This window comes from Lygodium microphyllum, chromosome 22, assembly GCF_053477565.2.
Source record: "Lygodium microphyllum isolate KBCC chromosome 22, Lygodium_microphyllum_v1.1.10, whole genome shotgun sequence".
Classification (NCBI taxonomy): domain Eukaryota; kingdom Viridiplantae; phylum Streptophyta; class Polypodiopsida; order Schizaeales; family Lygodiaceae; genus Lygodium; species Lygodium microphyllum.
In genome coordinates, this window is record NC_141156.1 from 111554919 (window position 1) to 111627007 (window position 72089).

The following is a 72089-nucleotide window of genomic DNA, read 5'->3' on the forward strand; positions in this document are numbered from 1 at the left end:
TGAACGAGTGGTCTCCACTCTATTCATAAATTGAATTCAAAACAAAGAGCTTTACATGGCCTTGGTAAGCAACTCAAACTTGTAGAGGGATGTGTTAGCTAGAATCTTCGAAGAAGCCATACGTGTGGATAACCTATCAAGGAGAGAAGATCAAGAGCCACAACTTGAGATAACATTGCCTCTTGATCCTTAGAGAGAGCTACAACTATTAGTGAAAGATCCAACCAAAGCACACAAGATAAGGGAAAGAGTGTCAACAAGAACCAACATGAGTTGGTAGACATGAAGCTGGTGTTGGCTAAGCTTCAAGAGATGATGAGAAGGCCCACATGACCTCACATGCAATGCATACATTGTAGAGGAAATCACCTTCTAGCTAAGTGCCTAACTCCTAGATCAAGACCGTGTGCTAATTGCGGTAGATTTGGCCATGATGCGATGCATTGTAGATTGCCCAAATGATTTCCATACCTGCAAGCATACAATCAATTGTATTACCTAGGGAATAGGTTGATGAACATCAAAAGGGAGCTCTATTTGCTCTCCTAGCACCCAACAACCCAAAGCGAGTAGTCCCTAGGATGGACATCAATCCTACAGGGGTACCCATATAACTCGGACCCATTGTGACCCATCCACCACTGAGCAACACTCCGATATGTTACGTAGAGGAGCCAAATGAGGACGAAGTATACATAAACCCTTACATCGCATACAATGAAGAGAGTAACCCCATCTTGATGGATTTCAAATCAGTGCCGCTGATGGTGTTAGGAAAGGAAAGAGGCAGAGGTCTAGAAGGCTATAACCAAGGACCCATGTTAGACTTGTGGCCACCCAGGGCATATCTCATCTTGCTACCCTAAAAGGGAGCAATCCAATCGAGACAAGACCAACCTAAGCTATCCAAAGTGCAAGATCACACACTTGTACACCAAGTGTCCAATGCAGAAAACCTCCACTAATTTGGCAATCATGACATCCATACGATTGGGGTTGTTCAGAGTTGAGACACTTGATGGTGAGGCCATGTTGCTTCCGTTGAATGTCATGACCTAAGCACAAACTAAGCAGACTAGTATTTCATTACGCAAACCTAGCAATCTTGACACAGCTTCAATAGGGAAGAAGATGTTGATATTTGCAATCACACCTATTGTAGCCTCTGTGTATGAGGTAGTCATGGGCTAAGGACACGTAGGCATCTGAATCCCATAGGCATAGAGAAGAAAAGCCGCACCTACCCAGTTCTATTTACATTGTACTTGCTTGTCATTTTCATATGAGATGAATGTAATGTCATTGTTAGTTTGTTCTTCAGTACTGTGTACTTGTTGCTTGTTCTCTGTTCTTGATTCAAGTCTCTTGGTCTCTGTCATGTCAGTGTCTATATGAATCTAGTCTATTTCTATGAGCCACCATAACTACCAAGCTCTAGATTCTGTGTTTTCAACATGGTATCCAGAGTGCAAATGAACATGGCTTAGCTTAATAATCCTCTCTACTCTTTCAGGTCTTCTCTCACTCCTCTCAGCTTGGCTTAGCTCAAAAACAACTTGTTTGTGTATGAACTTGGTCTCAAACTTCATCTTCATATTGACCATGAGTCTGCCATAGCTAAAGCAGGACTTACCTCACTTGGAGTGGTTAGATCTCTCCATCTAGGCCGAAATAGTTTATGAATCCTTCTAGAGAAATTGCCCCTCTACTCAAGTCGCTTCTTCTTGGCACTTCAAGCATCAACATTGAGCCTCCCTCACCCTGGCATTGTCAAATTTCTAACTCACTGTCTCATTCTGTGCCCGTCTATATCCGTATGTTAGCGTGCTCCCTGTGCTGATTTAACATGCCACCATGGAGCTTTGGTAGCCTATCTACCAAGCTTCATTTCCATGAAAAAATCTTGGGAAATGATCAAGTCTACAACCCACACAGAAGGAAAAACCAGGCTTGCCAGCAAACCCTAACTGTGAACTCCATAGCTATCCCACATCAAACTTTCCTCTCACTTCATTTTTCTCTCTCTTGCCACTTAAATCAACCTCCTGCCACTTTGATCTAACATCCTACTTTGTTCCCAGCAATCACTTTGACATCAAATCAACAAGGAGGGGAGATCTTGGCACATTTGGAAGCATTTCAAGAAGATTCACACATAATGTCTCTTGACACTTATCCAGTGACTATTATCACTTGTGTCAACTTTGGCTTACATTAGATGTGAGATTTTTTGGGCTACTCCAGCATCAAATCAAGGAGGGGAATACAACATTGAAGATCCTTGAAGTTCTTGAAGACCTATTGAAGATTTTCCAAGCATCTAGCTCCACAAGTATCTCTTGATACTAGTCACTTATTAGTGCTTTTTGGTTTGGACACTTGTGCTTGTTAGCACACTCAATATCATTTCTTCAGCTGGCTGAAATCTGAGAATTTTGGAGCTGATTTGCTATTGTTCGTGCAACTCCAACATGGGCAAGGACTCTTAGACATTTCTTTTTAAGGGGGTCGGGTTTCACACTTGGTAGACCTGCATCAAGCTTATCCTGATGAAGAAGGGTCTCTGAGCCATCACAAGTGGCAAAGAAAAGAAGCCTCATGAGGTGAATCTTGCAGTCACTTGGAAAAAGTTTGATAATAAGGCTCAGGCCATTAATAAACTAGAGCTAGACGATAGCTACATCCACCATGTGGATAACTGTGTGACCTTGCATGATACATGGAAGAGACTGGACACCTTTTTTGGTGCACAGTCTAAGTCATCAAAGTATTGGTCTCTTGATTGAATTTTTCAGGCTTGACATGAAGTCTAGCACACACTTGCCAGACATCTAAATTACATAGAAGGACTTCTAACCTAGCTTGCAAAAATCAACATTAAAAAGGAAGAATATGTTTGTATTGGTGTTCTGCTTAAAAGTTTGGCTCCTGAATATAATAATGTATCAATAACTCTAATCAATATGCCAAACCCTAAGCTTGTTGATATCTAGGAATCACTGTTAGAGGAGGAAAAGAAGCTAAAAACAAAAGAAGAACCAAGCACATCTAGAGATGAACAAGTGGTATATGTTGGCAAGAGGTACAAAGGCACAAAGGACCAACTTTTCTGTGATTTTTACAAGAGGACCGGACACACTGAGAAGTTCTACCATGCTAGAAAGAGGTCCCAGAAGGCCTATATTGATGTAGTGAAAGAAGAATAAGACCATGGAGCAAAGGAAGAATAAGAATAAGAAGAAGAAAACCACCAGGAGAAGGCAAGCCTCATCGGTCCTTCTATGCCTACTCTGATAGATTGTTTTAGCCTTGTAATGTCTAAAGCCCAAATGCCTTTATCGTAAGCTTGTAAACTCCTCATGTAGCCTTCTACTACAGCCTTTGTACACTTTGTAAAGCCCCTATTATAGCCTCTGGATGTCCACCATGTTTGTGGTACCCAGACTTAGCCTTTTCTATGATAGCCTCTAGTGATTTTGCCGTGTTTATGGTGTGCCCACACTTTGCAGGTGTTGCTTTCACTAAAGCCTCTACACAATTTGTACTCCAGGTTGTGATTGAGAAGGGCTATTGAGATTTGCAATCACGCCTATTGTAGCCTCTTTGTATGAGGCAGTCTTGGGCTAAGGACACGCAGGCATCTGAATCCCATAAGCATAGAGAAGAAAGGCTACACCTACCCAATTCTATTTAACATTGTACTTGCTTGTCATTTTCATATGAGATGAATGCAATGCCATTGTCGGTTTGTTCTTTAGTATAGTGTACTTGATGCTTGTTCTCTGTTCTTGAGTCAAGTCTCTTGGTCTCTGTCATGTCAGTGTCTACATGAATCTAGTCTATGTCTATGAGCCACCATAACTACCATGCTTTAGATCCCGTGTTTTCAATAGAAGAGCCATAGGAGAAGGAGAAAGAGGGTTGAGGCAAAGATTATGCTCAAGATAGACACTCCCACCACATTACCCAAGGGGAACCAAGTCATAAATGTAGAAGCAGAAACATCTGCTCTTAAGACTGGAGGGGAGTTTCAAGATTTGGGAGTATCCCGACCCAAGGCACCAATTGAAAGTAGTAGATAACGTTAAGGAGTGGGTGAAAAATCCCAAGAGCACCTAAAGGATGCTAAACCTATCATTGAAGATGAGATCAATGAGCTCTCTAATGTGAGTACACTAGTCTCAACTATGCGGGTAAGATCAAGAGATGCATCCGTACCCCATGTAGCACCGCATAGACAAAGCTAAGATGTCACAAGCAGGCAGACTGCCCGAAATCACTGAAAAAAAAAAGTAGAGCTTGATGAAAAGCAATCGATTATCAATATACTCACAACATTGATATCAACCCCCCTAGTGACTTTACATTTGGGAGAGCCTCTTAAGCAAAACCCAACACTATGGCAAATGTTGAAGTACTGGGTAGAAGAGCTTGAGCCTATTGGTTCCGGATGTATGTCTTGGGTTATGCTATGATGTATTAATCATTGAGGGACGACTTTGAGCTTGTCATTGAATCCGGATGCTTTTTGGAAGCTTGAGCTTATTTATGCCCGCACTTATTGACATTGGTATATGCTTTGAAAATTATGCTTATTGGGTTTATGCATACCCGTTGCCTACGACTTGATGCTCATGTCACAGTTGATTACCCTATGCATACATTGAGCTTGAGTGCTCATTGAAGCTCCACCTTGGATGTATTTTGGATTATCTGGAGTAGTCTTGGATGTTACTTGGCTTGTCAAAGTTTGGATTGGGATGTATTTGATGTCTTACATACTTACGGATGCTCTACCGCCTATGTTCGGGATGTACTATTAATGTATTGTCTTGGACTTATGTCATTGGCACTGTGTCTTGCCTTGGCTTGAGCTCTTGAGCTCGTACATACAACTTTTGTGCCAGTGGGAGCATTCTTGAATGCTTATTAGACATTGAGCAGGCGGTACTTGTATGCATTGAGCAGTTACAGACACTTGAGACTTTGGGACTTCTTATCTTTTGGGATGATACATCATACGTTTTGGTTCACTGTATGCTTATGAGCTCAGTCTCAGTTTTGGATCCGTATCTTTGTGAACTGGCATCTACTTGCATCAAGTTTTGGTAGTGGCAAGAACACTTTGCCTCGTTGCCTGGGGGGTGTGCCTACTCACTGGCAGATGTTTGTATGACATACTTGGGTATTGGATTCATACTTATCGACTTTCATATGCTTATGCTATGCCTACATGATGCCGGCTTTGGTCTTGGTAGTATCTAATTGCCTTGGGATCCGATTTTGGCACTGTTAGCTCTCTTTTACTAAAATCTGAAATTTATTACAGCAAGCATATATGTATGGACTGACATGGATTTTTCATGTTGAAACACTTTGAAATGATGTACTTTCACTAGTACTTGATGGGTACTAGCTTTGGTTCCACTTTCTTCACCATTTTTCCTCGATTTTGGTGATTTTTTGGTCATTTTCTACAGTAAACAACAAGTAGTTTTGAACTATCTGCAGTCTTCCAGCCTGCATTATGGTGAGTTCGTCCACTGATCATGCTATTTTCAACATCACTAAGCTTGATGGTACGAATTACTCTTATTGGAAGAGCCAGATTTGGCAGGTGTTGGTGTAGAAATCGTAGATCAAACCTTTGAGGTTAAGCGGGCATCCGCCTCTGCAACTATGCAAGATGAGGAATGGCTTAAGCTTGATGAGTTATGCAAATCCACTATTGTATTATCTCTCACAGAACATGTTCACTATAATGTCTTTGAGGAAGAACAGAGTGCATGGAAATTGTGGAAAAAGATCAAAAATCTCTATGACAAGAAAAGTCCAGCAAGTCAAATGTATTGGCTGAAGCAGCTTATGGATCTGTGCATGAAGGAGAATGTGACTATGTCTGCTCACTTGAACCAGTTCCATGCTATACTCAAGAACTTGGCTTCGCAGGACATCACTTTTACAGAGGATGTCACTCCTCTTTTCTTGCTTGGTACTCTTAATGAGTCATGGGATGTATTCCGCACTGCATTATGTGCCTCTATTGCTACCTTGAAATTATCTGATGTTGAGAGTGCTATTCTGCAGGAAGAGGTTAACCATAAGAATTTGGATGCCTCTCATGTATCTCATACTATGACAGTTAGAGGTAGAAATGATGGATATGGAAAGTATGGCAGTGGTAGTGGCCGTGGATGGGATTCTCAGAAATCTCAGTCCAAGTCTCGTGGGAAGTAACGTAGCAAATCTCGTGGGCAGGAATGCAGATGTTACTTGTCACCATTGTGGGAAAAAGGACCATATTAGGCCACAATGCTATGAATTGCGCAATGAAAGGCGCAAAGATAAGGGGAAAGATAAAGTGTAGGATAAGTCTTCTGATCGTAGCATAGTACCTACAAAGTCCAGTGTTAAAATTGAAGAGATCAATGTTATGCAGCCTGAGAATGTTGATGATGATGATTATATCTTATCAGCTTCTTCTAGTGCTTCACAGATGATAGAGATACACTCTATGTATGCACAGTGTTGGCTCTTGGACTCAGGTGCGTCCTTTCATGTGACACATTGCCGAGAGTGGCTTCATTCTTACCGTATTGTTTCGGGTTTTGTGCGCTTGGGTGATGACAGCTCTCTTGATATTGTGGGCATTGGTGATGTTAGGCTGCAGTTTCCTTCAAGTAGTAGTTTTGTTATGCAGGATGTACGTCATGTACCTGCTTTGACACATAGTCTCATGTCAACTGGACAGCTTGATGACGCAGGTTATCATGTATCTTTTGGAGACTCTGCATGGAAGATCACTCGTGGCAGACTTGTGATTGCAAGAGGTGCCAAGGTTGGCAGTCTCTACCCCTTGATTGTATCAGCTTCTTCCCTTGATCATGTTTTGTCCGTGGGTTCTATCCCACGTGTATCTCTTTGGCATGCGCGTTTGGGCCATATGTCTTTGAAGGGAATGAAAATGCTTTCTGGTTTGCAGTACTTACTGCCCCTTGATTATGCATGTTTTGATTCATGTGAGCATTGTCTTTATGTGGCAGGTAGACTAGGTCTATGCATAAGAAGTCTGGTAGGCCACACATGAGTAAGCCCTTGGCATTGGTACATTCGGATGTCTATGGGCCCATGCCTTGTCAATCTATGGGTGGTGCAAAGTATTTTGTTACATTTATAGATGATTTTTCATGGAAAGTTTGGGCTTATCCCATTAAGCTGAAATTTGATGTCTTGGCTGTGTTTCAGAGATGTCTTACATTGGTCGAGAACCAGTCTAGGTATAGGCTAAAATGCCTAAGGACAGATAATGGGGGTGAGTATGTCTCACATACTTTTGAGCAGTTATGTGATGAGAGGGGTATTAAGCGTCAATTGACCGCCCCCTACACCTCCCCCCCAGAATGGTTTGGCTGAGCTGATGAATAGAACCATCCAGGAGCGTGTACGCAGTATGCTTAGCCATGCAGGCCTACCACAGAGCTTTGGGCTGAGCCAGTTAGTACAGTTGTGCATGTCATAAACAGATCACCCTTTAGTGGTTTGGATTTCCAGGTTGCAGAGGAGGTATGGACTCGAAAACCTCCCTCTTATGCGCATCTTTGTGTCTTTGGATGTGAGGCATTTTGCCATGTGCCTAGGAACAAGAGAAGTAAGCTGGATCCCAAGAGTGTCAAATGCATTTTCCTTGGTTATGGGGATGCATGCGAGATGGATTACCGTCTCTGGGATCCGCAAGTGCGGAAAGTCATCCGCAGTCATGATGTAGTCTTCCATGAAGACAAAATGCATAGGCAGCCTGAGAGAGTTGTTGAGATCCGCAAGGTCATATTTTAGAAGGAGCCGAGAGCTCCCACACAACCAGTTGGACAGCCTACAACTAAAGCAGATGCTCATGGTCAGGGTGTTGGACAGGCAGCTGGGCAAGTAGCAGAGCCTGCCGTGAGACGGTCTACTAGAGACAGACGTCCACCAGATAGATTTTAGCCCTCGATGCATTATGTCTTGGTTACAGATGCAGGAGAGCCATTCACTTATGATGAGGCTACGAGCAGGGGTGACAATCACTCCTAGGAGAGGGCTATGCAGTTTGAGATAGACTCCCTACATAAGAATGATACTTGGGATTTGGTTTCCTTGCCTACAGGCAAGAAGGCTTTGCCATGCAAGTGGGTGTACAAGCTAAAAAGTACCCCTGGACACCCCAAGCCGGCATACAAGGCTAGATTGGTCACAAAGGGTTTTAAGTAGGAGCATGGTGTGGACTTTGACGAGCCCTGCACTTAGTCTTGGCTTTGGTTGCTCAGCTTGACTTGGATTTATACCAGATGGATGTCAAGACGTCTTTCTTACATGGGGACTTGCATGATGAGATTTATATGGAGCAACCTAAGGGCTTTGCAGAACCTGGGAGACAGCACCTAGTGTACAAATTGTAGAAAAGTCTTTATGGCTTAAAATAGGAACCTAGGGAGTGGTATCATAAGTTTGATGCCTTTATGCAGTCACAGGGCTACAGCCGGAGTGCTATGGATCCATGTCTTTACACGAAGAAAGCCCGTGATGGTTCTTTTATTGATTTTGGTACTCTACGTGGATGATAAGCTGATAGTAGGGAAAGCTCATGATGAGCTAGATGCTCTTAAGGCTCAACTCAAGAAGAGCTTTGAGATGAAAGATCTGGGACAGGCCGCTCACATACTTGGTATGCGCATTGGACTCCTCTACTTGTCACAGAGGGAGTATATTCATAAAGTCCTTGAGCGCTTCCGCATGCAGGATGTAAAGCGTATTGGCTGTCCATTGCCTTCTTATGTGAAGGTATCACAGGCTGATTGTCCGCAGACAGAAGAGCAGAAGGCCGAGATGGCCAAGATTCCCTATGCATCCGCAGTGGGCAGTCTTATGTATGCCATGATAGCCACTCGTCCAGATATTGTCTTTGCAGTTGGTGTTGTGGCACGCTATATGGCTACACCTGGCAAGAAGCATTGGGATGCCGTGAAGGGTATCAAGAGGTACCTGAAGGGCATTGCAAATATGTGCATATGCTATGGCAGCCAGGATACAGGATTCGTGGGGTACACTGACTCTGACTATGCAGGACATGCAGATAGTAGGAAGTCCACTTTCGGCTATGTATTCACATATGCTAGAGGTGCTGTTTCTTGGATATCTAGGGTGCAGAAATGCACGGCCCTTTCTACTACAGAGGCCAAGTATGTTGCAGCCACCCCACTGAGGCTTGCAAGGAGGCCATTTGGTTGGGTCGTTTGGTCATTGACCTTGGTATTGATGCTATCCCTACACTGCATTTGGATTCTATGAGTGCTATTCAGTTAGCCAAGAATCCCGGTCTTCCATGCGAAGACAAAACACATTGAGGTGAGGTATCACTTCATACGTGGGGTCGTTGAGGACAAGTCTGTTGACCTTGTTAAGATCTCGACTGACCAAAATCCTACAGATCTGCTCACGAAAAGCCTCTCTACAGAGCGCATTGCCTTCCTCAGGAGGTTGATGGGTGTGGGATGAGATGACGTCTTTCCTCATCCTGTTGTACATGTGTACATGTTGTACTATCTTTTTTTTTTCTTTTCACTCCTCACTAGGGCAGATTCGCCTTTAAGTGGGAGGTTGTTGGGGGTAAAGGCGCCTCCACCTAGCCGCCAGCCGTGTATTACTACACTGACAATCACCGCCACTGCACACTGCAGGTGGCAGGCGCCCGTCACCGTCACTTTATTCTTTATTCTTTTAGTGATAGTTTGAATAAAGGAAGGCCTGGTCACACATTGTGACCATTGGAGTTCCCATTTCTAGTCTCTCCCTTTCTTGCACTTGCTCTCCCGCCATAGCTCTCGAGTCCAACCTTCGATCCGTTGCTCCCTTTCATTATCTTGCATCATCTATGTCCCCAATGCCAAGTATATCCAATGTAGTGTTATTTCTTAGGCTCATAGAACCTGTAATGTTGTGATAGGTATGAAACAAATCCAGATATGGGATAACATGAAAAGAAGTCCCTAAATCAAGTAGCCAACACCGAGAGTATATAGATGAAGCATCGATCAACTGAGTAGAATCAAGAGATGAAGCAACTAAGATATAGTCATCATTAGTCTCATGCTACACTACATTTATCCCTTTAATCATCACGTTGGACTTACTAATAAGGACAACATTGTTATCATTTGACTTTGCATTATCCTACACTTTCTCCTTGCATCTCTCATTGTGCTTATCATTGTGCATTTTATGGTGCTATGACCTAATATGACCCTGTTGGGACAATGCTGCAATCATCTGACTTCGCATTATTCTAGGGTTTCCCCTTGCATTTCTCCTTGTGCATTCTACATTACTCCAACCTAATATGACCCTGTTGCCCACAATAATGACATATTAAAGAGGACTTACATCCGCAATACTTACTTTGAGATTGCCCACGAGATTGAGACTTGCTCCTATTGGGAGAGTGAGTCTCTATCATGGTTATGATTGCCATTACCACCATTTCTGCCTCTAACAATCAATGCATGAGAAGTGTAGGCTGAATCAATATTCTTTCTATCTACTTCTTTTATCAGTAGAGCAATCTCTATATCATTACATTTAAAACCACCCTCAAGGGGATGAGCACTCATAGTAATTTGAAAGGTATCCCATGACTTCGGCAATGGAACAAGCAAGAACAAAGACTTGGGTATTGTCTTCAAGCTGAATGCCTTGCAATACAAGTTGGCTAAAAATGGAATGAAACTCGTTCAAATGAGTAGACATAGCCATACCTTCAACCAATATACTTGAGATGCATGACTTTGTTTTAATATATTTCACAAATCTTTTTTTCATAATGCATAAGCACAAGCGCCACCCTCAATGTTAATGTTATTAAAATACACATGCGTTGATAATGATAGAATGATAGTGGATTTGCATAGCTCATCAAGTTTAGCCCAATCCTTTGAATCGTAAAGCTCAAGCTTTGTGCCCCTTGACTTTAATGGCTTAACTTGCCTCTTTTACACCAAGACTTGACATATTAGTGTCTTCCAATATTGAAAGTTATTGCCATCAAGCTTTTCAATGTTAAAAATAAGACTATTTGCTAATGAACATGCCATAATAACTACAAATGTTTGCAAATGAAAAGAGCATGGGTTGTTGTAAATTTGACAAAATAGTCCCAAAAATGAAGAAAAAGGGCAAGCAAAAGGATGGGAACAAATGAGGGTATAGTTGTCCACAAAAAATACCAATGTATATGTTTTGAGCTTTGCTTGCTCACTTTGCATTTCTAATTTGCTTCCAGTGGGAGACGCTTGTACTTACTTGGCAAAGCTTGATTCTTTGAGACATTAGGACTCTTGATTTGTGTATGTGCTCTCTTGTATGCTATAAGATGCAATTACCTCTACTCATAGGCTGATATGATGTTGTATGCTATGGACATTGATACTTACCTTTATTGACAACTTGTCAATGATGTATATAGGTATATTAGCTATGTACTAACCGTCATTTCTCTTTGCTCAATTAGCTATGCATTTGACCGCTATGATCTTTGCAATTTCCCTTAAGATCTTCTACATACATGATGTATATGCTTATGGAATGTATGGTTTACTAACACTTTAAGTTTACGACAATCATTAGTATTGGTGGTCTATGCTCACTATTAGTTTCATTCTTTGTATCCCTGTTGCTACCCTGATATCCCTAGCAATGGGAGCTTCATTTCTTGGCTATTTTCCCACATTTGGATTGGCATATATTGTTGTCTCTATTGCTGAAATCACATTTTTGAGCATTCTTTTGGAGAGCATCCAAGAAGCCCAAGTGCATCACAAATACATATGGGAGCGTAAGTGTCCAATGAAGCTTCAATACCCATAAGTGAGTAAGCATAGAAACTTAAAGCACCTGAACAAAGTTCAAGTACATCAAATGTAGCTCAAATCCAAGTGCCAAATCATGTCATAACCATATGCGAGCTCATATATCAATGCTAGACATCATCGTAGACATGCAGCATATTCAAAATACCATGTAGGCACAAAAGGCATTCAAAGCATGAAGCTCATTATTATATGCTTGTTGCCCAAACTATTATTACAGCAATAAACACTTCAATGATTGAGCTAATCAATCTCTAATCATCCCAAAAGCCTTTGTAGAGCATTAGTTCATCATCCGGGCATTGCAAACATTCCCTATAAGCATCAATGAAGCATAAACCAATCAAATGATTGCTTTCCAAACCAAAAAAGTTTTGTTCTATGTATAACAAATTGAAAACTATCAAAATTCAACTCTCTATGTGCTTCCATCTAAAGCTCTCATTGCACTCTTCGTTTCTAGCTATAGAACACTTAAACTTGATATCATGTGCAAAAGTTATGGCCAAAATACAAAAGTGCTATCAAGTTGACCTAGCTATCCATGAATTCTACAACATGCTTTGTATAACTCAAAATGGATAGAATGGCAGTTTCTTAGCTCAATAACCACTCAATAAGGCTCAGTTAAGCTTTGGAAAGCTCCTCAACTCGGGAGGAAGCTAGAATAAGCCAAGGGAAGGAAAAACTCAATGCATACCTCGAAAGAAAGAAACAATGGCTGCCATGAAACCTTGAGCTGAAGCTTCTTCACGAGTTGAAGTAAATGATCGGTGAAGCTTCTCAAGTCTAAGCTCTGATACTAGTTGAAAGATTGAGCTCGAGTGGAAGCACACAAGCGAAAGTAAGAGTTATGTGGCACAGAGAGAGAGAGAGAGAGAGAGAGAGAGAATGTGGGAACTCCAACAGTAATAATGTGATATCAACCTTTCCTTTTTCAATAGTGAGAGAGAGAGAGAGAGAGAGAGAGAGAGAGAATGTGGGAACTCCAACAGTAATAATGTGATATCAACCTTTCCTTTTTCAATAGTCACTAAAATAATAAATAAATAATAAAGTAATAGTGATAAGTGCCTACCACTTGCAGTGTACAAGTGTGTGGTACATTGTATAGCAAGTAAATGTGGGCAGCTAAGCATCAGCGTCTTTACCACAATAACATTTAGGTGCAACAAGGCTCTAATATATTACCAATAGGTTCTATGCTTTCAAAAGCATTAGATGTATATATACCAGTTTAACATTATGTTCGAACATGAGAATATGTAGAATTTAATGCATTACACAAACTAGGATAGATAGACATGCTTGAAAGGCATTAAACATAAATATTTATCCTCATTGTGTCTCTTAAAAATGAAAATTTATTTTCAAGGGAAGAAGTGTGATCTAATGCGTAACCTTGTAATGTGAATAACATAATGTAGATGCATGATTATATGGTGGGTAGAGTGGTATGTATAAGTTGCTGGTTATTGGGACACTTGTTAGATGATAGAATAAGCAATATATGGTGGGTAGGATGACAAAACCAAATATACAAGACTTGAACTAGAACTAGAGAGGACTTACCTCACAAGAGTCTCACAACTAGTGTTAGTAAGATTGAAGGGCTTGTAGCCCAGGACCCCCTATTTATACTAGACTTAAGGAGGTAAAGGGGAAGCTTCTAGATATGATAAGCATTGAGATAAGTACGATGACATGATTAATGCCATAAGCATCATTGATATAAGTGATGATATAAGCAATGTTGATGTAAGCCTTAATGCAAATGTTCTTCTTTACCACCTCTTAGAAGCTTTTAGAACTTTCTCAAAAGATACTAGATTTCTTGGTGTCTATGACAAATTCCATATTTTGAGCTTACATATAATTGCCCATGAACATTGATAAAATCAATGCAACATATTTCAAAAACCAACTTGGCCATTGGCATACTTGCACATGCTTAAGTTGCAACTTAGAACAACAACAATCAAATCATGCACACTTATATTTTTGTTTATGTGTTGCTTCTCCTAGAATGTGTTCACAAATTTAATATTTCAAGCCCTTGCCCAATGGAAACTTAAACACATTTGAAGTTATCAATTGGGAATTAATGCCCATTAGTTAACCGGTTTGACTCAGTGATCTCAAATACTACCAATAAAAAACATAACATTGTAAATGCCCATTAGTTGTGCATGGATCACTTGTACCAATTTTGGTGATTGAAAGTTATTTTGTTGCAACTTATAAACTTTAAGATTACTCACTAGAAGGCAAAATACTTAATTCAATAAAAAACCAAATAAGCAAATTACGATCGCTTACTAATGTTCCAAACAAGCATCATATTTTCTCATCTCAAAAAGGAAAAATGCCAAATTCAAAGCATGACTTATTCTCCAAAGAAGGTAAAAAAAGTAAACCATGTTTTAATTTCATCCCCCATGTCACTTCCCTCCTCACTCTTACTACTAGTGCCACTTCTTCTACATCCCCCATATCAACCTTTACATCCTTGATTACAAACAAATGCTTCTAAAAACTAGGTTTTGTCACTAATGAAATTCAACTTTAATTGTTTTGGTATGGCAATTCCGTAGGTTTTATTAGTTATGCACAAATAAGTAAATCTGATGTTCCTAATTAATGATACATTCTAATGTGCCAAAAATGTGTTTTAGTTAAATGGCAACATACGGCGTATACCAATTTTACAAAACCAACATTTTTTGTCCTCCATTAAACACCTCAATCAACATGTTTGACTAGTTTTTAGAGCCATAAGGGCATATTTCCTCCCTTAAAACTTGTAATTGGCACTAGCGACATACTCTAATTTTTCTATGTTTACCATCCGATAGGTGAGAGAGATACAAACACATAAATAGAACCCGAGTGTTTTTGGGTCGCGACATTCATGACAAACTAAAACACAGGGTCCTTGACATACGATAAAGGTAACTAATGAGTTCAAATGTTATTTACCTTTACAACTTTGTCCATAGTTTGAGTAAAATTGATTGGAAAAAAGCAACATAACACATACTAACCAAGATATTTGTCAAGGAGCCAATGCCTAGCTCTACCCACCAAAGATTTTCCAAGCATTTTAAAAAGAAGAGTACAAGAACCAAGTAAGAAGTAAGTAGGGGAGTACAACTTCACATTAACCGAAGCCTTATCAATTAAGAGAGGAAATGTTGTCCTTGTCAAGTCTACATGTTCAACCTAGATATTCTTTCCACACAAGGGTTGGAAGAAAGCATCTCATGGAATAAAGAATTAGAGCCCTAGTACATATTTACACAATCCACAAGGATATAACAAAATTTGTTTTGTCCGGTTTACTTAAATTGCAACTTGATAGAATTCCTTACACCCAAGGGTTGGAAGACACCATCCACTACAAATTAAAAATTAGAGCCCTAGAACATATTTACACGATCCACAATGATTTAACAAAAATTTATTTGCTCTTTTTTTTGTTTCACTTAATTTGCAAGATGATAGGATTCATTTCGGACAAAGGTTTGGAAGAAAGCATCCGATGGGAAATAAAAATTAGAGCCCTAAACGCAATCTACTACAAGGAGATGACAAAAATTGTTTTCCTTTTTTTGGTTTACTTAATCTACAAGATGTTAAAATGGAGGAAATCTGAAGTAAATGTGTGTGCGGTATAGATTAACCATGCTCTCCAAGGACTAAATGAGGAACCCCAAAGCACTTGTTCTCCGCAGTGTTGCTTATCTCGAACATTTGTTGAAAGATTTACCTTGATAAACGAAAGAGCTTTTTCAGCTTTTAATGTTCTAGTGTCTCTCCAAAGTTTGTTTTGTAGGAATAAAACCATGTTGAATACTTCTCATGTTTATGTGAAAGGCTAATGTTGTGCTTGTAGACTCAATGAAAATGATTTATGGTAGATATTGGATTTACTAATGTTAAAATGCTCGGAATTGGTAGAGGATGATGAAGGACATGATCACAATCCACCCATTGTGTAAAAGCCACCTCCAAGGAAACTTAAGACTTTTTCTCCTCCACACCATCACCCCACCATCTCTCTTGTGACCCAACTGCCCCTCATCAAAATGCTCGCAACAAACCCAAAAAGGAACTCAACAACCGATCAAAAATGCCAAAAGAAACTTAAGAATAACAACAATAACATAAAACATAAGGACCAACAGGAAAAGGAAATCTATGACCTTTCACTCTCAAGGGGTAAGACAAATACACTGAGGAAAACAGGCTACACTGTAGGCTAGGGTGCAGAGAGAGAGAGAGAGAGAGAGAGAGAGAGAGAGAGAGCGAGCCCACCATCGTTTCTTTCTCCCTTTCTCACCAGGAAGCTATTCCCCTCTCACTCTTCTTCCTCTTCTTCTTCTGTTAGCTATGTTCTCCTCCTCACTTCCCAGCCCACCTTATCTTGCCCTTCACACAACTATGCCCCTGGTGCCTCCCTCTTCTGACGGCCCGTCTCGTGGCCGCCATAGCTGAGGGGGGGTTTCCTGTGCCCTAGATTCCTCAGGGCACCATTGCAGACCCTCTCTGCATTTCCCTACTCCCCCATTGCTACACCCCTACTCCCCTGTTCCTTCCCCTGTTCCCGGACTTGCCAGCCCACGGAACAAGATCGGCTGCCCACAATCCCATTCTCGTCCCCCATAGACAGTGCATGTGCCATGGGCCTTCCCCCGCACAAATGGTGTCGTGGGCAGGGCCTGCCATTCCCGTGTTACAAGAAGCTCTCGCAGATCGTCCTCGCCCGCCAGGAAGAAGTGAAATGTAAGAGCTTTGAAAACTCTGGCACATTCTGCATTTCTACTGCATGTCTGGTAATGTATCACTGCATCTCTTGTAACAATCACAAGAAGTTTTTGACAATTTTCTCTATGGGAAGTGAGGCTCTTTTCCCTTGTATTTCCCTCTAGTGGTCAACAGCATAAAGCTTTTGCCCGGGAGGCACTGCATATCTAGCTAGGTGTGGTTAGTGGTGTTGGGCCTCCGGCCCCAACTGCACCTAGCCAGGTCTGCGATCCTTCCCTGAAAGAAGCTCATGATGTTGTCGAATTCACAATGTGGGAACTATAGTGGGAATTGTCTAAAACTTCTTGTGATAGCTCTCATGTGCTTTCCTGCATTGCCTTCAATTTGATCATAATAGAGTCTGTATGCTCACTGCGATTGCCCTTCTCGAAATGGACTCTGAGGCATCATCCCTGTAATGGGTTTCCTGGGCATTGTCCCATTGTTGTCTATGTGATCACGGACTTTGTCATTGCTCATAGCAGAGCCTCTATGTCACTGTGAATGCTGTCCTTGACTCGTAAGAAACCATCACGGCATTTAGTATCGGCTGCTTGGTGGTTGTGGGTTGCATAGCAGGACACTAGACGTGTAGATAGAAAGAGCTTTCTTTCCAGAAGTGCAGAGGTGAACACACGCCATTCTCATCAACTCAGTCCCTTTCCTGGAAGTGATGCAGCTGTCTTGGTATTAAGTGCAGATGTGAATACTCTATTCTCATCAACTTAGTTCCTTTTGTGGAAGTGATGGGGCTTTCTTAATAAGTCTAGAGGCTAATAAAGCAGTTGAAATAATCGATTGCCTTTGTTCATTGGTAACCCATAGTGAAGGCTGCTTTCATCCATGAATATTAACAGTTCAGAACTATGCCAACTCTGGAATTTTTCAGTGTAAGATTACAAAGCTTAGCCACCTGGAACTGGACATTTGACGGGCAGACTCTGACGATACCGGGAATGGTTTAGTTCCTATACAGTAATACTGATCTTTGCACCAGTGGGTTAGCTAGTTTGGATGCAATCTCTCAGAGAAACTCAGCAACTGGTGGGTGCTGTATTTGTTTCGCACAGTGGAGCCAGCAAGCTTATTTGGCCCCAGTACCCAGCTCGAATAGGGTTGGCATTATTAAGCATGCGTACGGCAAGCTCTGTGCTCCTGGTTGGCTACCGATGCAAATTCATATGTGAAACATATGCATGACAAGCCTCACCTGATGTCGCAGGGTTTTTCATTCAAGTGCGAAGATTACAAATTTAAAACTTCCAATCAATCAGTATCATATGAAACCATCGGGCTAAGTTGCACTTTGCATCAAGGAAACATATATGAAGTTGTCTTGACTAATGCTGCGGTATTTAGCAGGATTTTTCTTGTTATCTAAGTTTAGCAGACACCCTCAACGCAATCCAGTAGTTAGATGGTGCATGCATAAATTATATTTGGCAGTGAAAGGATTGGAAACTTTAAATTTATTTAACAAAATGCTCACAAACTCCATTTGTGCGCAGGTCAAGGACTATGATGTAGAGACTTCTCTCAGCTCAACTGCTTAGGATAGGTTCGAGAAAAAGATGAAACTGAAAGATTTGGTTTCACAATGTTTGTTGGTGCTTGGCTTATTGAGCTATAAATGTTGTGCCCTAACAGGAGATGGTATGACGTCATACTTCTACATATTATTTTTTGATACCAGTCCTTGGTTGCATATGTAAACTATGTTGATTTTTGACACAGTTTAAATCTTTTGAGGTTCTTTTGCTTTTCAATCTAATGGAAATTGGGCTGCCGTAGCCACACTTCTCCTTCTGCTCTACATGCGCTTCATACCTGTTTGATCATTGTGTGCAGGTGAAGCTTTACTGGCATTCAAAACAGGGTTACGAAATCCAGATGGTGTTTTAACCAATTGGAAGGAAGAAGATGCCAACCCATGCATGTGGCATGGGGTCACATGCGATAGTCGCACAGGCAGAGTTGTTTCTGTGTGAGTTTCTGTCTGTAGCACTGTGGAAAGTAATACAGTAATGTATGCATTATTGATTCCTCTTGCATGCCGCAATCAGGAACCTTGCCTTCCAAAAGCTATGGGGGAACATATCTCCCGAGTTGGGAAAACTCAGTCAGCTACAAAGATTGTAAGTACTGGTTAACTTCTGGTATTCTCTAAGGATGCCAACATTCATTTATTTCTGGAGTTTTTACATCGATTGATGCTTGACGCAGGGCTCTTCACCGGAATAGTCTCTATGGATCTATACCTTCAACTTTAGGGAACTGTTCTGAGCTAAAAGCTTTGTGAGTGCTCTCTCTTCCTGGAAGTGTTCTGGTACTTGGGCTTAAAGGGATGAGGTTACACATGCATTTAGGCAGATGCATGTTTCTAAAGGTATGGGGAGAGTTGGTCAATGTGCTCTCTCTGTTTCAGTATGTTTACTAAAACGACCATAGGAAACAGTGTGATAGCAGTAATGATCTTGAAGCCACAATCTTCCGAATTGTGATAGCAGTACCGATCTTCGACCATTCTCACGAAGAGGGCAATCTGGGCAGGCCTCTTGACTTAAATTAAGAGAGAGATTAAGATGAAGAAAGCACGGGGTGCTAAATTCAGATTGGTTGTCAGTAGTCCAACTGTTCTTTGACCTGCAGACGGCAAGTGCAATATTTAGACAATCAGAATCGCTCTGTGGTGTGTGGATAATCAGGTTACCTTAACGGTAAAAACAGAACAGTTTCTTGCTGTGCAATTGGGTGGTGTGGGGAAGCAGGGCTACCTACCTTAACGGCAACAGAACAGTTTCTTGCTGATTGATTGGATGATGGTGAGGTAGTGGTATACCTGTGGCAGAAAGCTGGGCAGATGAAAAATCTTCACTCGATTCAGGATTGGTCTGTGATGGCAGATAGGGCCGAAGGCCGAGACTCTGAGAGAGAGAGAGAGAGAGAGAGGGGGGGGGGCGCGCGATCATTCCAATTATACAGCCGCTCGATCGGCAAGCGTTGACCTTTGGTGTCCTTTTTGGGGAAACCGGAATGATATCTTGTGCCTTTTCTTCTAAGCCGTTACCGGTAGCCAGCTTAGAACCTCAAATTTGAAAGGGAAACCCTTGAGTAGGGTTTCCTCTAATCAGGCTGAACTCCCTTAGGAAAGGGGAATTCCAGAGTAGAACTTATTCTGGTTAGGCTGTTTATCACTTGAATGCGAATGCCCAACCCTTGCCTAGAGCATGGGCATGCAACGTGGTATAAGTGGGTGTGAACATGAGTGCAACACCTTTACACACCAAAAGGACACATTGCAAAACAAGGAAAATTATCAACTTATAGTTTTTTTTCTTTTTGGATCTGCTATGCATGCAAAAAGTTTGCCCCTTGTCCATCACTTTGTGAAGTGGGTGGAAAGTTTAACAATTTAGCATGTACACAATAGGTCATGTCTCTCTAGTGTATAAATGAGAGTGGACGCCCAACCCCTAAATAAACACTTATGATTGGTTAGCACCTTGCAAAGTGGCCGCCTTTCACTTGATGTGTAACCATCCTTAGTTGAAATGCTTAGTTTTTGGAAGGGTGGTACAAGGAAACTTTCTTTGTGCTGGTGCTTTTCAGGCTAGTATTTTACTTTGTCCTTATGGTGAAGGGTGAAAATTAGTATTGATGAATAATTTTTTTTGCAACTAATAGGAAAAGAAGAGTCAAGAAGTGATTACCGTCTCTTATCGAATCCTTGTAATGAGCGAGTCTTTATAACTACAAGCACTATAAAGTAGTTGGTCGATATAAGGATAAGGTGGAATTTTAGCGACAAGTCTTGCTCTAAAAAAAATGAAGGGAAGCTTGGTTTTTTGCAAACCTTAAAAACCTCTTTGAAAGTTGTTACAAACTTTGGCTATAATAATATGAAGGTTGGTAATTGGTTCAAGGGCTCAAGTGAAGGCCATGATCTTATAGCTTTTCTGTTGCATACAACAAGCGCCACATGAGCTGTGCACGACGTCATACGAATTTGTCACAAAATGACCCTTGTGGCTAGTGGGACCATTTTGAAATAAAGTGAAGAGCAACAAGGTTGTGTGGGCAACACGATAAGGTGTTTTGCTGGTATAGTTTAATGTAGCTTGGAAATAAACCACAATATTGGGATAGAAAATGCACCTTGAAGGACACATAATTTACAATAGTAGGTCAACCAAAATAACATTCAACTTTCTTTTGTGAAAGGGCACTTTGTTCGTAAAATTGGTTTTGATGAGAGAGAATTATCTTGCTTTAAAAACATAAGATTATATTTTATTGGAAAAATTGACTATGTCACCAAAGTACTCACATGTGTAAAACCCAACTCTTAACATTTGGTTAAAATCCATTTTTATGCATCACTCTCAGTCTAGACACTAAAATAAGCTGGCAATACTTTACACCATGTTCATCAATATGTGTGTTGCGAGTGATCCACCCATTTTATTGTCATGTATCATTCTAGGTTTAGCTATTCATTTAATACTTAAAGGGTTTGTAGTGGAACCTTGTACCAATTTTAGGGTGGTTGTGGTCCTAGATTTAGCATAGTAGGTGGAAACCTATTCATCACATGGATTTGGAAAGACCTTGTGCAATGCATCCCAAGGTCCATCTTGTCCAACTCAAGAATTGGGTCTAGCCCTCTTAACCTGGAGCGCATGGTGGCAATTCTTACTTAATTCTAGCTCTGTTGGACATAAGCTTGAGTGACGCACTAGATCAAATCCAAGATATGATGTCTGGGCAACATGAACTCCAATTTTAAATTCTTCAACTTTCATTAACTCAATTAGACTTGAGATTGTATGTCAAATCCTTGAAACCAATAGCTTCAGCCATGGTGGCCATCGCATTGGCAATGAAGGATATGGCATTGGGCATGCAATGGACAAAGTTTGAGCCACATGGCACAAGCGCACCACCAAGAATTGAGGTTAAATGTGAAGCTTTAATTAACTTGAAAGTTTGGACCATAATCAAGTCGCATTAAAGGTTTCACTTAGTGAGCAGTTCTTAATTCAAGCAGCCCCCTTGTGAGTTGCTCAACCAGTCCCCCTTGTCATTTAATGCAGTGTGTGGAATTATTGAGTGGGCTGATGCATTTGGAAAGCTCATTAGGCTATTCGCAACCCTTCATAGCATACATGGGAGTGAGAAAACAACCACCTTAGCATGTGGATTCCATTGGGCGGCACTAGAGTCTAGAACTCTTTTACCAGCAAAGTATAGCTGCTGCCTTTGACCTAAATCTCATCAAGAGAGATTATAACAACGCTTTAAGTTGAGATATTCTCTTCTTTTGAGAGATCTTGGTCATTGTGCACTTTTTGGACAATTTTGTCCTCCCTCTTTTTGTGGAACAATATAGGGACTCATAGGGATTGTGGAAGACATACAACTAAGCAAATGCTCCAAGAATTAGAGCGTATTTGTGGGCGGTAAATTCTAGGGTTTGCCAAGTTGAAGTTTTCTAGTGGATGGCTGAAAAGTCTCGAGTTGGCGTGACTAGGATTGAAGCCTTGAGTACCCATGAATCAATTGTGTGATGAGATTTGTTGGAAATCTAGCTGATTGTAACTATTGCAGAGCATCTCTTAGTAATTTAAATAAATGTTGAGAGGGGTGCAAAGGTATTGGGGCCAATAATTGTGACGTTGACACATGGGTGCAAGAGCATTGTAGTTCTAGTTGTGTGTGGATCTTGGTAGCTGAATTTATTGTTTTACTGAATTAAGTGGTTGCTTAATTAAGACTTATTGTCCATTGGGATTTCAAAGGGGTTTCATATGTGTTGACAATCCTTTACAAAAAGAGGCTGATTACAATTGCCACGAGCCAAATATGTAGTCAAAAGTGTTTTGTTTTGTGACAAAATGGTGACCCTTTATGTTCAATGCATTTGATTGTCGATGATTTAGAAATATTCATATGTGAGGGGCGTCATATATTTTGTGACTCAATTCAAACTCCATGAGCACAGTTTTATTTTGTGGGTTACCATACTACATATCATATGGTGAGAGGAATCGTAGACCTAGAGGCAATGCTTGACGTAAAGATGATGACTTGGAAAAGTGGTAGTTTCAATTGGCAACTAAGGTGGCAATGGACGCAAATGCATTTATGTCTCCTTTGGAAGCATTGATAGCCCAACCATTTGGAACCAAATGGCCGATAGTAGTGACCTGACCTTTTGTGCCATCGGGCAAGTAAGGAATTGACGGTGGGGGGTTTCGATTCATTTCTTGCCACTAGCATTTCTCAGGTTACCATTGGTGTAGTCAATTCTCTTGGAGGTACTCTCGGAGGGCATTATTCACTATTATTGTTAGTTAGTGGGCACTTTTAGCGGACACAGTGTATGGGCAGTTTGCTAGGTAGGCGATGGTGCCATATGGTAGCTGGAGGACTGATCGCTGATTATTTTATTCATTTATGTTGTACTTGGTAGTTTTTGATCTGGTTGACTAGTTATTGTTGGCCTACTGCATTATTTTATTGCATTCTTTTCTCTTATTTAGGCCCAATTGGTAGCTTGCCCCACACATTTGTTTCTAGTTGCTAGTGGAAGAGATTTGGCTCGAGGAGAGATGTCTACAGCCCTCGTATATTTGCCCTCTTTATTTCAGCATTCATTGACTACTGCAGATTTTTGCGTTCTTCTGTCTCTTTTCTCTCTCCCTTTCTCCCGTGTTCATTTTCTTTTAGTTTGGTCATATGCTTCCACTTTCATTGCACTTTGCATGGCCTGTAAAGAGGTGGAGATGGTGTTCCACAAATTGTGGTAGCCTTGGGGAACATGAAAGTAGCGTTGAGCCAATTTGAAGGACATAATACCTCCATTGATAGGTAGAAGAGCATCAACAACAATGAGGAGTCTTAGGTGCACCATCCTATTCAATATTGGCCTTTGTTTCTCTTTTCCTTGCTAGGAGAGAAGCTTGTTGCCTCCTGATTGGGAAGTGGGTGCCAAGAAGATTTAACAAGGATCGGTCTCTTGGAGTGGACCAAATGATTCAATAGCATAGAAGACTCAAGATGGATAGGTTCTTTGGCATTAACCACATGCCACCATGAGGCAGAAATCTCGATGTTCCCATGCCTAATACCTCGAGTCTCAAGAAAGAACTTGGCAATCAAAGACAAGGGTTTTCTACCCTTGCTTAAGGCTTGGAACAGTGACCAATGAAGAACAATCATGTGTGTTCCCAAGTCTAGAGCAACACACCATCCATTCCTCTGGGAGTGCAAACATGGTGCTAGGAGATCCAAGAGAGACCCATTCGCGTAGAATTTTTTTCCAAAGCAAAAATTGAACGAGTTGAGTAATTTGCCGTAAATGAGACTTTGGCAAAGGAAGCAAGGAAAGGTAATATGAAACCATTGATATCATGATTGTTTGTGCTACTTTTAATCTTACGTGGAAGGCTAAGCTCGTAATTTCCAATACACAAACTGGTCCGTAATACTTGAAAAGATCCAATCCATTAGCACTTTAGGCGAAACCCGTATTCCCAAAGGATAGCCCAAGTGCTTGAAAAGAGAGCCTTTAAGCACCACCTCACCTTGCCAACCTAAGTCTTGGAGATCACTCTCACTGCAACTGATAAGGGTTGATTTAGATGCGTTAATGTGTAGTATTGATGCAAGGGCAAATAAGTCCCATGTGACCATCGCTCTTTGTATATTATCCGGATCAGCCTTAAGAAACATGAAGGTGTTGTCCAAGGCTTGCCCCACCAACTTTTCTTGTGAAGGGAGAGAGAGTCTGACCACCTCACCATTGGCCACTAGGCGAGACAACATCGTTACAATGGGGTGAATGCCAAGGCAAAGAACAAAGGACTTAGTGGGCAACCTTTGCCTAATTGATTGACAAAGAGGGAAGGGTGTCATGACACCACCATTAAGTGGAACTCTTGAAGAAGAATCCACGCTTATAGTATTGATAAGTCTAGACATTCTTAGACAAAAACCCATGGCTTGCATCAAGTAACCCAAGGACCGTTCCAAATGATCGAAGGCCTTTACAAGGTCCAATCAAACCATCATCATTTCTTGTTTTGTGTATCGAGCATAATGTATGCTCATCTAGACTTTCAAGATGTTATGCAGAATATTGCACCCTTTTATAAATCCATATTGGATAGGGTGAATAATGTTTGAAAGGTATCCATGCAATCTATTAGTCAAGTCTTCAATGAATATCTTATACACAAAGCCCATTAATGAGATTGGTTGCCAATGCTTCAATGTTGAGGGGCACAACACTTCAGGGATCAACTTAATCGGGCCCTCCTTCCAAGAGGGCGGCATGTATGCAGTTATCCAAATTTGCTGCTATAAGTTTGTCAAAGGTGTAGCCAAGTGAGTGGTATAGGTCAAAAAACTCATTGATGATACCATTCCATTTGGGGCTCTTGTCTTTAGGCAAATGCAAGAGGGCATCCATGACCTCATCTTGTGTAATGTTTATATTTAAGCTGTTGGCAACATCCGATGGGACTTGATCTTTAACTAGATCACAAAACAATGAATGGGCTGCATCTGTTGCATGAGAAACAAAGGACTGGGAACCAAGCAAGTCCATGAAATAGATTTTGCACATTTGCATAATTTCTCGCGGATTTGTGACCATTTCACCTTCGAAGATGCTTAGGCAGACCACATTTTCCCTAGCAAAGGAAGCATGCAAGTGGCGATAAAACTTGTGCGATCGGCAATTATTGTCTTGTAGTCCCTTTGATAGTGCAACAAGTTTGGATTGTTGGTATGATTTCTTTTGAAAAGTATCAACAAGCTGTGTCAATTTTGCTGAGATAGAAAGTAAAAGGGGATCTTGTGGTGAATCCATCAAAACGGAGTGTGTCTGAGCCAAGAGTTGCTTGGCAACTTGCAACTGTTGAATGCACAAGGTAGGATGATGTATTCTATGGTGTTCTAGTGATCGTTTGTAAGCAAACTCTATCTGAGAAAGATAATGCTCCTAATTAGATTGTTTATAGGAGACATATGTATGCATCATATCCTTCATGTTTTGGTTATTCGTCCAAGTCTATCTATCCGTCTCAAGATGTTTTGAGGATGACATGGACAATTGTATCTTCAATTCCTAGAAGATTGCTTTTTGGAAATGACCAGTGAATTTAGGATCATGGTCATTATTAGTTCATTGAGCAAACTATAAAGTTTATACAAATGCTTGACAAAGAGGCTTGCCAATCCATGGCTTTTGAAGGTCGTCATCATCGGAATGAATCAAGTCATTTTTGTCAATCGTTTGATCTTGACTCAGATTATATTATAACCTCAATTGCCATGAGGTAATTCAACACATGCGAATTCGATTTGAATAGGCCAAATGAGGTAATTTAGCACATGCAAAATTGAGTTGAATAGCTCTTTGGCCTTGCTTTAGCCTTTCATTTAAAATAGCATCAAATGCTACCTAGCCTTATTTTTAAATTCCTCACCTTTTTGAGCTTGAAAGTATTAAAACTTTCCACAAACCTTAGTTTGAGACATTAAATTATATAAATTCCTAAACCCACGACACCAAAAGTCATTTTACGAAGATCTAACCTAGTACAATCACAGATACCAATCCACACAACTTTTGCCAATTTCCCCTATGGCCCAAGCCAAGATTATTGGTATTGTGACACACATTCAACTTAATCTCACACATGCACCCCACTAATGACAACTGAAGTCTTTTAAAGCACATGTAATTGCTAATAAAGTGTGCAACATCATAATCAAACATGTGCACCTAGTGCTCGATCCAATTGATGCCTAAGGCATGCTGAATTTTCAGCTAGCAAAAGCAAGTCATAATTCATAGACTTGTGTTGTGAGTGTTGTTAGAGCCATAAGGCAATGCATCCACATGTAAAAAACCGATACTATTTTGACCACAAAGGCAAAATAATACATAGACCCAACATAAACAATGCCTTATAGCAAAGACGTATCACATGCATTACTTGCATCAAATAGATCTCATGTAACCCATGGAAATGTGCATTGCTTGCACATCAAATGTAACTCATGCAAATGTGTTTCTCTTGTAGCACTTGCAAATGTACATTGCATATATCATCCATGTATCTCATACATGTCTTGGAAACATACATCACATCCAAACGTACATTCCATGTACTTCATAGATGCCTTGCCAATGTATAGTTTTAGAGCCATGGGTGCAAACCATACACATTTGCTTACCCAATCACAATGACTAGTACATTGAATAGTGATTCCCAAGGCAAAATAGCAAAGTACATCCGGGATCCACTATACATGAGCTATCCATCATTAGGGGAGTGGAGGTGTAACCTCTGCCTTGAGCTTCAAGCAATGCTTTGGACCTTCTATGCTCCATTGGGCTTGAATGAACCCAATCTAATTGAAACACATCAAGTGGAGGATGATCTATCGGGTCATCTGCTCCATCCATTTGCATCCATAGGCGAAATAATCCTCAAATGTACAAAGTAGTGCATGGAACTTTACCTCTAACTCTATTTGCCCCAAAACCTACACTAGGCTCTAGGCCTTTTTCCTTAGGATTATCTAGTCCCTCAAATCCTTTAGATTGCTGCAAAAGTGGTACACTTGTTGCAATTCCAACTTGACCAACATTAAACATCACATCTATTGTCTAGCCCCATTCTCTTGCGCACCAAACATACCAAGAGCACTAGATGCATTGCCAACATGCTTGTTTGCATAGTATGTACTAGGGACTATTTGAATGTGATGGTACATAGGATTTCATGTTGCTAGATACTTTTACATATGCATCTTATGCAATATTTGGCCACAAACATATCAAATATGTTTGTGGCATGCCCGCCAAGAGTACTATGACCAGCCATAGCATAAAATACCAATCCTTCTCTAAAGCATTCCAAATGTCCCATATTCGGATGTATACCTTCCTGTCCCAAAGGCATAGTGTTTATGTTTCAAGATTTCCATGCGTTTGCTGTCCTCGATCCAAAGTAAGCATTTGCATATGCTCATTTGTTGCATTGGGTGCATTTATAGGCCGTGCCACATCTACCTTTGATGATATATAAACACAGCATTTGAATCCTCTTGTTCTTCTTGGTTTTTAGCATGTCTATGCATTGAAGCTCCAACTTTATGACCAAAATTAGTATTTACAACATGCTACCCATGTGGAAAGCCCATATGAAGAGTAGGCATTGCATTACTCCCATTGTCTTTTGATGAGGCATCACCATCATGCGATTCTTCACTACTTAAGAAGACACGCTTATTTACTTTTGTGATATCTAAATAGAATTTCAGCAAATTACTCTGCAATCTTGATGTGCAATCAAGCGCCTCGATCCTGCATTCGTGAAAAAGTTGACATATCCTAGCAATGGTACCATGAAACTTGTGTGCTTGTTACAAAAAAGCGGTGGAACCCTACATAACACTGATTATTGCAGCAAGCAATAAATTCATAAAATGAATGGTAAACTTGAGAATTCAACACTTTACCACCTTGTCTTAGATTTCTTGGAAGAAAGTTGAAATCATTCGAGACTTGATTGGCCCCAAAATGTTGGTGTCCTTGCAGCATTTCTTCTCACATTAATTCCCAAATTTTGATCTTTAATTGAGATTTGGCTCAAATCCTTAAGAAGATGACATGCTTGTTGGAAATTAAGGAAGAGAGAGAGAGAGTGTATGTAAACACAAGTGGTAGAATCATAGAATAAAAGTACAATAGTTCTTAAGTAAGTTAGACCTATCCCTAACTCAACTAGGGTTCATTTAAGTCTAAAACTAACTCTAGAAGTGGTGACACAACTTATTAATGTGGTTGTGTTCACACTAGAAACCAACTAATTAAGACATTGGGCATTGTCCATAGAATTGGCAAATTCTAACACCCTTCCTTGCAATGCCAATGTGGTAGAAGTACAGGAAGATTAATCACCAAAGCGTAGCAAGTTCAAGGACTTCCAAAAGCCTTGAAACTTCTTAGAAGAAAGTGCTTTGGTGAAAATGTTGGCACCTTTCTCCTATGTAGAGACATACATCAAACTGATCTCTCTTGCATAGCATCTCTCTCTAACATAATGGTTATGTACCTCTGTGTTTTGCGCGAGCACGAAACTAGGATTCAATGCCACTGTAACAACACTTTGATTGTCAGAAAGAGTGGGTGTAGAACCCTCCAAAGAAATTTGTAGATCAGCCAACAATCTACGCTGCTATACACATTCTGTTGCCGTGGTGAAGTCTGCCCCCTACTCAGCCTCACAAAACGAGGTAGCCATTATAGACTATTTCTCACTTAGCCATGAAATGCATGAGTGGCCTAGAAAGAAATAATGTCCACTAGTAGAATATCTAGTGTCTATATCGCCAATCCAATTTAAATCAGTGTAAGTTTGTAGACGCAAGTCTTTCTCTCGGAAAATAGTAATGCATGTGATCCAATACCTTGCAAATAATTGAAGATCCGCTTAATGGCTTGCCAATGTATGGTCCATGGGTTGTGCATATATCTGCTCTCCTAACATATTGCATATTGAATGTCAGGGCGTGTGTTGCAAGGATAAATACAACAATCAATAGCTTGGCTGTAAATTGCAACATTAGGCATCTCTTCACCATCATGCATAGATAGCTTTAAGCCTGGCTCATATGTTTGCAATCTTGCATGTTAAACGTATGTAATAGCTTATTCACATACTGTGATTGTGACATGATGATACCATGCTGATTTTGGGCAAATTGAATCCCCAAATAATAGTGTAGACAACCCATGTTAGATGTAGCAAATGCATGTTTTAATTCAACCTTAAAATCTGCAATATTTTTCTTTGTAGGTCCAGTGAGCAATGTGTCATCTACATATGAGCTCATAAACACATGCTTAGCACAATCATTTACTTTTTTATATCAGCCAAATGTGCCCCCCTTGCATTATGTGCTGCATGCTTAGCAGCCCTTATAGCGTGCTGAGATAATAGGACATCCATATTACTCTCCCGAAGAGTTTGTAATAGTCATCTTGGGGCTGTTTTTATTGCATTTACAACAATTATTTCATGCTGAATTGCTGGCTCAATTGCATGTGGCAAACCCTCATCAATACCTTGCAGTTCGAGAGCCATAGTACGGGGGAGTTTTGAAAATAGGGAAAACGAAAATGAAAAAAACTGGAGTTTCGATCAAATTTTGAAAATGAAAAAACGACATTTTGGATTTCACACTAAAATAAATACAGTATTATCTAGATATGTAAATATATCAATGCCTACAACATATATTCAAATTTTATACAAAACTTTGAGTCTTTAGGTCATATGATTGAAATCATGATTCATTATACATCATGACTCATGAGTGAAGATTGAGGAGTCAAGACTCAATGGTTGAAACTTAAGACAGCTTAACACAATTAAGACTCAATTTTCAAAACTTAAGGTAATAATATGAATTTTAATTTATGACTCATGAATTATCATACGATTTAAAGAGCAGTGAAGACTGATATCAAGAACAGGGGAGATTGACATCAAGAACAATGGAATAAGAATGAAGATGTATAATAAATGAAATCAAGATACAATGATACATGTAACTATGCAATGTGAATAATCTGTCAAAACTCCAAAGTCGAGTGAGCAATGAGCATTGTGTAGTATGTACTAGTCTCTAGACTCTAGTAACTACTGAGTAATAAGTATCAATATCAATGAATAATTGGCAACTGTAGTTTGGACTCTACAGTGCTAAATTGACTTCTATATATGACAAGTCACGACTCATTCGGACTCTTTGAATTTGTGCACCATCTCCTTATCCAACTCCGAGGACTTTGATCAAGAAGTTGGTGGAGCAGCCTTAGCCTCACACTCAGACTCAGACTCTGCTTGGGATGCACGACTACGTGTGGCCCTCACTCTAATCCTCCTCTGTGCATGAGTCTCATGCACCGGTGTCGAGAGCTCCTCATAGAGCATGAAGTAGAGATCTTAGCCTCAGACTCTACTTGTGGTGCACGACCATGTGTGGCCCTCGCTCTTATCCTTCTTTGTGTACAAGTCTCATGCACCGGTGTCGAGAGCTCCTCATAGAGCATAGAGTAGAGATCTTGCTTCTCCTGTGGCATTTGTGGGATGTCATGTATCTTCTCTATATCAATCTTGTCAACATTCACCTATAAAGTTGAATGAGATAAAGATATATTATATAAGAGAAGTCTCAATATGTTCAATGTTTATACATATCATAATTTACAATCCAACTTTCAAGCAATGTTAAGTGTCAAGGTTAAAAAGTTAATTATATATAATACTAATCATTACCTACTTACTTGTGAAGACTCAAGGAACAAAGCGATCCTCTCAAAAAGCTGAAGATTGCAATGGCAAAACCTAAACGCTCCAGTTGGGTAGTTGTAAGCTTGTTTCTCTTTTTGGTGTGAAAGAGGTTCCATGTGCTCCTCTTTCTCTTAGTAGACCTTGAATAATAATCCTGTGAAAGCATCCAAATGGCAATTCATTTCTATTTAAATTTAAGAGATTGAGATTAAGTAATTGACAATTGCTAATATGTAAGCTGCCAAATCAACATTTGAGTGGGCAATTGATTATAGAGTTTGTTACCTAGGTTGCATAATGCATTAGATAATCAAGATTCAAAATATAAAAGTCACTAGTTTCATACCAAAGTAGGAGTATAATTGCCATATTTTTTTCACCAAGAGATAGGTTGAAGCAATGTCTCTCAAAGCCTAGCTGTGGGTCGGCCAAAATGAAAAGAATGATTGTGGAATGCCATGAAATCATCCTCTACTTTCCTTATGATATCTATATCATCCCCTATGAGGCACCTCATGTACTCCATGAAGCCTTTCTCTCTCTCCTCGCTAGTCTACTACTCGTTGCGTCAAAGAGGCTGCAAGTTCTGTACGACAGCATGGATTGGTTTATGTAACCAATCCTATCGTGTATTCCACACTGCACGAATCTCATTAACCCTTCAAAGCGAAGGATAATGGATCATTGATGAAATAAGTTAAAAACTTAAAAGTTAAAATAATGATCAATTATCAGGGAGTTGTTAATATCAAATAATTACATGTGTAAAAGTTAAACAATAACTTACTTGTCTTGGGCAAAAAGCTGTTGCGAAGCAAGGCCTCGTTAATTTTATCCATATACTCATATAGAAGGCCCAAAGTATTCCTCTCCATATCATTGATGCGCAATACAGTGTAAATATGAGTGATATTTTTCTCCAATGCCTCTATCTCAACCCACCAACTCTTATTTAAATATCGTGCCTAAAAGCAATAGCCTTTGGAGACTCTCTTACTCCATGTGAGCCATTCTTGGCATGCAATGGTCTGTATTAAATTTGAATGGATCCGTATCAACCTCTCCAATACAATCAATATATAAGAAAATCTAGTAGTAGAGGACTTCAATAGCTCAAGTATGCTATTGGCTCGAAACATGCTTGTGACGGATGGCCTCTTTTTCAGAAAACTTATCATGCTTGTTGTCGTCTTGAAAATGTCATCCACCCAAGATATTTGCCCAACATCTTCAATAAGCAAGTCAAGGGAATGGAATGCACATGGAGTCCATACTATGCTAGGAAACTCTTCCTTAAGCATACATCCCATAGACATACAATTGCTTCCATTATCTGTGACCACCTATATGACATTTTGGATTTTTGTGTCCATGATGACCTTTTGCATGTGCTCCCAAATGAAAGCTCCTATGATGGTAAGACGTGAGGCAAAGGCATTAATGACCTTATTGAACATGGTGCTTTTACATGAAGACTCCAAAACATTGTAAAGATTTCTTTGGTACATATCTGACTATCCATCGTATAATATTGTGCATCCATATTTCGCCCATGTCTCCTTCAAGGGCTCCAATTGAGTCTCTATGGATGCTTTCTCCTTTTGAATCTCCTGTGTGCGTAATGCTTTTGCGGATGGGCCTTCCCACTCACATCCTATGCGGCTCACTGTCTTGATTGTTTTTTTCCATTGATGTGTAGTGGCCACATTGAAAGGGATAGCACACGGGATAAATAAGCATGTGAGTCCCCTAGTTGCCTCCACAATTGCCTGCCTTTGAAGTCTTGCATGGAGACTTGCACCATGTAAGGAGCCCTTTTGCCCTTTACCACTAGAAAATGGCAATGGGGTCCTTTTTGCACTTGGATCCGATATGGATATGGATGCACTTCTTTTTGATGGGCCACTGGCATCTCCAAATTTCGCAAGCGCCACTAGGCCCACTAGCCTCTCCTTGCTCCACTTTTGCTTCATTAGCCCAATGTGGTGTTGAATGAGAGGATTCATCCTCTTCTAGCTCAATACCCATACGCTTTTGGTGCCAAAGATGGAGACTTATCGTTATTTTTACCGGTGATTGGAGTGATGTGCCTTCAATATGGATCTGGCGCCATGATATGATGATTAGCCTTGAGACAATGGATTATGGGAAGAAGAAGAAGAGGAAGAAGAAAAGAAAGTGGAAGAGGAAGAGGAAGAAGAAAAGGAAGAAGAAGAGGAGGCAGGCGGTAGAAGCTGAGTGTGCTGCAGGAGCTGAAGTGTGCACATTGCGGACTGGAATCGCGTTTCGGATGCGATCAATGTGCAGGATAACCCAATCCAAAACAGATTGCAGGATCTCGAAACGGCGGCTTGCCGTTTCTTTTCCGTTTCGGAGGTTTGTCCTACCTTTTACAGCAGGCATGGACTCTTAAGAAAGTGGTAAAAGGCCTTCAAAAACATCACCGATGTCATGTGTTTGGCATTTGAAATTGGTCATGTGAAAATGCCGCATTTTTAGCAAGTATTCCTATTGAACACTTGGTGCATGGGTTATACATGTGATAGCCTTCGTTTTCCGATCTGTAGCCTATAAAAATGCATTTTACAGCCTTATCTTCAAGCTTCTCAAGAAGCTCTTTCAGAACATGTGTATAGGCTATGCAACCAAACATTCGAAAGTAGTCAACTTTGGGTTTCTTGCCATGCCAAGCTTTGAACGGTGTAATTGTCTTCAAAGCCTTTGTAGGTACACAATTCAATACATGATTGGCACACTAAAACCATTCTAACCAACATTTATGTGCTAGCCACTTGCTTTTTAATATACAATGAGTCATTTTCATGAGAGTCTAATTCTTCCTTTTAGCAACTGCATTGCACTAAAGAGTCGTTCTAACAGTGGCTTGATGCGTAATGCCACAATCCAACAAATATGTTTCAAATGCACGAGACATGTGCTCCCCCCTCTATTTGTGCCAAGTATCTGCACTTTTAAATGAGTTTCAGCCTAAAGCTTTGCGGCAAGTTGTTTAAAATGTGTGAATACATCAGACTTATCCTTTAGTCCATACACTCATGTATACTTTGAGTAGTAATCAATAAATGTAACAAAATAAAGGTGACCCCTAAGTGCACGTGCCATATATGAGACCACAAAATCAGAGTGAATAAGTTGCATTTTTTTGGATAGCACGCACTACACCATCCTTTTTGAAGACAAACTTGTGTATCTTGCCCAAAATACATCCCTCGAATGTATGAGGAGGTGGAGTCTCCCCCTGGAGGCAATGCATCTACCATATGACACCTTTGAAGGGTTATCAAACTCCCAAAGCTCATATGTCTGTAACGGGTATGTTGGAGCTTTGCATTATGCATAGCGGGCGTAAGACTAGTGATTGCTAGAGCATCATGAGACTCCCAGTTATAAGTGTCTACAATCTAACTAGAATAAATCTTTGTACAGGGTGCCAAACAGCTCGAGTGCATAGTCCATTTCTCTATTTTTGACAATACATTTGTCATCCTCAAAGATGACTTGAAAGCCATGCTTATTGAAGGCAAAAATAGGCAATAATTTCTTTCTAACTCCAGGTATAGACAATACATCTAGAAGCATGAAGCTTGAACCATTTGCATTAGTAATAGTAACAGTCTCAATGCTACAAATATCATACTTGTTGTTGTTCGCACATGTGATGTGCTTACGAGCAGGGGACAAACATCACTTCCAAGAAGTAAACATCACTTCAAAGCACTTCTTGGAAGTGATGTGCTTTGAAGCACCATTGTCGAAGTACCATGTTTATTGCCTTTCAGCAACACTAAACACCGAATCAACCATAGAAGAATCATAATTGCACGTGAGAAATGCATAATTCTCCTCTACCAAATTGGCTGAAGCATCACCATCTACTGATTTGCTGGTTGATGCCTCTTGGACAGCCAAACAAGAGTATTTCTTTTTCTCTTGGCCAATTTCTTATTGCACTTATCAATATAGTGACCAGTTTTCTTGCAATAATGGCATTTTTCCGTCTTTTTAGACTTATTTGAGTCTTGTACAGCCTTGTTTGATGATTGTCCAGCATTGACCTTTTGCTGATTTTGTGCATTTTGCCTTGCTTTACCCTTGCCTTTAAACTTGAAAAGCATAGCCACATCACCTGAACGCAATGGGATATTCTTTTGAGTTTGCTCCTCTTACAACAAGATGCTTTCCAACTCCATAAAAGTAAGGGGCTGTTGCTCCCCCCTCAATGACAACATCAAAGAGGTGTGAAAACCAAGTTATGACTTTGGAAGAGAGTTTGATGTGATATTCACCAACTCAGCATCTTGAATAATCTCATAAGCATTAAGTAGCTACTCACACAAATCCTATGTATAAGGTGATCCGTCATGCTATCAGCCTCATCCATGTTTACATTTGCCAACTCTTTGCGAAGATAGGAGATCCTGGCCTCATTGCGGGTAGGAAACATATGTTCAAATATATCCCATGCTGATTTTGAGGCCTTGCAAGAACGGATATGCGGAATGATGACGATGCTAGCAAGGAAAGTGCTCGAGCATCCATTGAATCCCATTTCCTTTAATCCTATGTAGGAGGGGGAGGAGGGGCAGCAGCAACAACCCGTTCTTGAGTGTGACGCTGAGGTGTTTGAGGTGCAAGTAGCAAGACCTTGTGCTCGCTTCAAGTCACTTGTAACATAGTCTCAAAAGATTACGGACCATAAAACTCCACAATTGATAGTTGGAGCCATGAAGCTTGTTCTCCTGAGTGAGGACACCAAGGATGCTACTCTGATCATTGCTTCCCTAATGTGCCATGTTGTTAGGAATGAGCAAAATTTGCAGCCAATACTTTGATGCTGAAGTATAGTGTGTGTACTCAAAGCACTAGAAATCTTCTGGGATTGTCAAACAAGTGCCAAATGGTCACACAAATGCCAAAGTGTGGACAATGTCACCCAAGTCAGCACTCCAGCCACAAGAATAACAGCAATGCCCTTTTGTTGTCCACTTGCCTTGTAATTTGTGCCCAAAAAATTACAAATTCCAGCAATTTAATGTCTATTCTCACAAAAATTTCTGAATTTCCCTCAATTTGATTGTTCAACCTGATTGTAGCAGCAATTAAATACTGCTGTGCCACCGATTTCTTGCCTTGGGATGTGTGTAAGGCAAAAGCCCCAAATTTCTTCTTGAAATTTCAAAGAAATTGAAGAAACTTCTACTTATTGTTTGATTTTTTGCAGAAACGTCGCCTCACGACGCATGCCAATAGTAGCCAACTTGGATTTGCCTTGTGATATGTGTTGGAGCCAAAAAACTGAAAAGCCCCAAATTGTGTAATGTTGGCAATTTTGGTGGAGATTCAAGCACGAGAACTCAAATTAGGCAAGGGCCCCAATTTTCCTTGAAGAAATTATGAGAAAGTGGAAAAGTCAATCGAAAATCCCTAATTTCTTGGCACAAAGTTTGAGGAATTGAAAATTTCTTTGAAATTAGGTATGAGATAAGCAAGACGGATGAGCAATTGCAAAAATATATGAAAACCCCTAAATTTGGTAAATTAGGCTTTTTGCAAGAGGTTACGTGTGCACAGTTGCATTCAAGACTGCATTTGGGACTTCGTGCAGGCTGAAAACAACAGCGACACTTGCTTCAAAAACATCAACACGTCCTCGGGCTGAATGTTGGCTGGCTGCAGTAGGACCTTGGCGGAGCAACACTAGCTGATGGTGGTTTTTTGAAATCCGTGGGTGGAAGCTGCTGTGATACCAAATGTTGGAAATGGAGGGTGAGAGAGAGTGAACACAAGACAATGAGCAAGAGTGGGTAGTAGTTTCATACTCAAAAGACACAAACACTGGAATCATAGAATGAAAGTACAATAGGTTTTTAGTAAGTTAGACTATCCCTAATTCAACTAGAGCTCATTTAACTCTAGAACTAACTCTAGAAGTGGTGACACAACTTATTAATGTAGTTGTGTTCACATTGCAAACCAACTAACTAAAAACATTGGGCATTGCCCATAGAATTTGCAAAATTCTGACAATGCCTTGCATCAAACTCAAGGGATACTCTAAGTCCCTATTTTCTCAATGGATTGAGTCAAGTCTCTTGCACCATTTCTTGCTGTTCAGTGTTCTCCATAAACAAAAGCCATAAAATCTAATTTGTCCTTTGATTCCACAATTAGGGAAGCCTAAATTGAATCTGCTTTTGGTTACAAATCAACCCTCTTGTAGACCTCTTGAATCTCACACATTTTGCTATCCATTGATTGAATTTACACCAACAACCTTCATCAATCATTGAGGCATGTACGTGCACATCTCAATGTTGCTATGCAAAACCAAACCTTGCTAGTTTTAGAGTGAGATTAGCAAATTTCCAATTAGCAACACATCACTTTCAATTCCAAGGCTCAAATCCACAATATCCAATGCCAAATTCACATGTATTTGATCAAGATGAGGGAAAAGGAGCAATGGAGAGAAAATTTATTTTCCAACCCCTAAGATAGTAACCTGCAGCAATTATCCCTAATTGGCACTTGATTTTGCAAATTCAGGGAGCCTAATGGGGTTTTCATGTATGCCTGATTTCTTCATGCACATGGGTTGCCTTGCAGAAATTAGAGTTTTTTGCTTTCTAAACCTCCAAAGTCAAGTTCAGCGGCTGTCAATTGATCCAAAATATGCATCAGCTGCTATATATTGTTTCAAAACTGATCTCCATAGACTTCTCAAGCCTTGCATGCCTTGGAGGTCACACCAAAACGGAAGAAAAAGAGCCCAACATGGAAGATATACTTGCATATATCTTTTGGTCTTGCTTTCATTTAAAATGGCATTTAAATGCTGCCTAGTCTCATTTTTAAATCCCTAACCTCTTTGAACTTGAAAGCGTTAAAACTTTCCACAAACTTTAGTTGAGGACATTAAATTATTTAAATTCCTAACTCTCATGACAACGAAATTCGTTTCCAAGGGTATATTTAATGTCCCTCCCCACAGACACTTGTCCACATAACTTTTGCCCAGGTCCCCCATTTCCTAGTGACAAACTTATCTTGATCTCGCATGTGCACCTCACACATGCGCAACGAAAGTGTCCAAAGAGCAATAAGTTAATCATTCACATCCTTGTGATAGGATGCTATCTCAAGAGCTTTTGTTATGACAAGTCTTTTGGAGCATGGGTTTTATGAGCTTTCTTCCCCTCCACTTCTATAGGATCCTCTTAACATCTCCCTATTGTGCGATCCATCAAGTTATCTTTCTTCCCATAGGTTTGTGCTCATTCCCCACCATTTTTTTTTGGTGGTTCCCTTGGACCTCCTATGCCTTTCAAAGGAGGATGTTGACATTGGTGATGTAGTTGTGGGCTCCTTGGCCCTTGTATCCATTTTAAAGGGGAATTTTGAGGATTGTGAAGAGCTTTTTCATGCATGCGTATACATATAGGGCCTTTATCTCACGTGGCAGCTGCTTTGCCTCTTCTTTGAGCCACCCTTCCTTGCCACTAGCATGTGGATCCCATGCTCCTTTTTCTTGATGTTTCTTTTGCTAAACTAAAAATACATTAGCTTCTTTAAATCAGTCCCAAAACTTACTCAATTAATGAATTAGACCTCTGTATTAAAAAGAAATGCGTTCGTAGAGAGTGTTTGTAACACTATTGGGAGGACTCAAAACTTTCTATAAATAGGTCTGCTACTCTCCATCCGACTTGAATCTCGTTTTTGCAGCTTGCAGGTGTCTTCTTACTGCTGTCCCCACCCCATTTGTGGAGGATGTCTCTATTGGAGCTGTCCACCATTGCTGTCTACCATTTGGCCCATGCCGTCGAACTTTTTGCTACTGCTCGGGATTGTTTTCCAGCCTTCAAGCTTCTTGTCTAGTGAAATGACTGTAGCCTCCACCTTTCCCAGTTGCTGCCTGCTGCCATATGGCCTAGAAACCTGCGTTTCCTGCCCTGTATGAGCAGCCATATCTGCATTTTTCTGTCTGTGGAGCTGCCTGACCTGCCACATCATCTATAGTTACTGCTTTTGGGGCTGCCTGATCTGCCATGTCATCATTTAGGCTGTGTTTACTAGATTTGTTGCATCAACAAGCTGCCACATCATCAGTACAGGTTGTTTTGCTGTCCTGCTCCAACTACTTGTTTTGTCATTGATCTGGCCTTCATGGGTTGCATTTGCTGCTTCCAGACATATTTAGAGGCTGCTTTGCTGCGTTTCGGGATCCCTCAGAGCATGACACACTCTTTTGCTCATACTCTCTGCCTCGATCCTTGAGACACATCCCCAATCCTCTAGGCACGTGAGTTTGGAGGTTAGTTCTCATCTTGCATAGTGTGTTTGTTGCATTGAACATTGCATCATTCATTCATTATTCAATTTCATTATCTTTTGTGTTAACCCTAATCCTAATTGTTTTTCTTTATTAGTTTGTGTGCTTGTCGTACAATTGTGTTTTGTATTCTGTAGATGAGCATTTCTTCACCTCTCTTTGGCAATAGTTCTTTGTGATGCCTTCGATAGCTCCTTACTATCATTTGCCTCCTGGATTAGGAACTTGGCTTATTGATTCATGCATGAATACATTCAATGTGACTTGTTTGAGGCCTCTTCACTCCCATTGGCATCTTATTGCCACCTTGAGCAATGGGTTCTCATTTGAACACAAGGTCATGCTATTGGGTTGTTGGACATCTACATTGACAATCTTCATTGACATACACATGGTCGGATCTTCCATAAGATTTTTTCCTTCTCTCCTCTCTGGTCAGACCTAGGTCTTGAGAGGGGGGGGGGGGGGGTTGTGTTAATAGACACATTTTCCTTGGTCTTCTTTCCTATACATCTCCTGCTTGTGAGTCTCACTTCAAGTCAGACAAGGGCTTTGGAAGCTTTGTCACTTACTTGCTCTGTTTATCATGTGTGTTAGTCGTTTCCATTTCAGCCATAGTAGGTGGGGACTAGGGTTTCTTCTCCACAAGTCCACAAGTCCACTTTAGTTAGCCTCTTCACTCTGCACACTGATTGCTTGATTGAGTGCATTATGATTTTAGCCACATAGGCAGCTGCTTGCATTTGTCTTCATCTTCTTGGGCCTGTTTTGGGCACCATCTTTTTATACTGCAGAAGATCAATCTGTTCTTGTCTTGATTGCCTGTTTAGAGGCTGTCCCAATCCCTCCACACATTCCTTGATCATTATTTTAACCATCATCTTTCTCACTCATCTTTCTTAGATCTTCTGCCATCAGTCTGGTGCACTCACTGATACTTCTCTGCATCTTGCGGGTGCTGATTTGTGCAGACTTGTATCAGTTTTCCTTTTGTTCTTTTGCCTTTCACCTCCGCTCTCTCCTCTCCATGTTCCTGCTTCTGTTGTGCACTCTCGCAAGAAAGCTCTTTGTACATACTCTCTTATATTAATTCAACCACCTCTGAGAGAGAGAGAGAGAGAGAGAGAGAGAGAGAGAGAGAGAGAGAGAGAGAGAGACCCTTTTGCAGGCTTTTGCAGGACAATTATCTGAGTGGTCATATACCTTCAGAGCTAGGTCGACTTTCAGAACTTAAAATCTTGTAAGTTTAACCCCATAGTGTTGTATGGGTCGACATCTGTAAATGGTTACCTTTGAGAACTGTTTTCATTCAGCAGGGTGTTGTTGATATTTTATAGGTTTGTATTTCAGGGATATGTCTAGTAACACCCTCAGTGGAACGATTCCTGCTTCTCTAGGGAATCTTCAGAAACTCACTACTTTGTAAGCCATTATCATTGTAATGTTACAAAATCCAATGCTAAAGGTAGTTGTGTGCATAGTTTTTTGTTTTGGTGCTCATCACTTGGCAATATATATTTTGCAGCAATGTTTCAACCAACTTTTTGGTTGGTGAGATTCCTGAAGATGGAATCTTGAAGGATTTTGGTGGGCAATCGTACGTAGACTGTTCCGTTGTTAAATTGTTGGGGTTGTTCTCTTCATCTGTGTGATGACTGTTTTCATCCACTATGCTATCTAATGTAATTCTTGCATTCAGGTTTGTGGGTAACCTTGGTCTTTGTGGTCAGCAAGTTGGTGAGATATGCAAAAGTCAACTAGAAGAGCCTACCATAATCCCTGATTCACCATCTTCTCCATTGGAAGGGGTCCCAGGTCCTCCCTTTGGTAATTTTGATTTTGATTTCTGCCAATGTTGTTTAAGCTGTGCAATTCTTTACATCTGAACTGGTCTGTTTTACCAAATTAAGGACCAATAAAATGCTGTTGATAATTGTCAACACATAATCATGATCATTACAACTAGTTCCATAGAGGTCTATATGAAAAGATCTTTCTTATCATTACTGCTCTTAAACTGGTTGCTGGATGCTCTATGTATGGTTCCTGGCAGGTTTACGCAAAAAATCATCCAAGTATTCTACGGAGTTTCTAATCAGTGCCTTAGGAACTGTGGGATTGTCACTTCTTGTGGCATTGATGTGCTTTTGGGGCTGCTTGTTATACCACAAGTTTGGGAAGAACTTCAAGGAGTGCGACGAGAACAATGGTGATGGTAAGGAGCTTTATCTGCACAATTCTTTTTTCTGGTCAGCTCTGTCACATTCACCTCAGTATTTTTGTAACATAGAAATAAGGCTTTTATCTGGACATCTTCTTGGAATTGTCAAATATTAAATGCATCTTGCCTTTGTAATATCTGATGGATCTAGTTGCTGGGATGAAGATTTCACAAGAATGCAATTTAGATGTGGTTCATAAGCACTGAAAGCTTTGGGTTTATTGTTGTATGCAAACCTCTTGTCCTTGTTGTTGTTTACATATCTCCACCATGTTCTTGGGGTGGGTGTTATGTACCACATGTCCAACAGATGAATTTCTTACCTTGAACATTGATGATATGTCAACCATTCAGTTGCTTCATGCCAGTTGTATATATGATTTCAGAAACGTAGTATTGGCAGGGATGTATTTTGCATTGACATGGGCTTCACCAAGTCTCTAGATGATGGCAGCTACTATTGAACCAGTTATAGCAACACTTCATTCTTATCTTGCTGTTGCCATGGATAGTGCTACACTGCCCTTGCCTTGTCAAAAGCAACCAAGCTTATGCCAAATAACAAGGAAATTGAGGGCTTGTTTTTGATAAATCAAATTTCTCAAGCACATGCCAATCATTATCTAGATTCAACACACACTAGATAACTAAGCTGTATAGGATGCACATAAGCATTGCCTTGTGCTTTGAGAGATTTTGGAATAGAAATCATAAAGAAGAGACAGAGGAAGATGAATGATCATTTTTGTTAAAGAAATAGAAAAAGGAGAGGAGAGAGAAAATGGAATTAGAAAGCGTTATAATCAACTTGTTTTAACTTGCACTATTTCGATTACTTTACTCAAACATGTCCTTATGGGCTATGGTAATAAGTTTCGAGGAAGTGTGCAAGCCATTTTTCACTAATTGTATCCTAAAAGGCAACATATGATCAAATTCAGATATAGTGTGTGTAAAGACATAAGAGCAACCAAGTTACTTTGGCGGGTACACAGAAATGACAACTTGGTCCCTTGTTCCATGCCTCCTACTTTTGGCCATTCCCATTACGTTGTCGTGCCACTATGTGGACACAGTGTAAAAAACCCTGGAGTGTATCCTCATTTGGCTTTCTTATTAGTTTAGAGAGTCAATGTCATATTAGTCATTAGTGTTAGTGTCCATAGTATGGATAGTTCTTGTTAGAGATATCATTCCTTGGACAACAGTGTTGCAGAGTAGTACGGCCAGAGTGCCACGTCACCAGCCGCAGGAGCCATTTCAGCAGAGTAGGAGCCACGTCAGCTGTCATAGATACCATGTGGCAGCAGACTGTTCAATCAGACAGAGGCCGAGCAGTGGAACATACTTTTGGCATTTTTTATGTAGTCGACTGCATTTAATGCAGCCAAACCTAATGTTGGACACTATTTTTTCTTGGCTATTTATAGCTAGTCTTTTGGTACACTCTCAGTCATTCACATTTTTTTGTCAGTAGTTTGTGGAGATTAGATCGTGATCAAGCCTTGCTGTCCTTGAGGTGTGCACGTGGGGTGACATCGTAGAGGATATACGCAGATATTCTCTTCGCACTCGTGTATATTTTTGCATTCCTATAGAGCATTCTACACTTCAGATTTTTTGCGTTTCACTGTCTCCTCTCTCTCTCTCTCTCTCTCTCTCTCTCTTCTTTCTGTGTTTACAATCAAGACACAGAGGAAAGAGTCCTAGTAGGTTGAGTCTTCACACTCAGAGGGGGTTGCTTTTGCGTTTGTGCAGACATCGCGGGTGAAAATGTTTATTGAGATCGACTTGGAGTTCCAGGTGATCTTGGTTCTACGGCTCTTTCATCAGATCAGAAGCTTGATAGTGACAATTACTGCATCTAACGCATGATGATGTTGGCCATTTTGGAGTCTTATGATTTAGCGGAGCTTGTGATGGAGGAGATTAACCAGCCCTCAGTGAGAGATGTGTCTAAACTCTCTTCCAATGCTCGTGCAGAGTTGACTAAGGCTGAGTCTCAATGGGACAAATTGAATGCTAGGATTCGTTCTTTTCTTTTTATTTCTTGTACAACAGTCGTGATAGCTCACATCAAGCACTTGACGGTGGTTTGAGAGATATGGTTGGAGCTTGACGAGATGTATAATCGGATGACCCTGATAAAGAGGGTTTCTTTGGAGGTGTAGATTTGGACCTTGTCTGTGAATAAGTCTTCTTTGCTTTGGGAACACATCAACAAGCTTCAGCATGTTCAAAATGCGAGGGAGTCTATTTCCTCCGAAGACATGACATTCGCTTTATTATCTGAATTGCCGCCATGATTTGATACTTTTTATTCCGCTCTTATTGCATCAAGGCAAGAGTCGACTCTTCAATGGGAAGAGCTGGTTTCTATGGTCTTAGACCAAGAGGAATAGTTGAAAGGACAGAATGCTTGCAAATCGGAGACATTGGTTGGTCAAGCTTCTTAGAAAAAGAGGAAGGACCAAAAGAAGGAGGATAAAAATTCCAAGAAGGACAAGGAGAAGAAATCGACATGCCATATTTGTGGTAAGACTGGTCTTTGGAAGAAGGATTGCCATAACAAGGGCAAGAAGAATACCAAGAAGGACTTGAAGAATTCTGGAGCCATTGTTGCAGCCTCATCAACTGCTTTTCTACACTTAGCGGTCATTGAGAACCCTACATTGAAGACTTTTGATGCTGCGACAACAGCTCCCTAGTCTCGAGAGTGGATCGTGGACAGTGGTGCCTCCTAGCACATGACTTCTTCTCCTATTGGTGTTGTTCATTTGCGACCTTTGCGTGGGCAAATTCTCATTGGAAATAGCTTTTTTGTGTCTATTGTTGCATAGGGTGAGATGTAGCTGATTCCAGATGGACGTGGTGGTATCTACACTTCGGAGGTGTTGTATGTGCCATGTTTACGGTATCACTTGCTTTCGATCCATAAGATTTGTTCTCTCGGTCTCTTGGTGGAGTTTGACAGTGATGCTGTTCGAGTTTTTAATTGTGGATCGAGGAAGGTTTTCTCTTCAGGGTATGAGGAGAATGACATTTACAAATTGAAGTCTTCTACAGCTCTTATATCTAATGCTGGGTTTGGCCACTTAAACTATGAGTACCTTTAGAAGGTGTTGCAAGGCTCCTTTGTTCGAGGTTTGCCGGACGTAGTGGTGAGCCAACAACCATGTATCTTTTGCATTCGTGGGAAATTGCATCAGGATGCGATTCCCAACAAAGCTTCGAGGCAGTATACTTTATCTATGGAGCTTGTATCTATAGATCTTTGTGGCCCGATGAGGACCGAGTCCTTGAAGGGGAGCTTGTGCTTCATGTTGATCATAGATGACTACAGCAAGATGACCTGGGCCTATTTCTTGACGTTGAAATTGGAGGCTTTCTCTTACTTCAAGGATTGGCTTCTCTTTGAGGAGAACTGATCTGGTCGGAGACTAAAGACCTTGCGCTAAGACAAGGGTGGTGAATTTGTGTCTAATGAGTTTACTCGTTTTTGTGTAGATAGAGGCATTCGCGAGGAGTTTGCTAACACCAACACTTCTAAAGAGAATGACATTTTGGAGAGGAAGAATCGAAGTGTGATTGAGATCGCGTGCACCATGATGGAGCATCGACAGACACCTCAGTTTTTGTGAGTCTTTGGGTGTGACGCCTATGTGCATATGTCGAAGACGCAGCGTGACAAGTTTGAGGTGACTTCTTGACAACAGGTTTTTGTTGGTTATAGCTCCCAGTCCTAAGGTTATCGTTTGTTTGATCCTGTCAAGCGGAATGTCTACATGAGCCGAGATGTGCGGTTCGTGGAAGTTTCGGCCACAAAGAGGGGTGAGGAGCACCCCGTCTCTGGAGATCCGGGGAAGAGTTGGGCTCCCGAGATAGTTCCTTTGGAGCCAGAGTCTCTTGATGGAGATTCTTCTTCTGGTTTAGAGTCTTTCCTTCCATTGGCTACCCTAGTGGAGCTTCCATCGGTGGATTGCAGAGATACATCAGGAGCTTTTGGTGACTTTTGAGATGGAGACTTGTCGGACCATTTCTACTCCTATGGATTTGAATTGGAAGGCCACTTCACACGCAGCTTCTCCCTTGACCATTTCTACTTCTTTATTCCATGCTCGGACGAAGCACATTGAGATCCAGTATCACTTCATTCAAGAGAAGCTTTTGAATGGGACCATTGATGTGGAGTATTGCAAGACAGAGGATAATCTTGCAGATTTGTTCATGAAGGCGCTTCCCAAGGCTCTTCTTCGGAGCCATTCCAAATCCCTCAATCTTTTGACCTATGCAAGATCGGTGAGGGGGTGTTAGAGATATCATTCCCTGGACAGCAGTGTTGCAAAGCAATACGGCCAGAGCGCCACGTCAGCAGTCGCAGGAGCCATGTCAACAGAGTAGGAGCCACGTTAGCTTTCCTAGATGCCGCGTAGCAGCAAACTATTCAGTCGGACATAGGTTGAGCAGTTAGACAGGTTTCTGGCATTTTTAATGCAGTTGGATGACTTGATGTTGGATACCATTTTTTCTTGGCTATTTATAGCCAGTCTTTTGGCACACTCTCAGTTATTCACAAGTACTCTCAGCAATTCGTGGAGATCAGATCACGATCAAGCCTTGTTGTCCTTGAGGTGTGCACGTGGGGTGACATCGTAGAGGACATACGCAGATATTCTCTTCGCACCCGTGTATATTTTTGCATTTCTATAGAGCATTCTACATTGCAGATTTTTTGCGTTTCATTGTCTCCTCTCTCTCTCTCTCTCTCTCTCTCTCTCCTTTCTGTGTTCACTCTCTCTTAGTCTTGGTTCCACGCTTCCGCATCATTGCACTCTGACAGTTCCAACGTACAAGATTTTTAGACAAGTTTAGTCTATTTTTGATATTTGGGATATTATTTCTTATAAATATCCTAAAAAGATGTAGCAAACTTCTAGTATAGGGTGACATGCAAAAAGCAAGTGGCTTTTCAACTAGCTTGGGAGATCTCATGAAAAAAGAGGGGCTTGGAATTTGCACGATTCTAGTTTTTAGGCAGCAAATAGCACGTCGGATTGGGCGGAAGAAAAAGGAGCAATCTAGGAGCATCTTGATCAAGTGTCTTGGGGTTTTATCTCCCTTTTAGAGCCAACAAAACCATCAGATTTGCCATTTGAGCAACAGAGAAGAAGCTAGTGTTTGGTGTGCATTTTTGGTCTACCAGGGAGCTCCAGAAGATCTAATGCTTGGAGATTGCTTCCTAGTAGTCCCATACAAGGATTTTGTTTATCTTCTCAAGTTCTATCAATACATAGTGCTTTGAATCATTGAGCTTTGTCTTTATCTTGTGTAAAGGCTTTGGTAGATTTGAATCCCTTGCCTATTCTTTTTCTTTTCTTCTATCTCCTATTCTCTACTTCCTTCTCTTTGATCCTCAATGGATACGACTTTTCAACTAAAAACCCTCTGACAACGTGATCATCCTCATCCATCATTGCATGTGCTTGTATACTGCTCAAATGCCACAAATGGCTAAAAAGACTAATTTAAAAAATTATTAAAAGGGCTGATTTTGATCTACCAGATACGAATGGAAAATGATTGAATCACTTTCAGGTTGCTGAAATCATGAAATTGTGGTAAGGAGCTATAAAAGCTTGCTTGGTAGCCTCAATTAATGAGCATATTGCTCCACAAACCATAGTTCACACACTTAAATGTCGAGAATACACTAAAGCTCTTGCACATACTTTGTGATAGGCCGAACCAGTTCTTGTGCTCTTGTGAAGATGAACATACTATTCTAAATGCATTTTTGCACTACGTGCATGACACATGAGAGAGAAGGTAAGTTTGCTCATCATGGTCGTACCCCCTAGGGATGATGTCTCCATGAATATATGATAAACCACTTAGTAGTTTGTGTCTCTAGATGAGCCATGTGATCCATATGCCTAGGTGATCATGAAGCCCATAGTTGCCTTTAGACATGCCAATGTGCATGAAGGGGGCTATGTTTAGAGTAACCATGGTTAGGAAAAATACTTGGAAGTAGTTGGTAGTCTCATTTATAAATGGATACAAAGAGGTGTTTGCAACACAATTTTGTTTCATTAGAGAATGCCATTAAGATGGATCACTTTGTTGGAAAATCAAGCTCACAGGGAGTTATGCTTGCTTAGGACATTTAAAGCTCACATGGAGTATTAAACTTGTCTATGAACATTAAATCTCACAAGGAATATGATGCTTGTTGAAGAGCATTTAGTTAAACTAGTGAGCCATACATCAAACTTGGGAGGCAAGAGACATATCACAATATCTCTTTATTGATATTGATAGTAGCTCTTAAATTAGCAATAAGAGGAAGGAACATTAATCAACTCGTGAGCTTGGGTTAATGATCAAGTGGAAATAATAAAGTTTTATCTTGGTTGTCTCGTTTGATGGCGTTTGATTAGTTGACTGAGACATTAGTAGGATGCTAGTGGGACTAAGAAAATCTTAAACATATGTTTGATGAAAAAGTTAGTCATAATTTAAGGCGTGATTTAAGATCTTATATAAATTTGAATATCAAGACTTAAAAGAACAAAATAATTCAAGTTTAAACATTGACTATTTACTTTGAAGTTTTAAACACGAGTGATTTGTAAAATAGAATTGCAAAAGTGCTATCTTCTCCGAAAGTCAAGGATCATAGGATCAAGAATCTAGAGGTTACAATCTATAGGCTCATCTCACTCTCATAGCCACCACCAAAAGAAGCATCAATAAACTTGGAGGATGCATCAGATGTAAAGAAAGGGTATGGCAAACATAGAGAATTGCAAAATGTATGACACGGTGTATAATAAGATTTGTGGAATGTTGGAACGAGGATGAGAGAATAGAATATGAATGACACAATCATGGAGCCTCAACCGGAGCCTCAACCCTATATGTTTGAAGGACCAGGTAGAGACGGTCGAGAATAGTGTTGGAGTGTGTCAAACTTGTGATAGATCTTGAAACATTGCAACAATCCACTAGGTTGGTGGTGACGTCGATTGTAGCAGAGGGAGTAGTTTGCAAGCCTTCACTATGAGATGGATGCTAGAGATTTGTGCGACAACAAAATGTTGGATTGGGAGCTAGAAAATTCAGTTTGGTTGGTGATGATGATGACATCAGTAGGTCAGTAGCAAGGAGCATAATGGTGAACTTGGACAATTATAGTAGTAGTAAATGTAGCAAAGGAGACTAAAGTAGGGATTAATGCATTGCCTTCTCGATGACCTTGAGCATTTGGAGCTTTTGGTCAAGGTTGATATGTTTGGTACAATTGCAAGCTGCATGGTTGTCGATTAAAATGTGTCCCATGCTTGGATGCAAGGTCAAAATGTTGAAAGTGATATTCGAGAATGAGACCCCATACAAACTCAACATAGCTATGCTATTTTGGCTCTCTCAAGAGCAAACTACCTCGAATAGGAAGGACCAAAGGGGTCTTGGTTGGGGTTTCAATTGTTGAAGAGGTTCCATGAGTCTTGGGAATCCAAAAATTTCCAGATTAAATCGGGCCAAATTGTGAAGTTCAATATATTGAAGCGAGTCTTGTGGTGCTTGGATGTAGCGGAAGAACAAAGGATGCGTGAAGTGTCAGATAAGTGGGTGGCATTGAAAGGCTTGACCAAGTGTGATATGTGCCATCAAAGTGTGTCAAATGGTGACCCTAGGTCTTTGATACTCAAAGAAGGTGTTTGATCACTGTGTGCATGTGACAAAAAGGTGGAGGATGGCCCACCAGTCATGACATGTGAGCAAATTGTATGGCCACTTGAGTGAGTGGAGAGGCTTGATACATTTGGATTGGATGTCCTTGCATGTAGGTTGCCATTGATGCTTGGTGAAGAGTGAAACCCCCACAATGAGTGCATTGCCACCACTTGACCGAGGGATAGATTTTATAACTGATGGGATACATGCCTATTGGTATAATATCGGTGAATTTTGGAAGAGATGAATATGTGGATGCAATGGAAGGACATGGAATTTGTGTAAATTTGTGGGAGTTGAATTTGTGAATGTTGGTTTTGATTAAGTGATGATGAAGTACTGAACACAAAATCATTAGAATGAGCATTGAGCATGTGACATAGAGGTAGTGTTAGTAGTCACTAATGTAGCTTGACTGCCAAAGTGGGCATCTTGAGTGTTTGAACCTCTTGTTGAAGTGCATTTCGGTTTTGAGTTAGACACTTAAAATGTGGCTGATTGGTATTTTGGGCTGCTTAAAGTGTTACTTGATTGGTTATTATTGTTGTGTTATTCCTAGCTCATTTGTTTGCGGTCTTGTCCTAGAGCCTGTATGTACTCCATTTCGCCAATTTTTTTGTATCTAATCACATCTACTTGGAGAGAGATTGGAGCTATTGTTGGTCATCACACATGCCATTCATGTGTGTGGTTTGTATGATATTATCTCATGTATTGTGTTATAGATTCCATTTTCCATTCATGCATCATTCGAGTTCTTGTGTTCTCTTTTTCACTTTTGATGCTTTTAAGTGTTTAGGAGCATTCTTTCACTTTTGTTGCTTATTCTCATTACAAGATCTATGACTTGGTGAGGCTAGGCTAGTCTTTATCCTATTCTTCAATATAACGTTTTCTTTGTGAGAAATTATGTTTCACATTTGCTTCTATCTATCTCTTGGCGCTTTCCATCCCCATCCCCTTTGAAGGTGGGAAGACTTGGGCTAGGATGAGGAATGTTCAATGAGTTGACTCTCTAGTGCTTAAATGAGCAAGTGCAAGAGAGTAGGATTTATTGCCGTAACTTGAAAAGAGTTGTCTCCCAAGTTCTCTCACTTCAACGAAGTGACGTTCTTAACCAAGAAGGTCCAAGATTATTGAACATTTCTAGATTGTTAGAGGCAAGGACATGTTTGAGACGTGGGTGTTGGAAAAGAAAGACGACTCGCTATCAGATTCCAAAGTAAACATGTCTTTTAAAGAAAGAGCTAATAAGTGCATAGGTGTTTATCTCACCCATGTAAAGGTGGATCAAAGATTGTATGGATTAATTGTTTGATATCGAAAGAAAATAGGGCTTGCCATCAACCTTACAACTTATAGAGAGGTGAGAGGCATGTAGGAAGGTTGTGCAAAAGGGTGACTGTAGTGATTAACATGATGATAATAGAGCAATGGGAACTACAGCAAAATGGGAGTGAAAACTTGTAGCTTTTTGATGTGTAGAGAAACTGAAGAGTGGGATGACATTGCCTCTAGTGCAACGAAGTTGGTCATTGGATTTATGAGTTCTGTCAGTGGAGGGGAAAGGGGATGAAAGCAAGGTTTGTTGTTGACACTTTTACATGCTCAAGAATGAGATCTAAGGTCATTGTTCGAAGTTGCTAAAATTTGATAGCAACAACATGGTCCCTTGATCAAGCTGTCTTCCGTGCGAAAATACCATCGCGACAGGTGGGGGAAATATGGATTGTTGATAACAATGTTTTTAGGGTCCTTTTGAGGTATCTGTTGTGTAGTAGTTTTTTTACTCAAAAAGCAGTCTTTTGTTCTTGTATTGCTTGTAGCTGAATATTGAGCATTTTCTTTTTAAGCATTAGAAAGTGTGTTGAATCTAACCAATTATGGAGGAGAGAGAAACGAGAGTGAGAGTAGATAGTGTGAGTTGAAAGTGATAGATTGTACTTTTTGGATTGAAAGTGAGAGTGAAAGCACAACCTTAGGTCTAAGGTAGACCAAACCCTTAACTTAACTCAAGTTCTCTAAGTTTAGAAGTGGTGTCACAACTTATTAACATGGTCGTATTCACATTACAAATCAATTGACTAAAGCATTGTGCAGTGCCCATAGAATTGGTAAATTCTCACACCCTTGTTGTCGCGGGAAGGGGGAATAAAGTGTATTGCCACAAATCTATTGGGGATCCATTAGTCAAGACAGGAGAAGTATGATCAGAATGATGCCAAGAATTTTCTTTATATTATGAATGAGCCTTCACAATGTCAATGAATCCTTAGATTCAAGTAAAAGAACAAAATATGTGAGAAATATTCTTGATTGCAAAGAAACCTTGAAGTAGAACACCCTGTGAATTCAAGAAATCGAGATATCCTCCTTGGGCAAGAGGCACCTCGAATCCATCTTCAAGCCTTACATGCTCATTGACTTATGATGATGCTTTTGTTTTCAATCACCTAGCTTCTCTTTCAACCATGCTTCTATTTATATAACTCTATCCTTTGTTTACAAACTCAAAATGCTTTCCAAACACAAAAGCTTGCTTTTGCCTTCCTTGCCTTTGCTTTTTGCTTTTCCTATTTTCATTTTTCTTCAAGCTTTGAGTTTGGTTGCAACTCATTTCAGCCATAACTTTGTTATATGAACTTCGAATATGGTTGTCAAGGTACTCAAAACAATTGAAATGACCTTGATCTATAAGTCAATGCGGGGTAGAATTGTGAAAATCCTCTCAAAATATTCGAAAACGGTAGTTTTCATAAAATGCATTGTCTTTTGATATTTTTGGTCTTAGATGACTTGTAGTATTCAAAATATATCCTTGCATGTATTTGGATCCATTCAAAGATCTCATTTAGTTATTAGAACTTAGTATTGGACATTTAGAATATTTTGGTGGACTAATTCTACTCCTTCAAAATCTTATAAAGATTGTTTAAGTATCCTATAAGCATATCTTCTAAATTCTTATATGGATATCTTTTCCTTGCTTTTTGTTTACCGAGCTTGTAGTCTCACGGCATCTATCCCCTCTAAGTTTGCACATCCTTCATATGGGCCACACAATGTAGTCCACTTGGATCGAAAGGCTACATATGTGTTTCCCAAATTATCATGCACATAATCATTCTACCATTGGGATTAAAAAATCCAAACACATGTCATCCTCACAATCATGTAGCTAATCCAACCACCTCTACGCGGATCATAAGGCATCAAGAGCTTAGATATCCGAATTAGCATGTATCTTTTTGCACAGCTCATCAAACCTTTGGAGCACCCCAACCCCTATAAATCCTCTTGGATCATATGGCATCAAAAGATCAAGTCCAAGTAACATGTATCCACGTGTATTCTCCTCTATGGAATCCATAGGCTTTCTCGGATCAAATGATAGAGGTAACCCATCGAACATTTCATACCCTAGAAATCTCTTTGGATGATAAGATACTCGGAAGGTTTCTAGCATCACTTTGGTAATCCACTCAAATTCTTGTAACTCATATAATCCTTCAGTGCATGCTTCCCCTCAGTTCAACATCCGAATTTGTAACACAAGGAAAGTAATGTCACCCCCTCTAGCTTTGCAATCCACATTGAAACCCATAGCGTATAACTGCGTGCTTGATTTGGAGAAAACACCTTCAAAAGTCTTTGGCACAAGTATAAGTGGAGACGTCTACTCAATATCTTCTTTGCACTCTTCTTTGTTGTTTGCATCCTCTTCTTTTTCATGCTTCAAGAAATAGAGAGAATGCAATAAAAAAATACTTGTAAAAAGGATGATTCCAGGTCTTCCATGAATATGTACATGAGTAGACTTTAGTTGTGATAGGCTTTAATAATAGAGATGCGAGTAGTTGATTTCAATAGGGGATTGTAAATGGTGAATAGTGGGTGTAAAATAAAAAATGAGGTTTGTGACATTTATATGTTGGGGACCACACATGCCTTACTGTAATCTTTGCTTGTATTGATATAGCATTGGATCAGACTCAAGTATCCTATAAACCCTTTGCTAGCATATCATATGCAGCCATAAACTTTGTAGCAATAAGGAGGAATCATAGACTGCGGAGCCATCAACTGCACGTGTCTTCGTTGTCTCTTTACCAGCTTTGAAACTACTTGTAGATTAGCCCAATCAGCTTTTAGCTCATTCTCCATGGAATTATCTTCTAAAAACTTCTCTAGCCTTGATTGTAGTGGAGGATCTACAGTCTATAGAAAAAGTAAAACCTTTTCGGGAAGTAGAAGCAATTGCTCAGTGGCTGGTCATATATTTGTTTAAAATCCCGTTGCAACTTTGTAACTGAAAGTCTTTTACCACGCTTCATATGCTTCATAGCCACTCAAGAATGATCATTTTGTTACCCATGTTAAACCATGATTTTTGTACAAAGTCCAGATGTGATTTCGCAGCTCATAAGTTACAATTTTGCTGAGATATTGTGGTATCTCGTTGATTGCCACACTCGCAAACTCAAGCTTCTCTTGATAAACATGCAGAAACCTAAAGATGCTCTTGCTATCAAATCGCTTTGTCTTTGTAATAATAGGCTGTGGAACTATTCCTTGTTTACAAACTCAAAATCTTGCTTTCCAAACACAAAAGCTTGCTTTTACCTTCCTTGCCTTTGCCTTTTACTTTCTCAGTTTTTGTTTATTTGTCGGCCTTGAGTTTGGTTGCAACTAGTTTCAGCCGTAAGTTTGTCATATTAACTTTGAATATGGTCGTTTAGGCACTCACAACGATTGGAAGCTTCCTTGCAGGGGCTGACCTCAAAGATGTAAACAAACACTTCTGTGAAGTAGGGTGCATTGGGCAGCAGACAGAACAGCAGGAGCAGTGCTGGGCTGGCCAACTGCCAGCGAACAGGGCTGGGGGCAGCGGTGCTGCTGGCTGCGGGCAGTGTGCAGGACAGGAGGCAGCGCTGTTTGGGCAGAGATGCTGGCAGCTGGAGGAAGCTGTGTGGATAGACAGCAGCAGAGGCAGACCTGGCAGCACTTCCTCCTTCACAAATGAAGACGGTGGTGGGAGGAGCACTCGGCTCTGATACCAAATGTTGGAGTTGACCAGCTGAGGAGAGAGAAACGAGAGTGAGAGTAGACAGTGTGAGCTGAAAGCGATAGATTGTACTTGCTGAGTTGAAAGTGATAGAGTGAAAGTACAACCTTAGGTCTAAGGTAGACCAAACCCCTAACTTAACTCAATTTCACTAACTCTAGAAGTGGTGACACAACTTATTAACCTGGTTGTGTTCACACTACAAACCAATTAACTAAAACATTGGGCACTGCCCATAGAATTGGTAAATTCTAACAGTAGTGTTGCAAATAGTGCACGTGTGCATAGTTTGTCATCTCGTCTGCTATTTAAAGGTTACTTTTATCAAAACCATTTGTTGTTACATCATACACAACTTTATTCTTATAGTGACAAAATTTTGCTTGTATGTATGACAGTGACAAACACATTGATTACATGTTATAGTACTTCTTTTGAGCTAAGACTCTTATGCGCTCCATCTGACATAGATCATGGATTTTTTGGAATGTCTGCATCATGATGCCAGACCTGTCATTGCTTTGCATCAGGAAGTGGTCGGTTCATTTGAGTATTATGCTGTTAGGACATTGGGTTTACTATATGTCATTACTCTGTTAGTCCTTGGAGCCTTGGTTTTGGTGTTTTAATTGTGTGTGGACTTTCTTAATAGTAAGAGAATAGTTCTATATCACATTAAGTTTCAGTGTGGGTGGGTGCTTTACCTAATGCATGGTATAGTCTGTCTGTGAGAGTCAATTAAGTAGCCTATGGTAATCTGACAGGTGCCAAGGTTGTTATATTTCATGGTGACCTTCCCTACACATCCAAAGAGATTGTAAGGAAGATTGAAGCGCTTGATGAGAATAATGTTATTGGCTATGGCGGTTTTGGAACAGTCTATAAGCTTGCAATGGATGATGGCAGTGCATTTGCTGTGAAGAGGCTTGACAAGTGCAGCTTAAATTTTGACCGACTGTTTGAGAGAGAGTTGGAGGTTCTTGGAAGCATCAAGCACCGCAACCTTGTAAATTTGAGAGGCTACTGTAATTCCCCATCTGCAAAGCTATTGATTTATGACTACTTGCAGAATGGTAGTCTGGAAGAAATTTTACATGGTAACAATCTTATTTTTAATTTATTACAGCTTTCATTTTCAAATTGCAGTGCCATGCTTTCAAAGTTCAGCATTTTCTCATTGTTTTGGCCAACTTGCAGATCAAGATCCACATGAATCCTTGTTAAATTGGGGGGCTCGATTAAAGGTTGCACTGGGAGCCGCTCGAGGACTAGCATATTTACATCATGATTGCTCTCCCCGAATTATACATCGGGATGTCAAGTCGAGCAACATTCTTATAGGAGAAAACCTTGAGCCTCATGTATCAGACTTTGGGCTTGCCAAATTAGTGGAAGACAACATTTCCCATGTGACAAGCACCATTGCTGGAACCTTTGGCTATTTGGCTCCAGGTATTACTTCTTGAATTTAGCATGGTTGGTATGGTTAAGTAGTTTCACGTATAATCTATGAATGGGAGTTTTGAAACCCGAAGTACACGTCTCTGATTAATAGTCATTGACTTCACTTTTAGAGTATCTTCAAAGCGGGAGAGCCACGGAGAAAACAGATGTTTACAGCTATGGGATTGTTTTACTTGAACTTATTAGTGGAAAACGACCCAGTGATCCGTCTTTTGTTGGGAAGGGACTGAACATTGTTGGATGGGTATGGATCTCAGATGTCCGTTGACTAATTATCATATATAGGATGTATAGTTTCTGCGGCAATGCAAATTAAGCTAGGCAAATTAATCTGTCACTTGGTTTGTGGAATGCTTGCAGGCTCTTGCACTTAAGAAGGACAAAAATTTCAGAGAAGTCCTTGATCCAAGATGTGATGATGCATCAACTGATAGCTTGGAGTCCTTGCTACATATTGCTATCTTGTGTTTGAGTCCTGTGCCAGATGCGAGGCCAACTATGCATGAAGTTGTGAAAATGCTGGAAGCTGAGATAATGTCACCTTGTCCCAGTGATTTTTATGATTCCGGCTCAGACTAATACCAGGTCAGCTGATGAATTCCAAGCACTTTTATTGCATAAAGGGCGCCTGTCACTTATTCATTATTCTTTGAGTAGAAATAAGGTCTCAGTTAGCACTCAAGAGGGTATGCTAGTACTCGAGGTTCGAGGGCATGTTCTGTATGAGTCAACTTTCCTTGGTTGTATATGTATATGTACATACAAGACTGTAACATAAGCCGTCAGCGGTTCACAGCAATTTATTTAATAAGACCTTTTTTGAGTGCTTGTCTTGTAAAAGACTAGCAATTTTAACAAGAGCGAGAAGAATCCTCACACATTTTCCTAATGTTGTACTCTTCTCCATTGATGTGAACAAAAATGAGAGAACTAACCCTAGTTTCACTTCCCTTGGTGTCCCTGACCAGTTGATTTTGCAATCAAGCTTATCTGAGGTATTAAATCAAGAAGTGGGTTAAGTTTCTTGGCTTACGTGCACTTAGAATACACGTGTCAAGACATTATTTTTAAACATGTTTGCCAAGTGTAATTGTAAAGTACTAGGTCTTCTACATTCTTCTCAAAGAAGTGATGATGTAGGGTCACACACAGCTTTCTTCCATATGTTTCTCATTTGCATTCTATTTGATACTCTGTGGACTGCATTAGAATGGTACCCTTCCCTTTTTGGTCTTAGCATGGAAGTGGGTGTGGTACACATGGGTGAAGTGGTGGGTAGTATTAGTGATGGCTTAAGAGAATTTTAAACCTTGTAGTATTAGTGAAGTGGGTGTGGTACACATGGGTGAAGTGGTGGGTAGTATTAGTGATGGCTTAAGAGAATTTTAAACCTTGTAGTATTAGTGAAGTGGGTGTGGTACACATGGGTGAAGTGGTGGGTAGTATTAGTGATGGCTTAAGAGAATTTTAAACCTTGTAGACAGTCTGAAGAGATTTATTGCAGCATAGGGATGATACTGTTTTGGGGACAGTTTGTGAAGAGATTTATCAATTTTTACAGCATAGGGATGATAATGTTTTAAGGCATCTTTCTGGAGGCTGCTCTCTGTTCCACCATCAATCTAGAACATTATTTGATCATGTAATTAGTCTGATAAGTAGAGCTAGAAAGACGAGTTGGTGCATTATTTTTCTGCCTGCTTAAGTAGAAATAGCCTTTTTGAAAGATGGCTCATAATAGTAAATATTTGTTGCTAGGATGTATGCATATGATGACCAATTTAAAAGTTGTAAAGGATTCTGGCAGAACTTGTGTGATTTGAGTAATGGAGCCTTCATGTTGGACACATCTTGTCATGTTCTGTGAAGATTGTGAAGAGGAACATGGAGTTTTTAATCTGATGGGAAGTAAAGTTGAGCTAATGTTAAATTATGACTTGCCTTGGTCACTTGTGGTGGTCAAGAATCATACACTAAACCATGGACAGGTTGACATGCCCTAGGGGATGTTTTCTTACAGCCGTTTCGACAAAATCTCCCCTAGGGCGTACAAAAGTGGATGTTTGGGCAAAGTTAAAGGAAACACAGTAAGATATATACATCATCCGAAGGATAATTCTAGCAGCTAGTGGTGTTGTCTGATGCTGTTTCAAAAACCAGTAAAGTCTTGATCATAGTTTTTGACCCCTCAAAGCATGGGTAAGGCATGCCACATATGATGATGCTTTACAATTGCCTGGTATTCACACACCCATAGCAGGTCTGTGGTTCTCACACAACCACAATTGATTGGTTTTCACACACCCAAAATAGGTCTATGGCGCTTTGATATGCCCTTTGAGGAAATGTGCATGCAGGGAACACGCCAGCCCACTGGCAGGAGTTTGGAAATGACATCCTTCCATGGCTGTATTCCCTTGCTGGAAAGCACGACTTAGGCTGTATTCCCTTGTTTTCGTTTGCCTTACATCTCCTTCGTAGAAAATTGAAGAGAGTGAATTCTTCCACTAATATCACTCAAGATCTAGGACAACTAGATTGGTCGAGTTGAACCACTCTCAACAATGAAATATGCCTTGGGTCGATGCAAGTTGTGGCTATGTATACACATATCTCGAGATGTATAGATGTTGGATAGCCTATCCATGCTAAAGCCAGGTAACTCTAAAGAAGCTGGCACCTAGGAACACCAACATGAAGTATCACTTCCAGTTGCAAGCTATTGCAAGGACTCTAGGTTAGTCTTGCATGTGTATGTTTAGGTAGCTTTCACAATTTGTGTATGAATGATATGAATATTGTAAAAGTCTTTATCATAATTGGAGGAGTGCTAAACTTAGCTTAAATAATCTTGTGTGGGACCAAAGCATTACATGTCATCATCCTAGGAATCATGGCCTTTCCATTGATTTTCGATGACTAGATATATGGCTCATTTTACTATGGTGATCAAGGCTATGTCCTTATATTTGTACTTGATATAATAGTGTGGATCAATTAATCATAATTTAGTGCAATACTTGGAACTACAGATGTGAGCACATCCTTTTCAAACCTACAATGCTATATATTCTCAAATCAATATATTCTCTACTGCCTCTTGGATAGAGAAAGTGAGCATTGTGAATAAGACACCAAAATGTGTATAGTAATTCATATTCTTTCGTCTCGATTCTAATATCTTGACCCATTGTGATGTGTCACGTGGTATTAAACACCATAAATTTGGTTTCGCCAAGGTTGACTAAAGGCCCACAATCATGTGCATATGAGTATTGTAATTGTCAACATAATGGCATTTGCATATAGTAAGAGGGTAATCCAGATGCTTGCTAGTTGAGTTGCTTTGTCGCATATGAGATACAGTTTTCTTTATCAATATATAATCTAAAAAGTACTTCGATGAAAGAGGGCATCCTTACTTTTTATCTGATGGAGTAAATAGGGGGTCAAAGATCCTTATGTAATGTATGTACCTAAATGAACATCCATGGCATGTATTGTAGTAGTACATCAAGACGTAATCAAGACTATGGTCACCCGGAATTCATTAGAATAATCGGACATTTGAAACCTTGAACTACTGGAGTCAATCTCATAGGGGAAGCTCCACCTCAACCCCACAAGGATTGACTTGTAAAATGGAAACTTAATTTAATGCTAGGGTCTCCTATTAGGCTTCTAGTGTTTAGCTTTTAAGGTGATTGCACTGCTGTCATTCCTCAAGCCGAAGTGAACTAGTGCTACACTTGGTTTAAGGAGAGAGAAACGAGGGGCGGTCAGTCCTTTTAAGGGAGTCATGATTAGTTTCTAATGAATAATTCATCCTCAAATCCTACAATCGTAAGTAGTAATTTCCTCTTAGATGCACAATAATTTAAGGATATTCAAGGATCTTTACTAGATGGACATAAACTACCCTTTTTCCTTCATTGTTGCAAGTAGAATAATAGCCAACTAGATGAAAAAAAAAAGAATCAATTAATCAATCATTTTACTTAATCAAATTTACTTTTAATCTATCCAAAGACACCTATACAAAAGTTGGTGTCGATGGAACTTTGTTCACACACGTAACTTTTTGTTTTGCTCCAACTCTTCATTGCTTTGGGGCCATCGTAGCAAGTTAACTTCTAACATGTTCAAGTTTGCTCTATTTCTTCTTGGACCCTTGTTGTATCTCCAAACCTGTATATCTTTGAAGTAAAGCTTGGCGACGTAAAACATGATATCTAGGTTGGGAGAAAATGATAATCCAAGTATAATTTTTCTTTCACATTATCTTTCTCTCTATTTCGATGTATTTCCATAATCTCTTCTCTCTTCTCACTGTCTCTCTCTAACTTCCTCTCATTATCTCTCTCTAACTCCTCATACACACACACACACACACACACACACTCTCTCTCTCTCTCTTATATATATATATATATATATATATATATATATATATATATATATATTCCTTTACTTCTCTATCTTTTTTTCTAATTCTCATTGTTTAGTACAAAATAGCCCTAATTATATATCTATAAATATATTATTCATATTCAAGCTCAAATAATAGTCCAAATTACAAAATAGCACGCTTTAGCTTTTGAGTTTACTTTTGTGTCAATAAAAAATTAAAGCTAATGGGCGCCCAAGAAGTCAGGCGTACCCAAATACAATGTCCAATACAAGTATTTAAATTGTGCATCCATGCACATATAAAAATGATAAATAAATATTAAACGCTTTGATAAATAAGCACGACAAAAAATATAGGCGCCATGCTTAAAATACGCGTCTATTAAAATATTGACGATAAATTTGAATACACGCTATCTTTCAATGCTTTCCACTGCCACCGTTGCTATCTCTACACATCAATTGGAGCATTCACAATTGTTAGAAAAATAATACAATTAAACCGACAAAAGTAAATACCTAGCAGTCTTCAGTTACATAAATAAATTGGTTAGAAACCAATCATAACCTTAATTTATAATGAGTGCGCCTCTAAACTCATAAATGTTTATTAATTTAAATATGTATTTTGCGGAATCACCCGTTATGGAATTACCCATATACACATAAAATTAACAAAACACCCGAAAAGGATAGGTGTCCCCATCGACTTCTCGCACAAAGAATCCACTGTGTATGAGCCCCGGTAATAAAATCTTACAGAATCTACCTTAAAACCTCATGGAATCCACTGTGGAATATACCTCCTGGCATCATACCCCCGGGGTGGGATAGCAATTGTCCTCAATTGCTATTAGCTCAATGTGGAGCTAGCAGAGTGGGGAAAATATTAAGTCTCTAGCGTGCATCCATTGGGCCTCTTCAACAGGATCGTTTTTAAACTTGACCAAATATCTAGAATATCTAGGGCCAGTTCTAGTGGTCATAAAGTTAGCATTTATAATAGTTTTAGGCTCAAGGATTTGAGTCTTATCATCTAATAAAGGAGGGTTTTCATAGACATGGTGCACAGGTAATTGGCCTCTAAAGGGTCATAATAAACTGATATTGAAGATGTTGTGGATTTTTCAATGTTGTGGTAGTTCTAGTTTAAATGCATTGTCATTGATTTTGTGTATGGTCTTGAATGGTCCATAGAATCTAGGTGCTAGTTATGGCCAATAAAAATCTTCAGTCAATGTACGCAAAGTAGATATAATACCTTTATGACCTTGATATGGAGGACAATGAATCTCATGCAAACAAATGATCGAAATGGAACTGTCATACATAATCTTTTTTCATAAAACATGAATCCATTATTGTAAGACAATGAATCAATAGGAATCCAATTATTTGCAACTAATTTATTCCAATCAGCTTGAAAAGTAAGATCTTGATGATAAGTATCTTTCATAGGGATAAGGGAATCAAATGATATCACAGAAATATTATGAATCGTCGGTCTTTTACTTAAAGCGTCACCTACAACATTCTCTTTTCTTGGTTGATATTGTATAAGGGGATGAAAACTTTGAATAAAAGTTGCCCATTTAATGTGTCAGTCAGATATTTGGGGTTGACTAATGAGATGTCTAATGCTTTGTTGGTCAGTTTTAATCATAAATTTAGATCCCATTAAATAATGTTTCCATTAACGTAAGACTTGTACTACAGCTAGCAATTCTTTATCGTAAGTAGAATATTTAAGTTCAGATGGTTTGAGTTTACAACTAGAGTAGGCTATGGGATGATTATCTTGCATAAGGACGGCTCCTATTCTAGATCCACTAGCGTCAGTAACTACTAAAAAGAATGGTCTATTGAAATCAAGTAGTTGTAATACAGAAGCATGGGTTAAAGCATGTTTCAATAAATCAAAGGGTTTTTGTTGATTGTCAGACCAGTTATACACAATATCCTTATTTAAAAGTTTAGTCAAAGGTAATGTAAGTAATGAAAAATTTCGCACAAACTTTTTGTAAAAGCTAGTAAGACCTAGAAAATAACGTAACTTTTGTACATTTTTAGGTATAGGCCAATTTAAAATTGCTTCTATCTTTTTAGGGTCAAGTTTAATACCTTCTGATGAAACAATATGACCTAGATATTCAATTTCTGTTTGGAAGAATTCACTCTTTTCTGGATTAGGATACAATTGATTGTCTTTTAACAACTTGAAAACTAAAGACAAATGTTCATAATGCTCATTCTTATTTTTAATGAATACCAATATATCATCAAAGAATACTATGACATAATGTTGATGTTTCAGAAATATGCGATTCATTATATGACTAAATGTGATTGGTGCATTAGTTAGACTGAAAGGCATAACTAGAAATTCATAGTGTCCATATTGTGTTCTAAATGCAATTTTGAATATATCAGATTTATCCAATCTTACTTGATGATAATCAGATTTAATATCTATCTTACTGAATATGGCAGATCCCTGTAGTTTATCCATAAGATCATCTACCCTAGGAATTGGATATCTATTCTTAACAGTAATTTTATTTAGGGCACGATAATCAATGCACATATGATAAGTATTATTTTTCTTCTTCACTAATAAAATATGTGCACCAAATGGAGAACTATTAGGTCTAATCAATTCTTTGTTAAGTAATTCTTCTATTTGATTTTGAATTTCTTTCTGTTCAAATTTGTTATGTCTATATGGTGCTTTACATGGTGGTTGTATTCTAAGAATTAAATCTATTTTGTGATCTTCAGGTTGTGAAGGTGGTAGTCTAGGTGGTAACTCATCAGCAAAACAACCTTAAAATTGGGCAAGGAATTGTGTATGCCTAGGATGCATCTGTTTTTCTTTAGCTTGAAGTTCATTCTCCCATATTAAATAAGATTTGCTACTTTTACGTAATGTATGTTTAGCCTGAGTATGAGTAAGCAGTGGAAAATTATTGGAGGCATGCATACTATACAATGTGATTTGTTTTCCTTGAAAATAAATTTTACTTGAATGCATAGAATAATCTATATCGGGATTATACTGATGACGCCAAGGCATTTCTAAGATAATGTCACTAGACTGTAAAGGTACAACTAGAAAATTTCTTCGTTTACTAATTTCTAAATTATGCATTTCTTGTGTTCCATTATATCTTGTTTCTAGGAATGCATCTTTAATGCGATAATGTGTAGAAACAATTTGTAAATTCAATTCTTTCACTAACTTTGTAGAAATAAAATCATGTGTGCTCCCATCATCATGTAAAATAATCTTTTCTTTACCATGCACAAAACATTTTATTATTAACAAAGAATGGGGAGTTGGTATACTTGGCAAAGTATCTGAAGTAGTACCAATGTCGTCATCATCTTTCATAAAGTCAGGCATTTTCTCACGTTCTTCTTCTTCCATTGCTCCAAGATAATTGATATGGATAGGTGGCTTTTTGGTTTAGCAATTGGCTTCTAGATATCTAGGTTGATGGCATTTGTAACAAACTATGGGGTTTGGCTTTAGATACATTGTTAGTAATGGCAGTAAGTCTAGGAATGTTGGGATGTGGCTGTGAGGATGGCTTAGGGTTTGGATTGGTGTTTGATGGCAAAGCAGGTGGTCGTGTCCAAGATTTACGGAATGAAAATGAAAGAAAATGACTTTGATTGAATCTTCGAAAATTTGAATTGAATTGTTTGGAACCATAGTTACCATTAGTTGAAAATTGTTGTGGTCGCTTGTCTCTTCCATGAATCTTGTCTTCAGTGCCATGAACCAAGGAAATTGCATCTTCAAGGGTTGTTGGCTTGAACATATTGACTTCCGCATAGTAATATCTAAGTAGGCCAGATATAAACTTGCGTTTATGAGTTGCTTCAGGCACATCTTTGAGCATGCGTAGTTGCAGTAGGGCATTCCAAAAACGTTCAGTGTATTGGAAAATAGGTTCGCGATCTCTTTGTTGTAGAAGATCCCATTGATTGATAGTTTTTTCATGGAATTAAGGAGGAAGGAATTTCTACAAAAACTTCTTTTGGAAAGTCTCCCATGTAGTAGGGCAATCAATGCTCTTGCGGACCATAGTCCACCATAAAGATGCTCGATCAACTAAATGGTTAGTGACACATTTAATTTTGTCTTTCTCTGCATATGTTTCTTCATGAAAGTAATCATTAAATTGACTGATAAATGCAAGTACAGTCTTTTCATCTCGTGATCCATTGAAAGTACGAAATTTAAAGTTTCTTTTACTTATCTTTGTTTCTTTGTGGATGGATTGGGCTTCAAGTGTCGCATCGATGGTACGTCGTATAAGATCTTCGGGTTGCGGTCCATCTTGGTTGGTGGTAGATCGTTGCAGATTGGCCAATTGAACTTGCAAAGCTTGTCGGGCTCTTCGTTCTTCTTCGAGCTGTATCATAATCAAATCCAACTTTTGCTCCATCATTGGTTCGGGTAAATCACCTTCAGCCACCATAAAATCATCCATGTTTTGTTCAGTCATCCTGTAAAATCCAAAAGACCTCACACTCTCGAAATCTGATTAGCGGGATGAGCGTAGCTCAAAGACTGGTATACAAGGCTTGTAAATTTTATTTGGCTTTTATGGTCTTTGTCATTTGCGATTGTGGTATTCGTTGTTACAACCGTCTTCGTAGAAATGACGTATAATCTGTGTATGGCCTGCATATGAACTTCAATTCTTGTTGAAACTGGTTCAGCAAGTCTGCATGTGTGAATAGGGTGTTTTCAAAGCTTCAAAACCAATTCTGCTTACACACAGTGTGAACAGCTGCTATAAGAGTTGTTGGAGATGACTTGATTGACTTTGGGAACTTGCAGAACTTAGAGAACTTATGACTTAAAGCTCAAGTGACTAAGCTTTAATGAAACTGGGCTGTTGTCAATTTCGTTTTTTAGGAGGGGGGGCCGTTTTTTACGCCGCCGATTCAGGCGACAACATGCCGCATTACCAAATTGTGAAATTGAGAGTTCTTAAGCTTTTTAATAAGCTTATTAAGCTTTAAGATAAAGCTTTGAAGCTTTAAGCTATGGAGTTTCAGTTTTTTTGTATTTGTTTCTCTGTTTGAAGACGACTTGATGTAAGAGATATCCACGTGATCCTCCGCCTCCACAGGCTGGTCCTTCGTGATCAGAGAGTGCAGAAGGGGGTTCTTGACCGCCAGGAATACGCTGGTATCGACCGTTCACGATGAAACTGACTGTAGAGCTCAATCGTTCCAGGAGCTCTGTCTTCGCGCAAGATGGTAAGCAATTGGAAGCTTTCGATCTCAGCTTTGCTCTGATACCATTGGTGCATAGATCAGATGCCGTATGCGCGCGTAGTGAGCGTCAGAAGGTCCCCAAGAACAAAATAACTCTACTTTTTATACACAAATCAATGTAGAAAGCTTGCACGATATGAACAAGAGACCAATTGGATGCAATCTCCCCCCATGCCTTGTGTGAGCGCTCCACAAATCATGTATTTCATATATTATTAATCTTCAAGCTCAAAGAATAGCCCAAATTACAAAATAGCATGCTTTAGCTTTTGAGTTTGCTTTTTTGCCAATAAACAATTAAAGCTAATGGGTGCCCAAGAAGTCAGGCGTACGCAAATACAGTGTCCAATACAAGTATTTAAATCGTGCGTCCATGCGTATACAAAAATAATAAATAAATATCAAACACTTTGATAAATAAGCGCGATAAAAAATATAAGCGATAAATTTGAATATACACTATCTTCCAATTCTTTCCACTACCACCGCTGCTATCTCTACACATCAACTAAAGCATTCACAATTGTTAGAAAAAGAATACAATTAAACCGACAAAAGTAAATACCTAGCAGTCTTCAGCTACATAAATAATTTGGTTAGAAATCAATCCTAACCTTAATTTATCATGAGTGCACACTCTAAACTCATAAACATTTATTAATTTAAATATGTATTTTGCGGAATCATCCACTATGGAATCACCCATGTACACATAAAATTAAGAAAACGCCCGAAAAGGATAGGCGACCCCATCGACTTTTCGCACAAAGAATCCACTTTGTGTATGAGCCCCGGTAATAAAATCTTATGGAATCCACTGTAAAACCTGACGGAATCCACCGTGGAATATGCCTCCTTGCATTAGATAGCTTAAGCCTTTAAGGCTTATATAGCCTTTGGCTTGATTGATCACCCAACTTGCTTTACTCTCCGTGTATGAGCTTTTTTTTGAGACATATTCTTGCCAACTTTGTGTTGAGGAACTCATATAGCTTTATACACAAATATAACAATATAGATATCGTCATATAACTTTGTGTATAAGTTAGATTGTTGCGAGTTGGGAAGCAATAATAGATCCATCTCGTATGGCTTTACCTCATTAATAACTATAAGTGTAAAGACATGATTTAGTTTCGAAAAGCATGTACTAAATTGAGCTTCTGCTTGTGCTTTGAGGCTTGCTCTCTATGCCCATCAACTAAACTCTTGCTTAAGAATACAAGCATATACCTTGGTCAATCTATGATAGCTTGATAGCTATTGGGTAAGGTAGGATCACTTGACTTGAAAATAGGCACAATAGTGTTAGTGCTTTGGCTCTTTGGAAAGTTATTGCACATGGCTTTGTCAAACATGTATGCAAGAAGGTTTGATACTATCTCTATCATGTATTAAGTGCTTACCTACTAAGCTATCATGATGTAGTGCTTGACTTGTGTGGAGCTTGTTAATGTCCTCATAAACAATACTCTTTCTGAAGAAGGTAACAACTTGTGGGAATGATCACAATAGATGAGGGATAGGAGGTTGATCTATTGTTGTATAAGGACCATATTGCCCCCATGTACCTCAAAAAATTCATGGGGCCTTCCTAGAATCATGGCTCAAAAACATTTGGTACAAGTGTCTCTTTGATTGAGCTAGAAAAACTCTCATCTTCACTGTGGGCCAAAGAGTAGTTGTTCTTGTCCATGGGTATAGGATCCCAAAGCCACATGTCCTTGAAGCGGAGCCCTAGTCTTGTAGCACTCATCATGACTGATGGTTTTCAAGTATTAGCCTAAAGGGAGCTCATTGTGTGGGAAGATTGCACTTGTTCTTGCATCTAAGGCCTCGTTAAAAGTGGTTTTTGAGCTTAGATAGTGAGATGTTGGGGTCAACATCATGTAATAGGAATCTAGGATCTCTCTTGAATAGGTACTCATAGTCTCTCTAAAAGTAGTATCTTGGTTGCATGCAAATGGAACAAGGAATATTCCCATATAAGAATCGAAAACTGAGATTGTGAATGATAAGAAAGCCTGGTCCACTACAATTCCATAAGGCATGAAGTGGCTGACAGATTTGAAACATGGGTAATAAACATGGGAGAGGCAAATTGAAAAAAAAAAAACTAGACACAACCAACATTTGCACTTGATAGAGGATATTTGGCCAAGCCTTTCAGTATGACTAGTCCATGTTCCATTTATGTTATTAGCTTGTAATGATGGAAGGACTTCCCTATGTCACAAAGAAATCATACCAAAATGTTGCAATTGAGGCTCTTCTAACCTTTGCTCTTGAGCACTATAAGGTGGCAAGCTAAGCTCCTCTTTGGCAATTAGAGGCAGAGGAGACCTTCACTTGAGGAAAAAACCTATGTTAACTTTTCCTCTTGAGCTCAATAAGGTGGTAGGCTAAGCTCCTCCTTGGCGATTGGAGGTAGATGAGACATTCACTTGAGGGAAAAAACTATTCTACCTTTTCCTCTTGAGCTCAATAAGGTGGTATGCTAAGCTCCTCCTTGAAGATTGGAGGTAGATGAGACCTTCTTAGAAGAATTAATGTCCGTTGCAAGGTAAGGGAGAACTTGAGGCCATAACTGACAGTGGCATTGCATTACCGATGATAATCAAGATGAAGCCTTCGAGAAGACATATTTGCTATGCCCAAAAGGAGGAGGATACTTTTGATGGTAAAACTAGAATAGAGGTACAATCATAGGGAGGAGAAGAAAGGGGATACTCATAGCCACCTTCATATCAAGCTCATCAACCATAGAGTACCATCTCCCTATGGAGCCTCAAGTGTAGTATATCTTATCTTGAATAAGCATCAACGGATGTTGTTGAATGTGAATGGATGGGAAGTATATTGCATGACTATAAAGCCTTGCTTGGATCTTTGTAGAAATACTTGTGTATACAGAAAGGCAACACTGACAATGCAGTAGTAATCATAAAGCATGTGAAGAAAAATGGAAATTGGTAAGAAAAAGAACAAACATTGGCATAGGTTGAGATGAAGAAAATGTCAACTAGATACTCTTCTTAAAGTGTCTCAAGATATCTTTAATTTCATTTCTCTTCACTTTTCACTCATTGAGGTTTAAGTATCTCTAGCTTCAAGCATCTTAGGGTATCTACATCTTTAAGACCATTCCTACCATCAAGCTATTTATCTACAATGCTTAAGAATTTTTATGCAGTTTGTGTCAAACCTTATAGATTGCCTTTTAGCATATCACAAGGTCCGATCATTTTGTTGTAGTGTTTTTATTCTTCTTATTATGAAATTGTGATATGTTTTCCATCTTTTTACCTATTTCCTTCATTGCTTCTATTGAAGAGGATTTAGAACTTGCTACAAGAATATGGTCTATTTAGCATTTGGGAAAGGGTATAATATTGTATATATTTCTTGAACATTTAGCAATATTCTTGAATGATGGAAGGGCTCAACAAGAGTGAGAGCACAAGCAGAACCAAGAAGCAAGAGCTATAGAGGTTGGAGCAAGAAGAGAGAGCAAGATTGTATGTGGGAACTCCAATAGTCACAATGTATGACATGCATTCTCTTATTCTATTGTTATAGTAAGAATAAATAATAAAGTGTTGGTGATGGACGGCCAATGTACAAGTGTGGGGGCAGTAAGTACAAGGTAAATGTAGGCACTTAGACACAAACAATCTTTAGCATCCAATAGCCTCCCACTTGAAGGTGAATGTGCTTAAATGATGAGAAAACAAGAAAAAAAGTGACAAAGTATAATTTGTACATATAAATACAACTAGATGAGGAATAGATGTTATCTCATCCTACGCCCATCATCTTTCTAAGCAAGGCATAACGTTCCAGTGGGAAACTTTTAATGAGCAGATTAGAAGGATTCTCATCTATAGAGATCTTGATAAGCTCTATCTGCTTATCCTCACCCACCTCTGTCATGGGGGCATGGAATATTATTACTTTTCTTAGCATTTGACTAAAAATGTAATCAAATGTGACTTACACATTTGAGGTGGTGCATGTAAATTATTTCACAATGTGGGACCCAAGACCTCAAGATATCAGTTGGTTCCAAAGGGAAAAGTTGTAATACGTTATGCTTAACAGATACTAGGTAGTATTGGGTGCTAAAAGTTGACCCAGAACATTTAATTAGTCATTAATGTCAGTACTGACACTAGGGAAAGTTGTGTTAATTAGTTAATGAATGCTAGTTCTAGGCTAATGAGTGCTGAGGATTGCTTGGGTGATAAATTGGCCTCAATTTAATTGTTGGCTAGTTAGATTTTTTTTGCATGGATAAATAAATATTAAATTAATTTTTAGAATTTATATTCTAAAAATTAACTTAATGGACTAGATAATGCTAGAAATTTACTTTAGAAAGCTACAACTTGGCAAAGCTTGCCCATGCAGGTTTGGGAAAGCTTAATTGGGATTGAAGGGAGAAGGAAATCTTGTCTTTACATTTTTGACTTGTTGGGAAGAGAGGTTTAACTGTTGCTATTTGCTTTTGGGTGATTTCCTTAGCCACATTGGAGACCATATTGCTAAAGGCGATTGCATATTCCTAACTAGAAGAAGGTGGTGATCGTAGTTCATGCACTTTCTCCTAAAGATTACAAGATTTGATGCTTTCTTTACTATTGTTGAATCCATTTGGGGCTTGAAAACCAAATCAATAGCTCAACTTCACCAAATTCTCGTGATAAATATATGATTATTCTCTCTCTCTCTCTCTCTCTCTCATAATTTCGCAACTTTGATTCAAGTTTTATAGTAATCTAGCCATTGGAGATGGAAATTTTGGTGAATCTTTGCTATAAACCCTAATTTACAATAGAAATTAGGGTTTGACAACCACCTCAAGAAATGTGCCCATATTTGAAGGATTTGGACTTGAATTTTCAAGCCCAAAATTAGTATTTCAAGGTATTCAAGAGACTAGTGGGCCAACATTGAATTTGGGATAATTTATTTCCCAAAGAGCATGGTAGGGAAGCCAATCCCCTAGCAATCAAGGGGCAAATTGATTTGAAGGCTTATTAGTCATTTATGATAGGAAGAGGCACTTGGATTAGTGGAGGAGGTTGAATAATCTCAATTGAACCCTATCCATTTTGAGTGGTAACATTCACATTTTCAGTTTATGTGAATTTTATACTTGTTTTAATTAGTGTTAATACCAACCAATTTGAGGAGAAAGACTAGTTTCATGGTTTCATTTCCAAAATACCATCAAATTCCTTGACTTAGTGAGCATGAGGGACATGATTCAAGGTTTGAAGTTTTACTCTAATGCTGAAATTGTGTTCAGCTGAGCATTTATAACAAGTATGTAATCTTATAGAGACATGGGATTAGACAGTGATGATGCATCTCATTCTAAAAACACACATAATACAATGCCTAATCTTGGAGCAGGATTAGGACATCAAGGAGAAAATGTGGTTGTTGACTAACAAGCGAGTCCTTCAAGGTCACAAGATGCTAATGACCAGCAAGGAGACAAAGAATATGATGTGATTTGTTTAAGGCTCAATTGAAGGTAATGGCTAACATCTTTGTTCAATTAGCCAAAGATCCATTATTTGAGAGATCTTTGAAATCTCTAAAAAAGGACAGTAAGGGCACGAAGAAGATGTTATCCTTAAAGGCTTTTAGATAGCAAGAAGATTCCAAAGGATAGCTAGTGTAGCTTAAATATACACCCAAGGTTGGGGATGAGCAAAAGCAAATGGTACCAATGGGATTGGATAACCAAATGTAAGGCCATCCTAATAGTGCCAATTCAATGGGTTTTGAATAGTTGGGCACTAATTGACATGTTTGGTAATGCATCTGCATCGTGAGGTGCTTATGGAGCTCAAGGAATGAGTGCTGGTTATGCAAATGCTTCTCTTGGTGTTGGTCATGATGCAAATATGACAAATGTACCCTTATTGTAGCAACCAATGCATGATAACTTGACTCCTAGAGGGGAAACAAAAGACTATGATGAGGATGGAAAAGGGGTGATGTTTGAGTCCTTCAGTGGTGCACAAGATAGGTTGAAAGCCTTGACTTTTATTTAGTAGGTTTATGCGGCCTATTCAAGGGAAACTTCACTGACTTCTCTAAGATTCGGAAGACAACCACCTCCTTGAAGGGGAATGCATTCCAATGGTGGTCCATGCTCTTAATGCAAGGTAGAGCACCATCAACATGGGTACAATTCAAGAAATGTCGCCATTGAATTGGTTGATTAATACATTTGAGGTGGACATCATGGTATCTTGGAACAAACTTGATGCAATGTAATGCAAATAATATAATAAGAAGTTTTGGAATGCCTTGCTGCCAATAACTTCTTATCGTCTAGTTCCTCTTCATGAGCAAGTGGAAAAGTATGTATGTGGGCGGCCTAAGGGAATTGAGGATTTTTGCATTAAATCCAAACTCATAAAGACTGTTGCTACAATTGATGCAT

General features: G+C 39.5%; 1 protein-coding gene across 1 annotated transcript; it reads left to right on the forward strand.

Moving 5' to 3' along the window:
- The first annotated feature begins 16188 nt into the window (after positions 1 to 16188).
- Positions 16189 to 56887, forward strand: LOC148017514 (LRR receptor-like serine/threonine-protein kinase FEI 1). The gene is made up of 14 exons (XM_087663528.1): positions 16189 to 16682; positions 18212 to 18356; positions 18552 to 18687; positions 18767 to 18838; positions 18927 to 18998; positions 40603 to 40674; positions 40785 to 40856; positions 40960 to 41031; positions 41134 to 41261; positions 41488 to 41649; positions 55222 to 55554; positions 55655 to 55909; positions 56032 to 56165; positions 56282 to 56887. Exons 2-14 carry the CDS (start codon positions 18275 to 18277, stop codon positions 56498 to 56500), a joined length of 1809 nt encoding a protein of 602 aa, XP_087519654.1. The 5' UTR covers positions 16189 to 16682; positions 18212 to 18274; the 3' UTR covers positions 56501 to 56887.
- Positions 56888 to 72089: the final 15202 nt, after the last annotated feature.

Coding starts and splice junctions, on each gene's coding strand:
- LOC148017514 (XM_087663528.1), top strand. CDS start 18,275: ATGAAACTGAAAGATTTGGTTTCACAATGTTTGTTGGTGCTTGGCTTA. Junction 18,839..18,926: donor CTCAGTCAGCTACAAAGATT/GTAAGTACTGGT, acceptor TGCTTGACGCAG/GGCTCTTCACCGGAATAGTC. Junction 55,910..56,031: donor CTTTGGCTATTTGGCTCCAG/GTATTACTTCTT, acceptor CTTCACTTTTAG/AGTATCTTCAAAGCGGGAGA.